The 69,479-nt window shown below is 37.2% G+C and overlaps 3 protein-coding genes across 3 annotated transcripts; 2 read left to right on the plus strand and 1 right to left on the minus strand.

Moving 5' to 3' along the window:
* Positions 1 to 8,740: 8,740 nt before the first annotated feature.
* Smp_174380 (fbxl16, putative) lies at positions 8,741 to 22,283 on the plus strand (the record flags this gene model as incomplete). The annotated part of the gene is made up of 3 exons (XM_018792800.1): positions 8,741 to 11,274; positions 20,258 to 20,406; positions 22,135 to 22,283. 3 exons carry the CDS (start codon positions 8,741 to 8,743, stop codon positions 22,281 to 22,283), a joined length of 2,832 nt encoding a protein of 943 aa, XP_018644419.1.
* Positions 22,284 to 22,543: 260 nt separating this feature from the next.
* On the minus strand, positions 22,544 to 40,976 carry Smp_174370 (DNA-directed rna polymerase III 25 kD polypeptide, putative). The gene is made up of 6 exons (XM_018792801.1): positions 40,869 to 40,976; positions 37,915 to 38,011; positions 37,725 to 37,875; positions 37,600 to 37,686; positions 35,916 to 36,057; positions 22,544 to 22,848 (listed from the first exon to the last, which is right to left on the minus strand). The coding sequence occupies exons 1-6, from the start codon at positions 40,956 to 40,958 to the stop codon at positions 22,798 to 22,800; spliced, it is 618 nt and encodes a 205-aa protein (XP_018644418.1). The 5' UTR covers positions 40,959 to 40,976; the 3' UTR covers positions 22,544 to 22,797.
* Positions 40,977 to 56,225: 15,249 nt separating this feature from the next.
* Positions 56,226 to 56,910, plus strand: Smp_095250 (hypothetical protein; the record flags this gene model as incomplete). The annotated part of the gene is made up of 1 exon (XM_018792802.1): positions 56,226 to 56,910. One exon carries the CDS (start codon positions 56,226 to 56,228, stop codon positions 56,760 to 56,762), a length of 537 nt encoding a protein of 178 aa, XP_018644417.1. The 3' UTR covers positions 56,763 to 56,910.
* Positions 56,911 to 69,479: the final 12,569 nt, after the last annotated feature.

Consider the following 69,479-nt stretch of genomic DNA (forward strand, 5'->3'; position numbering starts at 1 on the left):
CGTTTCGTCCTATCTGGGACTCGAAACGCGCGTCCTGGATTCCACTGCCAGCCACTATCCATCTTTGCTTATAATGCTTGTGAATTAAGGCTATATCGAGGCAATACACACAGTATGCACATATGCCAATTAGAGACTTACCAGTTGCAGTCCTAAACATCAATGGGAAGATTCAAACCAGTAATACTAAGTGAATAAGATTGTGTAGTTTGAGGTGATAAGGTTCAAGATAAAAACAGAGAATTGTATCAAGTCATTTCTATTTCTCACTGATAAAACCTGGCTTTTATTGTTGAAGTAGAATTTTATAGCTTATTTCACTGTTTATTAGTCTATATTATGTGATGTGAATCAAGGAACGTATTTTTCACTTACTGAAAAACACCAGATATAAGTAAACTCGTAAATTTACTTTCCACATATAAGAATGTAATTTATAAATTATTAATAGGATCCAAAGCAGTAGATCATGAGAAATATGCAAGGAACTTAAACATTGCACAAGTGAAAATTATAGTCAGCCACTGCTTTGAACTAATTGATAAACATCCGTTCCAAAATTAATCATTTTGTATTATCATCACACATGCCCAATAACTATTTCTTTGAGAAGTTAAGCAGTGGTTACGTAATTGTATAGCTGGGAATTTTTTGAACATTTTTTATAGATGTTGAGAGAATGTGCTTAAATCGGGATTTATTTAGTACTAAATGTCTTAAATGTCCTCCCTTCTCCTATAGTGTTGAACTGGAAGATATCAGGTTGCTAATTTTTACATGTGAAATAATATGAATATGAATAGAAGGTAGTTTCTCGACCTAGTAGAAATGGATTTTAAAACTGTTCCAAATGTGCTTGTTTATTTCAGGAGCTTGTATTATTTACCATTATCGACTCGATCAAAGAAATGACTATTTACTATTAATGGTAACACAGGGTAAACAGAAGAATTAAATATCCTATTCTAGTATGATCAATAAGTAAAAAAAATGTCATTGGGTATTATTTTTCACTGTAGTATCATATAGGTCCTAATACCAAGTTTATAAACAATGTATTGTGCTTGATTATCTCTGCTGAAATCCAAGTATTCATAACGTTCTTCTCATAATAAGTCGTGCGTATTCGACTCTACTGTCAAACACTGTTAAATACTGTTGTACGTAAAGACGGCTTTATGAGAGATTCACTCGATAGATTATTAGCAGATTCGATTGCTTCGTACCTTAAAATGAATGATAATGGTTTTATTTGAAAATGAACAACTCTTGACCACAAACAAAACGTAATTCAGTTGTCTGTTAAAATTCTAATTTCTTTATCTTAAACAATAGGTTCAGGTAAATAAGGCGTATGAATTTTATCGTTATGTAAGAATGTTAATTCCAGTATTCCAGTGGATAATACACTAGTGTTTGAAACAAATAGTGCCTGGCCAAAGACATATTATCTACATCAACATTGGAATGGAGACCATAAGCTTGACCAGTGTTATGACTTCACCTAAACAGAAGTACGTAGAGGTAAAGTCATGTACCCGCTAAGCCACTCCTTTACCTGTTGTTCTATAAAAGGTGAAAATGAGATAATTCTACATAATTATTTCTCTGCATTAGTTATTAGGTAAAAGTACTAACGTTATTAAAAACACGATAGTAACCAAGTACTCACTTTAACTTTATTTATGGAATTATTCTTAGGAAATAAGTAACTTTAAATCCTTCAGTCATTTTTCTTTTAAAAATGTTTAGGTAAAAAAGGATAAAACAGTTAGTGAATTATTATTCAGGTGGATGAAATAGAGTTTTGAACTAATGGACTTGTATTTAAAAATTCTATTCTGATTATTTGATTTGAAGACACTCCAAATTATGGATTGACTTTAACTTTAAAGCTACTGAAAACGACAGATAACTGGACAATTGTTTAATCGTTCTGTGGGACTTCAAATTTACGTACAACCATAACCTCTTCAGAGATCACACTTTATCAGCATCTAATAATTCAGATTTAGTTTCGGTACTGTAAGACCGTTATCCGTATCCGCCGGTACTAACTGTCTCACTCCGTTATGGCTGTTTAGTGCTCTCGAGTTTACAATATTGGTCTAGCTAAAATTATTAATTGATAGAGGCTTTATTCAAACTGAATAGTCTCTACACATCATTGAAGCTGATAACGGTCACAAGGCAATCAAGTTGGTTTAGTTCATATGTCCCTTTTGTCAACTTAAGTTTCTCAAATGTGTTCGTTACAATGCGTAATGAAACTATCTTGAATATTCAAAACCGTCACCCAGAGCAGTTACTAAAAGCTTGCTACGACTTTGATTCCTAACGTCTTCATACTGCAAACAGTTTATTCGTTATTGACTAACAATCCATTTCTTTATTTCAATAATTATGCTTATAAACTTACCTTGTATGTAACTGAACAGAAAGCAACAAAATACAACGAATTCATCGCACTCTTTAACAAGATTTTTCTTGCTCAGTTTAAATTTATAAAGGAAACCAATTGTATAGAATGCTTTATTAATCCTATTAACTTTAGGTCCTCTATTCAATATTTATATTTCAAATTCGACATAAAATTAATGCATCCTATAATCTTCTCAATCAACACATGCTGGTATGATTTTCAACCAGTTCATTTAAACTTAATCAAAACATGTATTTTAAAAGTATCCATGAGTGTTTAACTACAGACTTTTTCTTACATTGTTTATCTTAAAAAAAAAGCATAAAATCTGATCGTTTTGGTGAAATCTAAGTGACTTTTACCTTTTGTCGCAAATCAACAGACACTTACACTTTGTTTACATCTCTCTCATCCTCTGTCCCAAATTTAACTTACGTCTCGGTTTTGTCACATCACACCAACATTCATGAAAAAAAAGAAGAATTACTCTAAAAAGTCAGTAAAAAAATTATTTGTGCATAATGTACAGACACCCTAATTTGTTAAAGGAAAGTATACATTTTTATATTATCAGGAAAAAAAAATTATTTCCTCAATCAACTGTTGAAAAAATATTAGGTGAAATCTTGGTCTTGTTTAAATCACATTGCCCCTTTCAAAATTGTAGTTGTGTATTTTTTTTTCTTCTTTATTTACACAAAAAAAGTTGTGATGTATTTATGATCAATGTCGGACGGTCGTTTAAAAGTGTACCTAAACTCTTTTTCACTAGTTTAAATTACGTATACATATAAGTGTATATGTTATATTGAAAATTGACCAAGTCATAAACAGATTGAATGATAAATGGGAAACATTAAAGTTGGTTTATCTATGTTTGTGTATATGTGTCTTCGTGTAAGAGACTCGTCGTTTTTAAGTGTGTCAGTTTCATAAAAATTAGGAAAAATCAGTGAAAATAAGTATAGTTATTCTTTAAAATTTTACTGTTTTATGTATATATTTAAATAGATAGCAAAGTATTTGAATCCATTTCATTGTACACTTCCTTAAAGTATTTTAAATTAGATCATGACTCATTGTAAAATACTGATACAGGAAACAGACAGTTACTAGTACTACCGCTTTTTTGGAATTAAAACACTAACTTAGATTTGACCAACAAACTAATTTATCATTATTAATAGTAATCATAGTAAGAGGTAACGTAGTCATCATAACATAATTAAATGGCTGGACGACACATACATTTTCATGTTAAAATCTCCGTAAAACATTTGAATTTAATCAAATAATAATTTTGGTAAAACTAATAGTAGGATTCAGAATGAAATATCAAGTTCAAGCTAAAGAAAATGTTTTTTCCTATGAAGCCTGGATATTGTGATTATTATTCTGCGTGAATAAGATGAAAGGGATCTTTTCTACAAAGTCCCATAATAGAAAGAAATATGCCCTCAGTGCTTCATGATTTTTAATGATCCTCCAGCTAATTTCAATCTTTGACATAATTTACCATCTTTACCACAATTAATTGTCCACAAATGAATTATGCATGAAATATATTTTTACAGGTCCACGGTAATGATAGTCCGATTTTCAAAAACGTTGAACATTACCAAGACTAGGACTTGTAGCATCTGAGTATTGTTATACTATTATTCGGATGAAAAGTGAGCATACAAATACATTTAATCACACTTGTTACTTATTCAGTTCTATTTATTGTAATTTAAGTTGAGAGTGATATTTTTTTATTTATCAAGTATCAGTTAATACAAAGGGAAGTTTAATAACAAACAATAGGTAGATAGGAAGTTTGTTTAGTAGGTAAAAAAAGCAAGTAACAAATAATATAATCTCATATTACGCATCTGAAAAAAATATCCCTACATTTCATATATTCACATAACTGAAATATATATATCATCAAAAGAAAGCCGCTTTTCTTTAGTTCTTTGATAACTGAACATGAAATGCTATTATTCTCCAACTTCTGTTTACACACTTCTAGTTAAATATGTGTTTTATTTATTTATTTACATACATATCGTCTATAAATATTTACAAGCAGAAGATACTGACATGTTTAACTGTTCACAGTCACAAACTAGATAAAAGACGAAAACCATCCCACTATCAGTTTACCATTTTAATCAATAATCATGAAGCATTTGTTAGTATTTACTCTAAACTAAAACTTTGTCGAACAAATTGATATAACACTAATCTAAATGTATTTTCTAAATATATATAATTATCTTATATGGTTGATATCATGAGTCAATTGAAGCTAGACCACCATGGAAAACCTTGAAGCACTGGACGGCCGTTTCATCCTATTGTGGGACTCCTCAGCAGCGCGTATCCACGAGAAGCAGTAACCAGTGGAGTTCAACCAGGTCTGTTGGAAGAGATCAACTCACTGAGGACATTGGTGAATGGTTGCTCAATTTCGTGGATTGGTTGAAGTTAGACATTACCACCGTTGGATGCCGGCCAGCTCAGTGGTCTATCGGTTAAGTGCTCTGGCGCGAGACTGGTAGGTCCTGAGTTCGAACCTCGCGAGGCGGGATCATGGATGCGCACTGCTGAGGAGTCCCACAATAGAACGAAACGGCTTTTCAGTGCTTCCAGGTTTTGCATGGTTGTTTAGCTTCAATTGACTCATGATCTCAACTATATAAGATTACTAAAATCTCCACAAAACCCCCTTCTGATATATAATTATCATTATGTCGATCACTGTATTTTCTTTTTTAATCAAAAAACGCTAATTTGCTCCTTAATGGAATACAACAATATTTCATTCACATTCTTTCCTTATAAATCATTATCTTTTTTATATTACAAATAAGAAATAAATGCTTCATTTGAAATGAATGCAAACATTTCCAATCAGCTTTAACTGGTACCTATGTATTGTAATTAAATAAGTTAAATAACTATCTAATTAGTAGGAAAAAACTTACTGACTGACAACTTCATTAAATAGTTTCTATCATCTAATTAGTCAAATTTATCTCATGTATCAAAACTAATTTGTTCTTTATTTACCATTCACCCATTTTATCAAACTTATAACAGATAAGTTAAATGGTACCACACAGAAAACACTGTTGTTTACTGTAGAAATAAAATGTTTCGAAATAGAATAACATTGATTATAGATAATATTTTTGTACCAAAGAAATCAATGCGTAGCAAAAAATTAAGCATAGCAACAATGAATTTAAATATTGGAGTGATTCTGAACGAATATTGATTGGTAAATATTTATCAACCGAAATAAACTTTTGAATGTGTTGTCTTCTGTGTACTAGATAGTTTGACCTCCATTTTTTTTGAAGTATGTACTGATGATGTTGCCTGGAAACAAAAAGAGATTTTATGACTAAATTATACGGATGAGTGAGACACATTCAGGATTTTACTTCCGAGCAACGAAAATTGTAGTTATCAATCGGAATAAATTTAACTTTTAAATCCATTAAATTCTTTCATTGGTTCTCTTATAGGAATAGCGATTTGCTTTTTTTAAATTAGTTATATTTGTTAAAGCTGTTAAAATATGAAAAAAAGTAATTTTTACAAATCAAGCCTAGATTAAAAAGTAAACATATTTTTGCATCGCATGACTTATAATAACAATTTTCGGTCTACCAAAGCAAAACTGGTTAATATAAGTTATCACTCGTAACTCAAAAACCACAAAAAAAACCTTCAGCTTACGTTGAATATTAATGATACTGAATTTCCTAGAACCGCTGGCTTGAAGATAGCCAGTCGATTAGCATGGTTAGAACAAGAGTTACACATGACAATTTAGAGCTAGCCTTGATGCTCGAGCCTGACTGGAATAAAAACATTTTGGAAACGCTCTGCTAGAAGTACCAAACCAAGACATGGTATTTTTTAGCATGCTTTTAATTGTCAGTTTGAAGCAAACGAGGCAAGTGAACTTTTTTAATGAAACAGTCTACACTCGTAATAAATGTTTAGAGACATTTTATAACGTATCAAAAAAATGGATAACAGTGATGTCGTTGCATTTCATTTTCAACTTTAAATCTTTACTTCAGCGTAATTCCTTTGTATACGCCTTGATTCATCTGTTTCCTTGAAATGTATTTTCCATTTTTATATTTTCACGACAGTTCAGATCATTTATTTACGGTTAACTCTCTTGTTAATTTTCTCCGTCGTTCTACTGATGTGCATGAGATAAATTGGACCAATACTTCCCCTTTGACTGATTTAGTGAGATAAAAGGAAGTAAAGTAAACGAACTTACACGGACGTGCAAATGATTAACAAAGACCAAAGAAATAAAACCTAGTTTTATCTCTTTGGCAATTAATAAGTAATACCTCAAAGACTATTGAAATTATCTTTTCGTAACTACTGCATTCATTTACTTTCCGAACTGTTTTAAAGTAAAAAGTTAATGTGTGGAAACATTCCATTTTTTAAATGAACTACATAAAAAAATTTAATTCAATAAAATTAGGAACAATTTAAAGACATTAACCACGTGACAAGACAACATTTCTGTCACAGTTTTTCTCCAATTCAAAACTATATATATATATATATATATATATATATATATATATATATCTGATACTAATATACGATGTGCTACGCGCCAACCCTCCAACTGAATACTTAAGCGAGAACACAAGAGTGAGCAGGAAAGTGTATTGGGCTACCGGATAAAATACACAAATAATCATATATATACCACTTTAATCCTTAGGAAATTGATCCATACCTTACCCAATGAAATGTACTTGTCCTTTAGGTCACTTGTGATTGCAATCGATTGACCTTCTCATTAGGCTACTTCTGATTGGCTCTCTATATCATATATATTATTCGAAACAAGTTAAAATCTATTATAAACTCAATGAATTATCTTCTCAAAATTGTCGTTCTAAGATTCTAATAAACTAACTGTTAAAATAAGAGGAAACGTAAATGACGGTTTCGAATACGCACAAAAATTAATTAGCTAGGCTTGTAATCAGTTCCATACTTTTATGCGCCTACTAGTATTTATTTTGTGAGAAAATTCATTTCATAACACAAGGTCATCTGAAAACAGATATCAGTTGGAACAAATAGAAAAGGTAGCCATACTTTTTTAATCCTCTGTCTGAACATAGTAACATGGATCCTTGATATCTTAGTAAAAGTATCATAACCATTAATACAAAGTTATTTTAGTAGTGATAGACTAATTTATTTTTATAATGGTTTAATTACCATATTAGATAGTTTCATCTAATGGACATAAGATTAATCAAAGACTGTCAACGCCTATTTGAGTTTCAAACGGATAACTGACCGACATATTTCTCTGATATATCTTTGTTGAACCGATTTAAATCCAAATTCATGTATACAGTAGGAAGATGTATAGTATTCGACTCACACTTGACAATAACTCTATTGATTGAAGGACACAATTCGATTTGCAAACTTTATTACATGTGATTTTAAAATTTTAAATTGAGCAATATATTTTTTCTAAACGAAAATAGACATTACACTGACATTCTCACTATTAGTTTTAACAGAAGTGAACATAGACATATTCTTGAATTAGAGAGATGCTGATAGGGCCTATAGACAAAATTTCCTTTTCAAGACCTCAAAATAAGAGTTTATTAGTAGAATCTCACAATACCTGGGATATTCTTTATCAATTCACCTTTCAATCAATTTAAAATGTTCAACATCATAGAAACAATGATGGTCAACTTGAAGAATGAATTAATCAGAGAACTTAATCAAAAGTAACCACAACAGTTTTGTTGCCTTTTCAACTTTGTCTAGCTGAGAGTTCATTACTATCTACAAACTATGTAGTCACGGTCGACCATGAGTTCGTAATACGATATTACTATCATTCATTTGAATTCGCTATTCCCAAAGAATAATATTTAGTTTCCCCATAAAAGATAATTCTAAACTTCTTTATCTTATACAACTATTGCTTGCTTAAATACACCCATTTCATTTAGATATTATGAATTACGAATAAACTTCTACAATAATATTCATCTTTCTAGAAAAATGCATCAAATAGTACGTTTCGACCTATATCTGTTCTCGCTTCTGAAATATGGTAACTATGACTACTGCAACTGAGTGAAGGATATGCGCTATGTTTGGGAAAACAGTAGGAGTCGTTTTAAATGCGTAAACTGTAAATTAACGAAAAAATACGACGTTGTGTCTTCAGAACTTACTAATGGTGTTTTTTAATACTTTTATTTTTCATTCTAGCTACCTCAAGATGTTTGTAACAATATGACATCATTTGCCAAAGCATGTATAGATTTTTCTAATAATTTGAAAAATTTACGTTTTACTAAATCAAATGCTACAACCACTTCTTCTACTGTTACGGTGAACAATTCAACAGCTACAATGACTAAGTCATCAGTTGTTTTAAATTTTCAGTCGGATACAATAAAAAACTCCGTGACAAATGAATATATTATTTCAGTCACCAATAGAATTGTAGCCAATAATTCTAAAACTAACAATCATCATTCTAATGTTAATTCAACTGAAGAAAAACATCGAAATGAGAAGAATCATAAGAACAGTGAACACTTTACAGATGATAAATGTACCATTTGTAATAAACTGTTCCCTATTCCTAATAACATCAGTGCTAGCGATGCAAGCAACACCAATAACAATACTACAAGCATTAATAGCACAAATCTTGGTGGTAGAATTTCAGATGAAAAAGAAGACTCATCAGTATTAGGAAAGTCAATGGTTGTAAAGCACTCTGAAATTAATTCCCTTGAAAACCCTACAATTTCTCCTAATACAACAGCAATGACTCAAAATAGAAAAAACATTATACCTAATGGATCTGTAAATAGTGATTCGTTAAAAAATATGATTTCAAATTATTCTGACTATCGATTATCGAATTCGAAAATCTCAAACTCGTTACCTAGTAGTCCAGTACCAAGACATAGTTTTACAATGAAAAATAAGCCTTCATCAGAAATTAGGCAGGATAGCAATACTGCTGATAACAGACGTGCTCATAGTAATATAAATAGTTTAACAGATTCCCCATTCACATTCAAAGCCACACTTTCTCCAACAATGACACATCGTTTAGCTATTCTTGCACGTAACTGTAAAAATAGTATTGTTAGTAACGGTAATAGTATCAGTGGTAGCGATTCTACCGGCTTTACATACAACCGTTATTCAAATAATTCAATTTCATCATCTTCACCCTTATCATCTCATCGTGGAACAACAGTAGCTGCCATAAAACAAAGATTGGTAAATCAAGGATTGCGAATTAATTTAAACATTCCAGTTAAGAAACTATCATGTACACGTTATCGAGATTATGTAAGACGTCAAAAAAGAGGTTGTCCGCATACAATTGAATCGTTATGGTTGAATAAGAATTTTATGAATAATATATTTGCTTATTTAACTGGAACTGAACTGATTCACTATTCAATCGTATGCCGTACATGGTATGAATTTATGTGTTTAAATGGTTTCCAGAATAAATTATGCTTTGTTTTAAACATCAAAAAATTAATTAAGGAAATAGAAAACAGTCACGAAGATTCAAAATCGAATCAACATACAGATTATAAAGACCCAATTATTATTTCAAACCATAGTGATCACATTCCATTACCAAATGATTTATTGTATAGTTATTTAGAAGACTCTATTCGAATTCGCATTGTATCCGCTATAAACAGACACCTGGAAACCATTAAAATTGTACAGTTAGTTGAGAGATTTAGTTCAATATTGTATAATATACTAGAAATGTTATTAAGCCCAAATCACAACGTAATTATGACATCACTATCACAATCCTCCACTGTTGAATCGTATTTCCCTCAGATAAACACAACAGTTGCAAACACTTTGACTAAAACTAAAACATTCAACAACCGAATATTATTGACATCAAATGAAAGTTGTTCAACATGGATAAATGATACAGACAAGGATAATAAGTCAGTGTTCAAGACAAATGATTTTATTAATTCATTCCAAAAACAAGTGAAAAAACAACAACAACAAAATGGTTTTATACAAGACAATAGTGTCATAACAGTAAACCATTCTATACAAAATAAATTACCATCAAATACTGATTCACCTTCAACACCGAGTGATACATGGACATTTAAAAGAACCAGTGGTTCTAAAAACTCTATCTCTTCAAATCTCTCAAGTCTGGAGAACGTTAATAGTAATTCTTCATACACACATAAATTTACTCATATAATATTTAAATCATGTAGTATACCAGACCAATCATTGTCACGTTTAATAAATTTATTCCCTTCTATAAAACAATTGGAATTTGAGTGTTGTAACGATTTTACCGAATTAGCTTTTTGGTCTTGTCTTTTACCAAGCATTGAATATTTAACAGTGTTTGATTGTATCAATGTTTCAGATGAAAGTATGAATGCGATTGGACATCTATTACCAGAATTAAAATGTTTTAAATTTCAAGCTTATCATATAACAGATGCAGCATTAAGTTATTTTAGTACAAAACAACGAATTAATATGCATACAATGGAATTGACTCAGTGTATGGATGTAACAAATCAAGGTATCATGACATTGGCCTATACATTGAACAATCTACAAGTTTTGAGTTTAAGTGGATGCAGCAAACTAACTGATGATGGTTTAGATGTGATATGTGAAAATCTAAAACGTTTAATATCGTTGAATTTATCATGGTGCTCCAAGATCACTGACAGCGGATTAGAATGCGTAGCATGTGATTTAGTTCTGTTGAAAAAATTACTACTAGACAGGTGAGTTTCAGCAAATTGATGATTATGAAATATCTTTGTTTATTCTTTTTCTTACCACTTACAATGATACTTTTATTTTACTGTAAATTATATAAACAGATACCACATTTATGGAATATTTGGCACTGCACTTTTAATACTATCAGTAGGTAGTAGAATTTTCCAAAACTTTAGCTGTATAGACAATCGTCAGAAATAATTAAACCAGTGAAAAACAATTTCGAGGCACCATATTATTTCTTCAAATGTCTTGGATCAAGTAAGTGACTTTCACACTTTATTTAAACACATAGGTCATTCTAAACTAAAATTGTACTATTTAGTAAACTTTTTAAATTCTTAAATATATGTAAAACGATGGCAATTCACATCTGTCATCAGGAGCACCAACTAAATAATCATGGTGCCTGTTACAGAAGTTAAATGTTATCAGACTGAGACAGATCAAGACACTGAGACGGGTTTCGTGGGACTGTAGTGGGTTCTGCAAATGGACATCTTTTAAATTATTTTGTACCGCATCAAAAAACAAGAATTTCAAAGAAGGAATCTCTGTTCAACAAATATATATATATATATATAATAAGGTATCGTTGGTCATAATCTGAATACAATGATTTAGGTATAAAATGCAAGACAATTTTTAATAATGTAACCACCACTTTTGATCAAATGGTTAAAATAAAATACCAATAAATGAAATGATGATGGCGAATAAATGTGGCTCAATTGAACAACTCTGAAAGTGTTTCGTTCTCTAAGCTGGATGGTTTCATCATGATAGAACTAGCATGTTAATCATTTGTGGAGAAATTCTAATAGCTCGCTTCTTTTTCGAAGTATATACAGATGACGTTTATAAAGACAATGAAAGCTTCACGATTCAACCAACCAGTCCAGAGAACTCAACACCTCCACAATAACCAGGGTGAATCGCGTCAAATTTATATGATAGATGTGAGTTGAATATTATGAATTTCAAATAGATTTATTGAATAAATGCTTGTTGAAGTAAACTTGGGGGTCAATGAAATATAATTTAAATAATGTAACCAAGTGCTGTTTGCTGTATTTAACATGACAGTCCATCCAGAAGATATTTTTTCATATAATGAGAAACGATTAGGTCCATACGCTGGTACTCGTTATTGTTTCATGACCAATTCATTTGTCCAGTTCAGTCTTTCAAACAAATTTTTGAATATGTCAGCATTTATTTAGTTTACTTTGTGTATTTAATATATTAGTCGGATTCTAAAACGTTTTCAAAAAAATTGGTGTTTCATATATTTGGATTGTGACCAGAAGTAGAAGCCAGGACATGTGTTTCATCCAGTTCAGCATTCGTCAGCTGAATGTACCGTATTCCAGTGTTGATGTGCACACTCAGACACCGAAATGGAACCTACTCTTTTAAATACAAATGAGTTATCCACCAAGCTACTGGATACAGATATCCACCAACTTGTTAAAATATAAACCTTTACAAATGAATTCAATTTAGTTAACATAATTAAAAAGTAATTATTATAATCATTATTAGACAAGTAAGAATCATGAAAGATATCGTGTGTGGGTGTTTTTTAGCGTAAAACTAATCAATGATAATTAAATAATACATTTCTAATATCATAATGAGTAGAGAATTGAATTTCTGGTGCGTCACGGTTTAATGTTAGTCACTTCTTCAAAGAATAAATAAGCGAATTGAATTAAGACAAGCTTAAACAGTACGGAGAAACAAAGAATATCTAGTACAATCAAAATCGGTCTGATCATTTCATTTCCGCCTAAATGATTCTATATGAATTATTATTGTTTACTTTATTTAATATCAGTGACTGAAAAAAACTTTCCAAAAAACTTCATCTTTCCTTATGTTTTTGCCTATTTCAGTAGTATGTTACGAGGCATTCTAATTGAATAAGGATCTATGGAGATAACAACATTATTTTAAAAAATAGGATCACTTTGAATTGAAATAGCTGACTTGATTATAATTCTACAGTTTAAGTATCCTCATTAATTGGAATTCAATTTTTTTTTAGATGTTTCTCATCACTATCCCCATCAGTGGTATAGAGATACAAAACAAAACTTTGACTTTACAAAGACTAAATGAATACCAGATAAAAGGGTTGACACGTATTCAGCCAAATAACGACATGAATTCCGTACAAAAATATTCTTTTTTATTGAGAACAAATGAAATTTTATTTGTAATGTAACATTTAAACAAGACTAAAGGCAGTAGAGAATCTGAAATAAACCAGAATGTAAACAACATCAAAGCTTAGAAAATTCTGATTGAGATATTGAAATTACACACTGTATTCCAAATATACATAAATACCTTACTTTTTCGGTAAAGATTATTTCATGTTATTTGATTACATGTAGAAAAAAACATCATGATGGGAATTTTTATGTCTCTAAGGTCTATCAAGTTTAGTTCTTTTTGATATACAAAAACAACTTGAAGATTAACTGTGAAGAAATATCAATCACTTTACTAAATAACTCAGGACGTCTTGGAGTTCTGCTTTACAAGATATATATAAAGATTTCATTCATTTGTCCTTTAAAGTCCGGTTGTGTCCCCCTCATTCAGTCTATCTAGTTATTAGAGAATCGTTTGTATATGATAAGCACCATCATAAACCCATTATTCCTAAAATAAACATAACACTAACTCCAACTATACATGAAATAAGATCTATGATCTCCTAGTCTCCCGACGTTTGAAGTACTGTTAAACTAGTGAGTTGAAATTTAACTATACACAGTTTATTAGAGTTTTGTCATTATTTATCCCTTAGTTTAGTATTTTATTCATGATAATGTTATTGTTCTTATTTTCAAATCAAATTTCTTTTCAGAAAGATAATGTAATTTAGTGTTTTTTTGGTAAGAAGAAATCAATGATTTATTGGTTGATATGACATAGTAGAATGTCCAAAGGCATCCACTAAATGTTAGGTAGTGACTATTACATAAAATCAGTCATAAAAAGAGTAGAGCATGACTCAACTATGAAGCACTTCAAGTTATCAAACTTCACATCCACACAATAAGAGAACAGAAATGTTTAGTAAAATGTCGCTAAAGATTCACTGAATATATAAACACTTTAAGAACTTAACATATGGAAGTTTTATGAATTTAATAATATGATCTATTCAGCCAAGTGAGTTTATCAGTCAACGTTGTATTTTACCAAAATCCATTATACTAATTTAAAAGTTACCTCTAAGTGTGTCTTTGCATTTACCGAAAACTGTATCTGAGAGACTAATACTCCATAACTGGTTTCCTAGATTACAGAGAAGAAAGCTCGTAGATCAGAAACAACCATACTGAGTTATTCATATCTAAAGAGCAGTTGTTTTGAAGAACACACTTCAGAAGAAGCACCCCATGTCCATTGTAAATCTCTTCAAAAGTAGAATGAATGAGATGCTAAAATTTTAGCTTCTTGATAGACTATGGCTATTATACTACTCTTTGATATTGCTAATCAAATATGCAGTAATTAATTTCAATTATTTTTAATATACAATAGCCTCATTTTTAAAAACCTTTGAAACTATCCACGATCTTTTAGTTGTTTTCTTTCACTTTCAAACAAGCTGTCAAACAAGAACGCAAATGGTAGATGACCACATCTTTCCTCACAAATATGAATGCATTTGGTAAAACACCTAAGTATATTATACTGAGTTAATGTATGGTGTTCTAAGAAATGAAGATTAAACGAATAATAATTTCATTAATATACACATTATTCAAATACTTTAATCATATAGCTGATTATCATCGCCCTAATGGATTATAACTGTTTCAGGAATAGTATGTCAAACAAGCAACAAACAGGTTATACCTTAAAACTCCACTGCTTTGTCTTTTCTATTTTTGTCTCCATACTTTTATGAGTCACTCACTCATATGGACTGATGCACAATCCATTATAATTACTGTTAATTTAGAAGTTGATCTTTATCTTTTCAAAAACATATTTAACAGCCATAGAAGCAATAGTAATGGTAATAATAATAAACTCTGAAAAAAACTGTAATAATTAACATGACCAATTTCTCGGCTTTATTACTAAAATTTTATAACTCTTCAATTAAAATGAAGACAAAATAAAATGAATAAAAAGAACCTAGTTATCCACTGTCTAATTACCACCACCTCAGAATGTGTCCATCAAAACTTTGTTTCTATGCACTTGAAATATAAAAAAATATATATAAGTTGCATTTTACTTCACTGTGTAATGATTAGTAAATAAGTCATATTGGTTAATTCATACTGATATGTAAGTACATTTCTTTGTATGATTTAATATAAATGTACAATTTCCAAAACAGTTTTCTTCACGAAACGACATTAGCTGTAGAACCATTTGAAAACTAAGGATAAATCGTCTGATAGTATTGTACTCATCATAAGATCTGAAGGTCCTTGGTTCGATTACGTGTAAGTAGGGGATGTAAACTCCTAAGAAGTTTCAAATTAGGACTAGATCACTATGAAACCATTTTCTATGAATGTTGAAGTCTTTGCATTCGAAGCTTTACCCTCTTCAAAACATAACAATTTCTTTACTATTTATTCAGTAAGATTTGTGACATTGATTATATCAGATATATTGACTTTTATCGCACAGATTACGTTGAGAACATTTCCACGTTTAATATCACGAAGTAACCATTGCGGTTCCTAAAATTAAGTCTGTTCTGAGAATAACTATATTCTGTAATTGTATGTGACACTGGCTTTTTCTTAAGAAGTTCATTATCATCCTGGAAGACCTACCGTATGTATATTTAAACTTTACAACTCCAGTCTCCACTGTTCAGAACCGGTAGTGAAGTTAAATATGAATTTCTTTAATTTTCTATCATTAACTTTCAGACTCAAAATATGCTTGCATAGACAAACATACAAGCTGACTAGAATTCTCCCAATTTATTCACTTCTGTCATCCAGACCTACTGTCCGTTTGTTAGAATTTCAACAAATTCGTCTAGAACGTGTTTAACCTCCTTACAGGTGGCATGCCTGTTAAAAGAGTCAAATGCTTGTACCTCTTAGCTCTTTGTTAGTGATAACAGGAGTGTATTTGACGGTAGTATATGACAATATGAGTCACCTGTAAATCCTTATGTTTATCCGGGCACAGAAGGCTTCAGGCATGCAGTTCTGTGCAGCATGTTATCATTGATAACGCTGACCCCATGCATTTTCTTGACACTGAGTTACTTTAATGGCCATATATCTGACTCCATTTAGATCGTATGGTAATTGTTATCAAAATATACATGTCGCCAACCCTCGTATATTTTTATCGACTTAATTTGTTTTGGAGAATAACGGAATAAAATAAACCAAATATGAGAATGAACTTTGAATACGTATATTTTACACACTCATTGATCTGGACAGACAATCAGAGAAACGAAATGAAGGAAGCAAAGTGAAACAAAATGAAGTGACACGCAACAGAGAAGGCGAGTGAGCCAACCCCTTTTAATCAAATGTGACTCAGTACTTATATTCATATAACAAACGGTCAGGCTTAATAAAAGAATAATTTGCTTGAGAATAATGAGCAAATTGGTCTATCCATTAGCTAAAATAACCTATGTGGGTTTGACATAATACCAGCCTCTACCATACACATACATTCTTGATCTTTCCTCCTTTTGGAGAAGTTAAGGTTCTACAACAAGCTTTTATTTTCTCATAATCTAACAGTGAAACTAATACACCTGACCCCTTTTGTCCGTACAAGCCATTCCATCTACTTGTGTGGAGCTATGTGTATTGGCATTTCAGTAACCATTATATCCAACAGGGTCCAAAAGACTATTTTGCATGAATACAAAGAGGTAATAATAAATGACTAAAAAGTGAAACAGTCATTCGTTTATGACAGACTTATCGTCCAAGGTCATCTCTACTATGAAAAGAAACGTTACAAAAATAGTTAGTCTTTGTTCTCTCTACAACCTCAAGCATATGTCCTTCATCTAGGAGACCATGATCTAATGAAACCTGTGTGACTCCCTACTATATTCTTCATCTTCTCTTATGTATTGACCCACTCTTTTGTCCCGTTAACATCTTACTTTAAATTCATTTTATAAACCATGTATTTATTTTATTTTCCATTCTCTTTTAATATGTTACACAACCGACTTATATAGTCGTTTATCTCTATCCAATCACAACACCAATTTGAATAACGATAATAATGAATGTCTTTTGTCTTACATTAAATTATCGATTTCTTCGCTATTATACATACAGTTTTATAATTGTTTTCATTAAATTTGCTGAATCACGAATCAAACAAATTTATTTAGAATATGATCAATGAATTCGTTTTTTCTATTTGTTTCACATTTGAAGGTAACTACATGTTAAGACAAGTGAAGAAGTAATGATAGCAACTGGTACGATATACGGACTGAAATTGCAAATAATACTTGTTGGCCAGAATCAACTGATATGAAGCCTAAGTCAAGGATTTTCCAACTATTGTTTTCAACTATGTCATACTAGATACATAATATACCGCCATGTTGAATGGCTTAGTCTAGTGGTTGCATTTTCATTTAATCAGTATATTTCGATTAGTAATAGAGATTAAAAGTCAGAACATCGGTTACTATTAAACGATCGATCAGTGTATTCAATTAAACAAACCAGTATTACTTACCAATTCGCAAAATTCTACTAAGATCGTCCATCATAGATTATCGTAATGTTATTACTAAAAGAAATTTACAAATTTTTGTTAACTAGGTAGACGTAAATGTACATAAAGTATATCCGTATCTTTTGGTTGTTCAAAACTAGTGTAGGTATGGTAAATTGAAAAAAAAAATTACAATCCACTGACTTGGGCGACGTGAAAAACAAAAAAAAGCTAAATCATAGCTTCACATAGGTAGATATTCTTTGATCATTGGAACTAATACTGCAGCATGAATTAGTTATACAATAAGATTCAAATGTTGAGTAGTTCTTAACCAGATACACGAAGAATACATTTCTTTATTTTATTGGATAATAACCATCTTACTAAATACTACATCATTTAACATAGCAAGGAATTCTTAACACATGATATAAAATTTCGATATAAGTTCATTTTAGTCAACATTTTAATCGTAAAACTCAATGACAAAATTATTAAAAAGATGGTTTCAATCAGCCGATTCTCTTTTTTACAATTTTCTCTTTGAGTCAGTTAACGCGATATGTAGATTTTACATTTGGCTTTATATGTATGAATCCTAACTTACACGCTTCTCGTTTCACCAAAGGATAGCTATGAGTAAGGACGATAGGTTTTATTTGCTCATATAACACTGACCAGTTGCTTACACGAGTTCAAACATCTATTCACAATTAATTAACTAGTAAACACAAAAGGTTCATCACCGACTTCACTGATAGACTTCTAGGTCCTGAGTCAAACATTTTGGCTTTTTCTCCAGTGTCCACGAGATAATAAGGAATACAGCAAGAAATTTAACAAAAAAAGAGTAACCATTCACTAACACTTAACGGTTATAAATAAAGGATTGTTATTCATGACCTTGCATAGTATAGACAAACATTAAATATATATTTCCCAAAATTCAGATCGACTCAAATCGATACGAAAAACAATGACATCCTTGCCTACAAATACTGTTTGATAATTATCGTCTAATTCATTTTGAAACAGAAATATTAGATGTTCTTGTCTATTGTTTCTAATTACTATAACAATCAAAGTTGTCCATGTTTACATTATGTTCGATATGTTTTTTGTCCATGAGTAATTACAGTTCATTAACGATAAATCCATTGTATTCACAAACACATGTGTCGATTGCTTATTATCTTTATGAATAGAATAATCAAACAACCAATAATAATAATAATAATGTGTATTCCACTGAGTTTTTATAGCAATAACTCCCAACTCAATAATTTCAACCATTGTTATATGATAATATTATTCCAATGATTTCTTACTGTATGTTCGTAGCATACGTATACGTTAGGAATTACATCACCAGGTAATTATGTCAGGTAGCTGTCATACACAACTATTATAACGTGTTTCATCATCACAAGTAAAATTGAAAGAATTCCAAGGATAAGCATAAAACCCATCCACCAAGCTCAATTGGAATTACACCCTGATTTGAATAATTGAGCGACATTAGTCATTCTCTAAAAATTTTAGATCAAAGAACTAGCATGTTAAAAACTCAAAGATCTGTATCCACAAAAAGTAGGCTCAATCTTTCCTAATTTGGTTAGTCACATGTTCAATAAGTCAAAGGTTAACTCAATTTTAAGATAACCTACATTTATTTTCCCTCTGTATTTTTACCGTTTGAACTTATTTGGTTGAACTATCTTGGTTTTTAGACAGCTGAGCAATGTATTGAATATTAAGTCCACTTTTAACATCTTCCACTTAATTCATATCACTTCATGAATTACGTAATGACTGAACATTCCAAGTGGCTTTTATTCTTCAACCTACTTACCTTTATTAACTGTGACCATTGACCTCATGAATTTGTCCTAAAACTTGATTCAAGCCTAAACTACAACATATTCGAGAAATTATTAACAAATGTTGACGTATTTCACGTCCAACCTCATAATTTCTGTACCGTATCTCTAAAACTATGTCTCTAAATTACCCATCACTTTTGATTATTAGTTTGGATTGATAACCATTGTATCTAATTTGAACTTACTTCTCTTTAACTATTCATCCACATATCTGTGTTGTGATCAGTTATTAGTAGTATATGAAGATAAAGGTTTACTCCTCGAGGCAGTTTCAGAAACTGACATTTTCTTATGATCATAACATAATTATTATCCTCTTTTCTAATCAAATTTATTTTACAATTTTGATATCTCCAAACTCTCATTCATCCGCTTTCAATAATTATAGGTGTACAGAATTGACTGATCTGGGAATAAGCCATCTAGCAACAATGTCTAATCTTCAACATCTCAGTGTAAGATGGTGCATCAATTTATCAGATGGTAGTATACCTCATTTACTTAGTACGACAGGATTAAGTTATCTATGCTTAAGTGGTAAGTTAAACATACATATTTGCTTAGCAATGATATGGTTTTTATCAAACATGCACTTTCAAAACCATGAGAGTAAGTGAACGAATTCATAGGAATTATAATTTACTGTACTTTATTCAACTGAAGTTGAAGAAATGAAAGCTCATCAAAGTAATCCGAATGCTGCATATTGAAATCGGAAACGAATAATCAGAAATGAATTTGTAGCCTTTTACGTTCAGATTAGCCAATACAATTTATGGGTCTACAAGTTCAGTTCATATTTACACCATCTCGAATTGGAATTAATTCAATATTTTAAAATCGCCCGTTCATAATTTTGGAATAGAATGTCCTTCATTAGTAAGATATATTTTCATTTCTGGATGAACCAGTAATAACAATTCTAAACTAAGTTATTTTGAACATTTTTAACTTTAGTCTAACAATTCCAGAATATTCTCCAATTTAGGCTAACACTACACAGTTACATGTACAATTTACCAGTTTATTTCGTTTTGCAATTCAAGCCAACCAATTATATCTATTACTGAGAGCTTTGAAAATGAATTAATGTTTCGTTCAAACGCAAGAAATGATTTAAAGACAACTACGATCAGTTTCGAGTATTCAAATATTATTTGACTTCAAATAAGACATGTTAGTCATACGGTAGAACAAGAGTAACTTTTTTCACAATTACCTTGCCCACAGATAAGTGGAGTAATTAAGGCAATCAATCACTCCATTTTATCAGTGGAAAACGGTCCCGAAGAGTCGAACTGTACTTTAAAGAAAAAACTGGGATTCGGTCTTCATAAAGATCCTACAGCCTATCTAGCAGACTGTTGTTATCTTACTGTAAATCGATTAAATGAAAAGCAGAAAACAGAAATACTCATAACACCTATCTATAAAGGACAGAAAGAAAACAACTTTAACAGATGATACTGGCTACTTTCAGCTCGAATAACGAATAATCATGAGCTTGATGAAAAAGCCTTTCGTCCAAGAAGAAATATATCACAACAAAATATCATCAACGAAATTACATGGCTTTTCTGCAAACACTGAAGGTTGTTTGTAAGATCCCAGTATCCAAAATCTGCCACTTTAATTTTAGGTCATTTACAACTAATATAAAAGATAAATAAATAAGTCTGCGAATCAGTGCAACTTTCTGATCACATTTTTTGTTCTGTCTGTGCAATAACACTTGTTTCTGAACCAAGTTGTGTACACTATAGTGATTACTATGATTATTCAGGCAGAGATCAAGAAATACACTGCTTCTAAGAATCTAAGATCACTATGTTGATGGTTTTGAACGAAGGTTTATAGGACGCTGGTTCAATCACCAAATATACGATTTTCATAAAGCTTTTATATGACTCATGAAGATCAGTGCCCAGAAGCATGATATTTTGAAGATTGGTTTTGACGACTTTTTATTGATCGATTTTCTAATCTGAAGTTCAAAAAGCTAAATTATTTCGCTGTTATGTGATAACCATTAGTAAACTGCTTCCATGGAATCTTGTAGAACCTGCTCTGAGAGTTGACTGATAGTTGTTATGAAACTCGAGTGCATTGAATTAAGAAACAAAATCTTATCACTACTGTATTTTGAACAAGATCAATAACACTGAATAATGAACTAGAAAATCCATTTGTCACTCAGTTACTCACAATCATATAATATATTTCATACAATTTTACTTTCATACGTTTTTAATTATATTTAAAAAGGTTGTAAAAGGATAAGTGAAGATGGTCTATGTACATTAGCTCGTCATCCACGTTTGAATTATCTGGAATTGGCTCATTTACCAGCAGCTACACAACCAGTGAAGTTATATTTGAACAAAAATTTACCATGTTGTAAATTATTATGCTAGTAATATAAAATATGTACATATCCATATACATACATACTTATATACATAAACTTGTCATTTTACATTCTACGTCATATGGTACATATATCATAAGACAATTATGCGTAATGAATACATTATTATACAAGTGTTTTTTTTCTATCCCCTTCCATTTTGTTCACACAAAGCACTTTTTATAACAATTGAAATCAAACAAAATCACCTCTTGTCAACTTCTTCTGTGATACAATATATAAATGAATAAACAACGCTTTTATTTTCACAAATTTATATATTTTTTGTGTTATATTTTCTGTTTACTCAATATTCATATACATATATAATCTTGTTTATCATGACGTTTTCACTTTTTTAAAAAAAAGAAAAGAATAAGGGTACATACGTCTTTTTCTCTCTTCGAATTCACCGTCACCCCCATCATTAAAAACAAAAAATAACCCAAGTAGTAATCGAGTTTAAGATTTTGAAATACATTATAAACAATAATATCATATCAAAGGAGTTTTCTTTTAGGTTAACTGACCCACCAACAAGTTACACCCAGTCCATCAGCTACAACTGAACCCTAAGATCAGGAATAAAAAATGGATGGAAAAAGAAAGTAGTAACAGTCTTCTCTTTACATAAAAGATTAAAGTAGACTACTTAGTGGTTAAAAAGAAATTCGGACAAATTGTAATCATAGTAAGAAGAATAAAAGTAATAATCAAGTAACTCAGTAGCCGATTACAAATTTGTATAATGAGTTTTAACTCCTATTTATAGTGTGGAATTCGTTAAAATAACATGCCTAGCCGAACACCAAAGTAGATGAAGTAGTGTTTGAACCTGCGAAATTCAAGTGCTATAACCATTAAACTATCGCTTATAATTCCCAAAATAACGGTTAATTATTGTAATAACGTATATTTACTTTGAATGGATTTATCAACAGCTCCGACATTAACTAACTTTTTGATTGAACCAAGATCAGTAATATTTATCACCAAACCTCATCGTTTTCTTACTCCATATTATAATTGTGTTTTACAAATTAAATTACGTTTGAATTTGAAACCGAATAAATCGAAATGGTATAAACAAGTTTAATCAAGTCTTCATCGAGCTATTTATGAAGCCTAGGATGAATTTTATAATCATTAGTGTCGAAAACAGAAAAACAGAACGACCGAATTACAATTATTGTTTTAATGGTTTCTGCTTAGAGCATACGGCTATAAAACATCTATTGATAAACAAACAAACCGATTTATCTAAGACGACTAAACAGGATTAAACGAACCCCTAACAAAAAACAATATTCACTATTTAAAGTACACTTATGAAAATATCTTCATATGGAATTCCAGTTTTATTTTCAAGTGTCTAAACCTTAAATACCAAAAAAATCTGAGGCTTGTCATGACTAATATGATGCTAATTCCACGAATCAAAATATTACCACACACCATACGAAAAAGATGCTTAAAGTAATAAAAATCAGAGTTTTTATATGATCGTAGGTGAATCAACATCAATAAATTTATGAAAATAAAAGTGATATTCATTCAAAAGATAAAAACAACTACCATGCAGTATAACTTGGCCCTACAATTCCATGATAAAATAGTTTTTCATGAACCACCAAATACCACTGTATGTCTATTTTGACAATTAAATACATCTTGAAGCCAGTCACTAGTGAGCATATGCTGATTAATATCAGAAGAGGTTTTTGTAGATATTAAAGTAATTTTATTAGTTGAGATCAGTAGAGTGCAACCAGGTGTGTTGTGAGATAGTAACTCACTGAAGACATTGGTGAATGTGTCTCTCGATTTCGTGGATCGGTTGAAGTTAGACATTAACACTGTTGGATGCCGGCCAGCTCAGTGGTCTAGAGATTGAGCGCTCGCGCGCGAAACTGATAGGTCTTGGGTTCGAATCTCGTGAGGCGGGATCGTGGATGTGCACTTCTGAGGAGTCCCGATAGGAGGAAACGGCTGTCCAGTGCTTCCAGGTTTTGCATGGTGGTCCAGCTTAAATCGACTCATGATCTCAACTATTAAAATTGCTATAATATCCGCAAAAACCCCTTCTGATATTAATTAAATACATGTGAAATCCAAGTTTCTGGGAGAAAACTATAGTTTTTGAAATTTTAAATAAAGGAACCTTATCATAATTACTTCGATTAAATCCCTAAACAGTTATTTTTTACCATGAAACTATCAACTTGCCACTTCAATAGTAAAATGATATTCTCCTATTCTAATAATATAGCGTTTTTTGTTTTTTATGGTTGGTAAATAAACTATAAACATTTATTAAAATTTAAAAATAAGAGAGGGAGAGTAGTTCCGTGAAGAGATCCGCTATCAGAGGTATTATTTCATGTTTACATGAATTTTCGCTAATATTTAGCTTTCTGATTTACTGTATCAAGTTAAGCAAGGCATTTCCACAATTCCGTTTAATTTTTCAGTTCCTATAACAATTCTGTTTTCTTAAATTTCTAATTTTATAAGAGAACATCTTTCTATGTATTTCTTCCTGCAATTCTTTCCCTACGTATATTATAGATTGGCGATATAAAAAAGTGGTTGTATAGCATAGATAATGCAACGGCTAAAAGGGGATCCCTCCGTTGAACTGCTATTTACAGCATCGATTTTTCTGATCCGCAAATCCTCCAAATCCATATTATATTCGAGTAATTGCCCTTTTTTCTATATATCATTGTCATATAAATGAATTACTTCTTAACAAGCTGATAAACTTTGTCCTTTCACTGTATTATTGGCTTTATACAACACTTTCCAAGTAGTTCCTTATCTATCAAAATATATATTACTGATATATAAATAAGTAGCAAAACAGAAAATAGCTAATATTATCAAGTATACACCAGGAAGAAGAAAAAATCCACAAAATCACGAAGAAAAACTATATCAAGGTTCTAACTATTTTGAAAAGATAATATGAACAGAAGAAGCAAACTAAAATACTCTGCACACCGTGATGAACTGAAATTTAATTAAACTTTAATATTAAATCAACTCAAAATGTAACGTAGTTTATAAAATCACAATGTTGGTTTCTTTCCAATGAAATGTTAGTTATGAAACATTCTCAGGATACTTATATAGATTAGCAGAAATTATAGTATAAAGCCTTATATGATTTGTTCGTATCAATTCACATGCACAATAAAGGCTTTTGTGGCATAATTCACGATAAAGATATACCAGAGGGGATGAAACAAAGAAATCATATAATCGATTTTCTTCAAACCATGAAAGCAATAAAGTCAGAGACTTGAGTGTTTCTTCCCAGCCGATGGATTCAATATGGGTTTAAATAAGAACAGCTAAGATTATGTTTACAGCGGCAAGCATAATGACTGATAACCCCAAAAATTAAGAAACTAAGTACAATTTCACAACCAGAAAACAAATATTGGAGATTAGGGGATTTGTTGAACTAAGAAAACACTTATGACATCTATTTAGGACTTTGTGAGATTTCCTTGTAAGCTAACTCGGCACATGAAAACAAGTAAGTGAGTGGTTTTCAGTAAAAATAATAATCGTACTGTTAGATCCCGAAGAGAATTATGAATGGTAACTTTTGAGAATTATTTATGGACCAATACTATGTGTATATTTTTATTGTATAGTTGTTAACTAACTAAACTATTCATATTCGTATCCCACTTATTGTAAGCTTTATTTTCACCCATAGACTATAACTATATGATTTGTCATTCTCGAGTTATCCTCAGTCTATTAATTACTGTTCGCCTTATTCACAGCCACATTTGGCTAAATCTTGTACAAATGTTACTTTTTATTTTATTGGTACGATGTGATCAGTCTGTTTGGTATACAAACTCAGTATGTTTGAAATATAAGGATTCATACCGCAGAGTCTGTTATTGGTGTTTTGGACTTAACTGGCTGGATTAGGCAGACGGCAGGACTGATACGTGCTCTAGACTGCTCGTACGGGTTTTATGTGTCACTGGTCCAATCGATAATTCACTGCTCTGTAATAGGCAAGTACTGCGGTAATTTCATGAGCATTTAGCAAGACATCGTCTTTCTGTAAACTAAACAATTCACTGTTTGCACGTTCTTTTTCGGGGATAATAGGATTTGAACCAACTATAACTTGCAGAAGCATATATCAGATGACTAACTCACATCCTAACGCTTCATCAAAATTTTATTAATTCGAAAGAATTATAAGAATATCTCCTGAAGAATTCTCAGTCATCGTGAGAAAATATGTTTGTTTTTACTCTCAGGATGACTAAAACAAAAAAAAAATCCGATTTCTAGTGGTGTATTTCTTTAAACCACTTAAGAGAATTGATTCCATTCCATACAATGAAAATGAAAGACCACTGATATGTAGTCAAAAGTCGTTATATTATGCATTGACAAATGGAATAATCCATAATTGTTATTTTTAAACTACTGAGGTTGAAATCAAGATGTATCGATGGTGAAAAGTCTTTAAACAATGCCAGTAATATTTTGTTACACCAAATTAATCAGTAACTAATTTTTTGACGATTTCAGTTCAATTTTAGGTGGAGTTTTGATCTCTGAGCTAGATGGATTGATCGTGGAGCTTCCATTGTCTATGCCCCCGAATGCCATGATATGGCCGAGGGTGGGAAGGGTCAGCTCTCTCTCGAAATGCTCTCACATGGCCACGCGTGTACAGCCACTGCCAGGAAAGTTCTACTCACTGCCTTCTCGTGGCTGAGGTGTTGTTTACAAAATTGAGAAGACGAAAAGTGAACGTTCGGCGCTTTAACTGGGTTAGTGGACACGTAGGGTCCACCTAGGGGAGTTAGAAGACCCTGATACTAAACCAATGGTGCACATGGGCTCCAGGATCCTCAAGGAACAAATGGCGTATGAATCGATTATCGGTCACCAGCTACCATGGGACTGTATCTCCTAACGTTTCTCCACTGCCTTGTGGATCAGACTTTTAGGTCAAAGGCTTCGGGTGTATCCCCTAAGAAAACCACCTGCTTCTTCGGTCTGAGCAGCCGGGCAGTATCACAGCCCACACACAAATCAAGTGACTTGTGTGACATATATGTATTTGGTGCCTCTTTGTACCAATATTTATGTGTTCAAATAAATAGACAAATAAAAATAGTTTGTGCTGATGATGTTAATCAGAAGAACAATGAAAGTCCCACGACCAAACCATCCAGCTCAGAGAACAACACCCCACCTAAACCATACTCCTGGGCTACAAATCTTCTCAACCATCTCGTTATTTCAGTCTAATCTCATTCAAGAAAGTTAAACAAGGAAATAATAACCTTAAAGATCTAAATAAACGTGATACTAAAATAATGTAACGGAGAAAGTAAGCAGAATATGTTAACTGGAAGAAGTATTTTCAATTTCCAAGACAGAAATAAATCTGTTAAACTATAAATTACTATGCATTACCCTCTCGTCGCGGGAGTGTTGTTTACGAAATTGGAAGGGCGAAAAGCAAAAGTCCAGTGCTTAAACAGGGCTACTGCCTAAGGAAGTTCTATCTAAGGGAAGTAGAAAACCCTGATTGCGAACAAACTGTTCACATGAGCTCCAGGATCCTCAGGGAACAAATGACATATGAATCCATTTCTGGTCACTGGCTACAGTGAAATTGCAGTTCCTAAAGTTGCCCCACTGTCCCATGGACTAGACCTCTAGGTCAAAGGTTCCAACAAGCTGCAACTCAGAGGCAATCAAGGATGAGTTCTACCATCAGTAAAGTGTTTTTCTACAAAAAGTAAGTTCGACAGATATTGTAGTTATAGCCGTAAAATTGACAGCTCAGGTCGGGTGTCTAGGAATAGAAGAGAATCGTTGGAATGGCTGATGGGAACTTGTTGGTCACAGGTCAGATAACGGTGACCGTCTACTGCAACTGTGAGCAGATCACAACCTGTTTCTGGCTAGCACTAATTGCAGGCACAGTCATCGCCGACGTGCCACCTGGCGTCCCCTGGCTATGTCTCAAAGCTGGGTTCAGATTGATCACATCGCGATCAGCTACCGCTGGCATGGTTGTGTACAAGACCGTCGCGCCTTTTGGAGTACCTATTTGGACTCTGATCATGCCACTGTTTGCGCTAATCTTATCTTACGTTTCAGTGGACAACAAATTCATCGTCCTAAACGGATCGATGTCAGAAAATTGGTTGCCGTTTCTGTTGCAACCAAATATTAAACCAAGATAGGTTCAAGGTTAGCTACCATCTCACCTAAAAGTATAGATGAGCATTGGCTGCAACTGCATGACGCCATGAAAATGGAGAGTAAAGTTGCTTACCTCTGGCCCTGTGTACAGATGGGGTCGACCTTCAGGTTAAGGAACTGACTTAGTTGTATGGCAATTAAAGAGTTTTACAATATTGTGGAATGAGTCTATAGTTGTCCTGATCTTTAAAAAGCGTTCACGTCACCTACGTAACAACTATCGAGTAATAAGTCTACTTCAACTTGCATCCAAACCACTAAACTCCGTGATACTTTGTAGATTATTCAAAACCCGTGAAACATTGACTTGCGAGGAGCAAGCTGATTTTTGTCCTAGTCGAGAATGTACCGATTCTATTACCCTCGCCCAAATGTGAGAACGCCGTCATACTTGTCACAGACAAACAAACGTAGTATTTCTTGATATCAGGGTCGCCTTCAATTCGTTGGACAGGACTGTTCTGTGGGATTGTCTATGGAAGAAAGGTGTGTCTGAGAAGTTCAGTAACATCTTCAAAGCACTATATACAAACATCTCAGGCAGAGTGAGAGCATAGACCATTTCTCCCTATTGTTGCGTTCAAGTAGTTAGGTCAATCAAAGTTGTCCGATCTCAAAATTCCTCTTCAAACTTTACTATCGATGACGTTCTGAAAAAAGTTCTGATGGATTTAGATAGTAATGGTGTGGATTTGTTGTCAGGAGAAAGACTTCTCTACCTTGAGTATGCTGATGATATTGTCTTACTGTGCAACGATACACAAGCCATGCGATCCGCAATCAATCAGTTGACAATTAGTGTCCGTAGGTATGGTATGTGTTTTGCACCTTCCAAGTGCAAAGTATTTTTAAAAGACTGGTAAACCCCAGAGCCTGCACTCACTCTTGGTAGCTAGCAGATAAAAGTTTTCGGGAAGTCCGTGTAACTGGGTAGCTGTGTAAGTGATAGTGGTAGCGTGAGTGATAAGATTAACTCACATATAGTGAGGACCAGGACGACTTATGTCAGTCGGAACCATCTTTGGCACCGTCGTCATGTTATTCTGACTGTAAAAGGTCGGATTTAAAACGCGTCGGTGAGAACAGTTCTTCTCTGTGCTTGTGAAACCTGATCTCTCGGAGTTGAGGATGTCAAGTAACCCTGTGTTTGATCATCTTTGTCTCCCACGGACTTCTGACATTCAGTGGCAACACTATGTTAATAATGTGGAGGTCTGAGAACAGTGACGTTAATTCAATTAATGTCAATATTTTGAAACGTGGACTTCAGTGACTTGGGGATGTCCTACGAATGTTGTCCCAGAGAATTCCACACCGTGTATTATTTGCCGATGCTGGGACTGATTGGAAAAAGTAGAGAAGTGGTCAGTGTACGAAACGACGACCTTGTGTGAAAGATAGCTGTGTAGGTCTCACATGTCCGCCCATCACTCCCAGCTTGGGGTCCTAGAGATAGTGCAACAGAATGGTCTGAGACATTGTTAGATATGGCTCAGGATAGACGCCGGTGGATATCCTACTATAACCTTTTTTACTTGCTTTATATAAGTGAGAGAAACTTCTTTAGCTGGAAGAATCCTTCCTGGTTGTATTTTTCTTAACTACTTTATCAGTTATTATTATCTTTTCACTCTCATATACTAATTTCTATCCATTTTTGTTCTTTTTTTGTTATACTCACTTTCCTTCCTCTATCTACAATATCACTTTTGTTGTTTGGTGCATATACACTTTGGTGCTCCTTTGTACCGATGTTTATGTGTTTAAATAAATAAAAGTGAATTACTACCCCAACTGAACTAAAAAAAATGCAGGTCTATAAAGATATGGAGATACAGGTCTTCAGTTTTGAAAATAAAATTACTTTGAGCCCTACGAAAATCTTACGCTACTACAGTGGAAAAAAAATTAAAAAAGGAGCATCATGGCAAGTACTCTCAACAGTAAAATCCAGATGATTTTGTTAAATTTACCAAAACGAATCTGTTATTTTAGAACATGGATTGTACGGAAAGAATGGACCAAAGGCTATTAAAAAAATAAATTGAAATATTTGTTGGATTGGAATCCTTTCATGTAACCATGATAATGTTAGAGAACAAAAATTCGAATGTAAACTGTAAAGTGTCAAGTCGAAAGAATGAAAATTAACTTCTTAAGTAACCAAACAAACCTCATTGTTCCAACGTTTCAGAACAAAACGTTTAGCTACTTACAACAATAATAACATAATTCTAAAAGTATCCACATTTACAGACAGTCAGCTACAACGTTGCTGCTACCTAGACATGGTGGTCAGGCTTGCCTATCGTGATGAACCAATCGGGCTATACTGACTGGGACAAGCGTTCCTCGAAGTCCTTCCTCATTTATTATTTACTTATTTGAACACATAAATATTGGTGCAAAGAGGCACTAAATACATATGTGCCACACAAGTCACTTGATTTGTGTGTGGGCTGTGATACTGCCCGGCTGCTCAGACCGAAGAAGCAGGTGGTTTTCTTAGGGGATACACCCGAAGCCTTTGACCTAAAAGTCTGATCCACAAGGCAGTGGAGAAACGTTAGGAGATACAGTCCCATGGTAGCTGGTGACCGATAATCGATTCATACGCCATTTGTTCCTTGAGGATCCTGGAGCCCATGTGCACTATTGGTTTAGTATCAGGGTCTTCCAACTCCCCTAGGTGGACCCTATTATTTATTATTATTATTTATTTAAACACATATATTGGTACAAAAGGGCACCAGATACATATGCGCCACACAAAATAATGAAAGTAGGAAGAGAAGGGATGAAAAGATAAGGCGGACTGAAATGTACAACCAGAAAACTCTTTCAGTTAAGAAAGTTAGAACCACTCTTTATGTAGAAAGTAAAAGAAGGTTGCAGCAGGATCGCTACTCGCTTCTATTCTGAGCCATATCTGATAACGTCTCTAGCCACTGTGTTGCACCATCTCTCGGACCCCAGCCAGGGAGTCGTGAAGGACCAACAGAAGCTAGCCCTTTGCAGCTTTCTTTCGTGCCACGACACTATGTCATACACTGACCTCCTCTCCGCTTTTTCCAACCAGTCCCAGAGTCGGCAAATAATGCACGACGTGGAAGTCTCTGGGACGACATTCGTAAAACATGTCCAAGCCACCGAAGTCGGTGTTTCAAGATGGTGACACCAATTGAATTATCGTCTCTGCGCCCGAACACACGATGCCGAACCTCTGCATTACTGACATGGTGTTGCCACTGTATGTCAGCAATCCTTCGGAGACAACGATGATCGAACACAGAGAGACGTCTAACATCCTCAACTCGGAGAGGCCAGGTTTCACAAGCATAGAGCAAAACTGCTCTCACCGACGCGTTGTAGATCCGACCTTTTACAGCCAGACTAACATCACGAAGGCGCCAAAGATGGCCCAGATTGGCATAAGCCGCTCTGGCTTTCATTATACGTGCATCAATCTCATCACTCACGCCACCACCAGCACTTATATAGCTACCTAGATACACGAACTTCTCAACTACTTCAATCTGCTCACCATCCAGGGTGAGTACAGGATGAGAATCCTGCCAGTCTTGTAGGAGTACTTTGCACTTGGAGGGTGCAAAGCACATGCCGTACCTGCGGACACTGATTGCCAACTGATTAAGTGCGGATTGCATACCTTGGGCATTATCGCACAGTAAGACAATATAATCCGCATACTCAAGGTCGAGAAGTATTTCTCCAGGCAGCAGATCCACACCGCCATTACTTACATCCATTAGAGCTGTTTCCAGGATGTCATCGATGGCAAAGTTGAAGAGGAATGGTGAGATCGGGCAACCCTGCCTAACCCCACTGCTCGAATGGAACAAGGGAGAAAGGTGGTTGTATGCCCTCACTCTGCCTGAGGTGTTCGTATATAGGGCCTTTAAGATGTTAATGAACTTCTCAAGCACACCCTTCTTCAATAGACAATCCCAGAGAACAGTCCTGTCCAACGAATCGAAGGTAGCCCTGATATCAAGAAACACTACGATTGTTGGCCTGCGATAAGTATGACGGTGTTCTAACATTTGGCGGAGGGTGAAGATGTGATCAATGCATCCTCGACCAGAACGAAAACCAGCCTGCTCTTCGCGAGTCAATCGTTCTCGGGTTTTAAACAACCTACGAAGAATGACAGAAGCCAATAGTTTGGACGCAATCGGAGGTAGACTTATCCACCGATAGTTGTTACAGGAACAACGTGAACCTTTTTTAAAGATAGGGACGACTATTGACTCATTCCATGATGTTGGAACACTTTCTTGCTCCCAAACCTTTGCAAACAACACCGTCAGTTCCTTAGCCAGAAAGTCACCACCATCTTTAAAAAGAGCCGGAGGTAAGTCATCTGGGCCAGGTGATTTGTAGCGCTTCAAGAGTTGGAGTTCCTTGCGGACTTCCGCCTCGTTTGGTGGATCAGTCGTCACCGGCCATGGGGGGCAGGACAAACTGGTTGATGTTGCCGGAGCAGCAGGCCAGTTGAACTGCCCTTCGAAAAATTCCGCCCATCGTCCAAGACGTCGAGAGATGTTAGTGATTGGCATCCCGTCATCCTCGTAGATTGTTTCACTCACACCAGACCTCTTGCTGCCAGTGGCTCGGATGAGTTGGAAGAGCTTCCGGCAGTTACCAGATGCAGCTGCTGCTTCCATCTCATTAGCACGTTCCGACCACCAGGCCTCTCGGTCCTTACGCAAGCTTTGCCCGATTTCATTACGTAACAGCCTTCGTTTGTGGTCAAACTCACGGTCACCCGGAGTAGACCGACGGGCTTCCATCAGTTGTAAGGAGCCAGAAGAAACCCAGTGCTTGTAAGCGGGACGTTTCGCGAAGCCGCAAGCGGCTTTACTTGCCATTTTCATGGCGTCGTGAAGATGCAACCAATGCTCATCTATACTTTTCGATGGGATGGTAGCTAGCCTAGAGGCTAGCTCCGCTCGATACTTACTTGCAACAGAAGTTGCAGCCAGTTTACTAACATCGATCCGTTGGTGGTGGTCAATCCTTCGGCCACTGAAAAGTAAGGTGAGATTGGCGCAGACCAGGGCATGATCAGACTCCAGATAGGTACTCCAAAAGGAGCGGCAGTCTTGTACACAACCATGCCAGCGGTAGCTGATCGCGATGTGATCAATCTGAGTCCAAGTTTGAGATGCAGAGGGAGGACGCCAGGTGGCACACCGGCGATGACTGTGCCGGAAGTTAGTGCTAGCCAGAAACAGGTTGTGGTCTGTGCACAGTTGCAGCAAACGGTCCCCGTTATCTGTCCTGCAACCAACAAGTCCCCATCGGCCACCTAAACGACTCTCTTCTGTGCCTAGACGCCCGACCTGAGCATTCAAGTCTCCGGCTAATACTACAATATCTGTCGAACGCGCTTTCTGGAGAAGAACAGTTAACTGGTGGTAAAACTCATCCTTGATTGCATCCGGGCTGCAATCTGTCGGAGCATAGGCGGAGATGACGAAAAGACACCGTTTCTCACGCCGGTTTCTTCTCACTTTGATGGAACTTTCTAATCTAACAGCACATAACCGACTGTTAATGGGGATCCAATCGATTAGTGCTGTCTCAGCTCTAGCGCTTAGTGCAACACCAACGCCTGCAAGACCGGACGAAGATGCCACAGAGTCCCCGGATAAGCGCATGTGAAACAAGCTTTTCGAAGCGACAGATGGAGAGCGAATTTGTAGTACTTCACTAGAGTCTTGAATACGGGTCTCGGATAGACAGCAAACATCAACACTAAGACTTTCTAAAGACATAGCCAGCCCCATCTGTTGTCCGATCTGCATTAATGTGCGAACGTTGAAGGAAGCCAGCTTGAACGGCGTACGTGGTTTCAGAAAGACTGGTTCAGTATTCGTAATCGGTGGAAGCATTCACTTTCAACCAGACAGTGACTGGAGATCGTTTAGATAGGACAGAGTTTCCACCATGGGCGAGCTACTGCATAAGTTGGAAAGGAAGGATACATAATTTGGGAATAAAGGGAGTGAAAAAGCGACGTAGTAAATAATAATAATAACAATAATAATAATGTAAATTGTCTTTCTTCTATTAGGAACGAGAGCAGTGTAGTTAGTGTAGTGCGTCATTTCATGTCATTTGTGTGTGGGCTGTGATACTGCCCGGGTGCCCAAACCGAAGCAGGTGGTTTTCTTAGGGGATACACCCGAAGCCTTTGACCTAAAAGTCTGATCTACAAGGCAGTGGAGCATCGTGAGGAGATGCAGTCCCATGGTAGCCGGTGACCAACAACAGGTTCATTCGCCATTCGTTCCATCAGGATACTGGAGCCCATGTGCACCATTGGTTTGGAATCAGGGTTTTCCAACTCCCCTAGGTGGACCCTACGTGTCCACTAACCCAGTTAAAGCGCCGAACGTTCACTTTTCGTCTTCTCAATTTTGTAAACAACACCTCAGCCACGAGAAGGCAGTGAGTAGAACTTTCCTGGCAGTGGCTGTACACGCGTGGCCATGTGAGAGCATTTCGAGAGAGAGCTGACCCTTCCCACCCTCGGCCATACGATGGCATTTAGGGTCCTACCACGTCAGGCAGATCGGTTGAAGGATGGTAAAATAAATATCATCAAATCCGAGGTCCGAGGGCGATGTCGTACTGCTGTCTGTACGGTGTGACGACAGTAAGGTGTTTCCCCCAGACAACCAGCATAGCAGAGATGCTACCTTCCCACAAATAATGGTGCGTTAGAAAAGATCGACCTCAAAAATTCACACCTTCCATCCCACAGATATCCATCTCCGGCGTTAAGATCTCAACAAGTATGGAGCTAACACAAAACTACCCACAAACAGGTCGTATGTGACCGGCCTCAAGCAGTTGTCCCTTGGGCACTTCGGTCATGCTCTCAGGTCAAGCTGTGAGCCATACGGGGAGAAATTCGAAAACTTCACTTCTACCTGAAGTTTTTGTTGATGATATTGTTCAGAACGATGAAAGCTCCACAACTAAACCATTCAGCTCAGAGAACAAAACTCTATCAAAGCCATCCACCTGAGCTACAAATCTCCACCATATCGAGTCCTCAAGTAGATGGTTATCTATTATAATCGAGTCATTAGTCTCAGGGTTAGTATGTTATACATGTGAACTGATGGTATTAGGTCTAGTACATAGGAATACCATAGCTTCGTGCTAGTGTATTTCAAAATAGAACACAACGGCTGAAAAATACTCCAAAGTTATCAAATTTTAACCATGTAACTTGGATGCACGATTGGAGCTACGCTAATACATACTCACTTTCACAGACACACAAATCGCGATAACAGAAATGACAACTGAGAAAATACCGGAGAAATAAACTCACGATTATTGTATAGGGAGCTTTAAGTTCAATTAAAGAGTCTAGATTACTATCACCGTACTCTAATGGGTCGTTAGAAGTTGAAATATTAGTTTTGTCACTATCTGGGTTCGGATCAGACCAAACTTCTTCAACTACACGAAATCTAAAACGGAAATCGGAAGTGAAGACAGTCTTTACACCTCGTTAATCTAAATTAAAATGAACTGAAATAGATGTTTTTAAATATACACACGGAAAAAGTAGGGTGAGTCCTGTACAATGGATCCAACGACATGTAGAATTTACTCGAAATCCTCGGAACTCAAATGGAATTACTATATATTTTGGTTGAAGTTCAGTTGGGATTAGATATGGTATCTCCCATTTTGCTTCAGAAACCAACTCCACCTATACACTTACAGGATCGCTAGGAATCACTGTTCAGTTCCCAAACAGCGTAAAAGTAAACAGCGCTAACTATCCACATTGGCTGTGTAAGGTCACGTTCATGAATGGACTTCTTTTGTCCAGGTTTCGGAAACGCTACAAATATTTGTCACCTCTTAGTTGGGCGCGATACAGAAGGATATTTCCGCCTAGGGAACGAGATAAAACGGGATTAGTATAGATACTTTTGTCTGCCAAAGCCGCAGAAACAAATAACTGAGGCCAGTCACACAATAAATTTAAGTGGATAGTTTTCACCGTACTAATTCTATACTCTCCGAACCTTATCACTAGCACTCGAAAGCCGTGAAGCGACAAGGAAGATCCTTACTAGCTCTTTTGTCTGTGCAAGGGTACGATAGTAGGAAATCCAGATTATTTGTAGAATACAGTTTACTGCAGTCAAAACGCAGCATAACCAGCAGTACAACTCTATTTCTGGGCCTACTCCAACGAAAACGATCCACCTGGTATGTGAGGACCTCAATCAACAAGTGTACCAGTCATATACCTAAGCTGAGTTGTGACAAAATGCAAATGCAACCATCATGTTTAGCTGAAAGCTACAATCAGATGAGAACTGTTCAAGAATTCATATTTGTTCTTATCATAACATCCTGGAAAACAACTTCATGTTTAAATTTATTCAGTATTGTTTGTTTGAATCTTCCCATCGATTTGTTAGGACTGCAACTGGTCAGTCTCTAATTGGCATATGTGCATACTGTGCGTATTGCCTCGATATAGCCTTAATTCACAAGCATGGTTTATATTCTCCACTTCAAATCACATCATATAGGGGGCTGATGACACTGCATAGATCCATCAGCCCAAGTGGATCAAAGTTTGAATCTGTTACGTATGACCTAATTTCCTATATTTCCATACACAGGCGAACCAAGAACTAGAGCCGAAGGGCTGTTCACTACCCTATGGTCAAAAATGGATTCATAATTGGCATTAGCTTGTAGTGAAAGTGACCCTCAAATTACAAGTACTTTGTATAAGTGAAACATTCTTCGTGGTTTACTTGTGGCATTCTCAGAAATAAATATATGCTACCAAAATCGAAGATCACGAAACAACAGTCCAATAAGTTTGTGATATACCTAAAAATCAGATGATTTGATCTGAGATTGATGGCTTTTACAGGTTATTTTTATATTTGCATCTTATTAAACTAACATTCACATAATCAGTGAACTATAATTATTTCACTTCAACAAAATAACAAACTGTGACAAACTTGAACGCTCACCGAATAGTATCATGTTTGTCAATGCGCAATTCAGCTGTTTCACCTTCGTACGCATACTCCCATATCCATGCATTTTGTTCATAATCGCTAAAAAGAAGAGTGAATAACAAATTGACAGAATTTACTATCTTGAAGGTGAGCGTAGTTTTTCTGCAGGTATAAACACATCATCAAAAAAATTCAGTGACACACGTAAGCCAGCTTTGGAGAGAGATTTTACAATTCCAATAAGAATTTCATCAATAAATGGACGAAAGCAAACAATTCGAAAGCTCACTAATTAGCCAGCACTAATAAAGAAGGAAATTTTACTACCTGTAGTATAATAGGCACCATCGACATCTGATATAAAGCTTTCTTCAACTTTTAAAATGTCCCATAAAGAAATGCACAGACCAACTTTGTAAATAACCTGCAAGTAGAGATATTTGAAGATTAACTTTTAACCTTGAGGAAGATTAGCTATAAAATGACAAACGATTGGTAAGAAACAACTAAAATAACAAACATAAAGCAGTTGTACATTTTTCGAATACCTAAATAAATGACACTAACTAGACTGTCAATCTCAAAGCATGATGATATTCATCCTAGGATTATAAAAGCTCTATCAGATGTAACTGCTGAAACTTCAGCGAGACTGTTGGATATGTCCCTGCGGCAGTCCAGATTGCCCAGAGACTGGAAAAACGCGATAATTAGTCCAGTGTATAAGGCTGGGAGTAGAAATTCAGTTAGTAACTATCGTCCCATTAGCTTAACTAGTACAGTTGTAGAACTGATGGAAAAAAATTTTTCGGATGGCTGTTATAAACTATGTGGAAGGACACAATCTTTTATCCAAGAAAAAACATGGTTTTCGGAAAGGCCTCTGATGTTTGATAAATCTTCTCATTGCAAGAAAAGATTAGGCTAAGGCAAAAGATGGGAATATTCCTGTAAATGTGATTTTCATAGATCTAAGTAAACCCTTTGATAATGTCTCCCATTCTGGTTTTAAATTAAAACTGCAAACTTTTGGAATTCCTTATACGGTCATAGACTGGATAAGTGACTTTCTACATGACAGGAGACAAAGGGTAAGAGTAAATGGAACCTGTAAAAAGTAGGGTTTCCCAAGGCACAACCCTCAGTCCTCTTCTCCTTTCACTTCATGTAAATGAATTACCTACTGTAGCTAAGCCATCTGTTCTACCCTTCGCCGATGACATAAAGGTTTGGAGACCCATATACAGCATGTCAGAATAGTATTACAGGATGATCTCAACTCACTGGTGGCATGGATGAACGGGTGGTCACTAGAAATGAATCCTAACAAGAGTGTGGTGATGCGATTTAATAACTATGGTGATTCGTATTACTACACAATATGTGTATTATTGTTACCCAAAGTAAGAAACTATAAAGATTTAGGAGTCATACTAAGCAATAATCTCAAAACTACCAGTCACTGTAAGGCTGTTGCTGCAAAAGCCTATAGGGTATTATGGTCCATTCGTAGATCTTTCTAGTATTTGGATGAGGAAATGTTTAGGTTGCTATACCCGACTTTCGTGCGACCACATTTGGAATATGGGATTCAAGCAGAGTCCTTGTTCCAAATATGAGGCGGATATGCTGGAACGAGTCCAACGCTGAGAGGCTAAAATAGTAAAAGATCTATTTGGCCTATCTTATGGAGGCAGACTGAGATACCTCAACTTCTTTCCGTTATCTTACCGTAGAATACGGGGTGATCTAATATGGGCTTATCGCATCCTGAACGATGACCTTGGTATTAATGTCTTATCTTTTCCTTCCGTTGAAGACTGGCCATTTGAGAGGACATCCGAAGAAAGTTTAAAAACCGCGATCAAATCGTCTACGTCTGGAATTTCGTTTCTCGCACCGAGTAGTGGATTACTAGAATTCACTACCAGAACTTTTTTTATTTATTTGAACACATAAATATTGGTACAAAGAGGCACCAGATACATCTGCGCCACACAAATCTTATTCGATTGGTGTGAGGGCTGTGATACTACCCGGCTGCTCAGACCGAAGAAGCAGGTGGTTTTCTTAGGGGATACACCCGAAGCCTTTGACCTAAAAGTCTGATCCACAAGGCAGTGGAGAAACGTTAGGAGATACAGTCCCATGGTAGCTGGTGACCGATAATCGATTCATACGCCACTTGTTCCTTGAGGATCCTGGAGCCCATGTGCACCATTGGTTTAGTATCAGGGTCTTCTAACTCCCCTAGGTGGACCCTACGTGTCCACTAACCCAGTTAAAGCGCCGAACGTTCACTTTTCGTCTTCTCAATTTTGTAAACAACACCTCAGCCACGAGAAGGCAGTGAGTAGAACTTTCCTGGCAGTGGCTGTACACGCGTGGCCATGTGAGAGCATTTCGAGAGGGAGAGCGGACTCTCCCAACTCTCGGCCGTACCAGGGCATTCGGGGGCTACCAGAACACGGAATATCAACACCTTCTGTTGATATATTCAGAGAGAGGTTGGACCTCCACAGTGTAATAAACCTCAAGGATTAACATAAGTCAATAGACCTCTTATCCTTATTACTGAAGACTGAATCCTAGAAATTAACTATCGTCAATTTCAATCAAACCATTAACTTGCGTGTTCACGTGAATCACAATTCGGTGATATAAAGTACATAAACCCACTAAGATCATGGTACATTCATTAAAGTTACTCGTGACGTGAGAGGTGTTGTTGTAACGTGATCATAATATACCTTGTAGCAATTAATCTTTAACTTATAAAACAAGCACATCGCCATGAGGTCAAGAAGTACCGATACTACGTACTCTAGAGTTTAAACTAGCATATCTAGGCAGCGAACAGGAGATCGAAAGATGAATACGCACACCAATGGGTGGTTGCTGTATTGGAATTTACTAAATTCAAACTAAAAAACCAATAGAGGTTAGTCAGTTGTGTTACGAGAATGGATAAAGGGAGCATAAGATCCGAGCGACTGTGATGTAAGCATTGGTGCGAAAGAGAAAGGATTTCGAACAGGACACCATAACGAAGAGAAATGAGCTCAGAAATATACTCAAACACAAAGCAATAACACTATTGCAGAACATTTACTTGGTACCGCCCTGTCTAGGTAAACATAGATTAGTGAAGTCAAACGGGTATATAATAGCTAAAATCCACGGCTCGGATTTAGGCATCTAAACTACCACTTTCATTTAGCTATAAATGTTAACACCAAAGTACTTATTTCTACAAAATAAGCAAAATATGTAGTCCTTACTTTGCTGCAGAAACGAGAATTAAGCTCCTGCTCCATTATTTCCTTCATATCTGAACAGATATAGTTAGGCTTAATAACAACAGTATCCATCAAAGAAACAAGGACAAACATCACACTGGCAAGTAACGTCAATTTTAAATTAGCCACCAACGAGTACGATAGAAATTCAACTGCTAGTACATGAAGTCTTCAAAAGACTCAGTTTCACTTGATAAGAACAAGCCCTGTGCTATTCTAGGTAGTTTTTAACTTTTATTTGAACCGAATGTTTTTTCGGACACTCATACGAATGAAGCTAAAACTTAAAATTGATCCAACAAATCCTAACAAATGACTCAAAGTACAGGTCAACAATCAGTTATTTTGTCTGTTCTGGACTTGAAAACAGTGTGCATCGTCTCAGGTCTAAAAATGTAAGAAAAATCAGCCACTCGTTTAGTTTTTGTTGATGTCCAAGTGTACTGCACGAGGCGAACTGATATCTCAACCATTTACTTTATGGGAGAGAATCACTAATGGAACAAAACCCCATCATTTTCATTGCCAAATGAAGAGGTTGTTAGATTTTGCAATAGTAAACCTTTCGTGACTGAACGTAGGATATATCTTTGCTTTATGATTCCTTAATACCATACAAATCTTTTCCAGTCCAACTTCAATTTCAACTTAGCTCGGAAGAATTGGGGAACTGTGCATCATTTGAGATTTGTTCCTGAGTAGTCGGAGGAGGCTCTTGTCTGCTAAGAAGCATGATTCTTGTCACAATCATTTGAGGAACTAGAGAACTAGACAAATTAGGTATTAGTAAAAAGGATCGATGTGTAATATCCAGAGTAATCCCCCTGAGTACTCACAGAACTACGGTGAACTTTGAGCTGTCTTTCGAAAGGTTCAATAAATCACGCCGACACTTTGGATTCTCGTAGAAATTTCTACAACTTACTAATTCACACAGCACAGATTCTTCAGGAATTTTTGAGCGAAATCTTGTGAATTCTATTTTGAGTGGTTGTCCTCCTGAGTGTAATTTATTACTGAAACATCTCGACGGTCTTTGTGGGTGGAGAGGACTGTGGGATGCCACTGGAGGAAGACATTTTAAGTATCTGAAAGATTGATGTTCAAGCCCTTTTATTTGGTGTACAGTCTGTTGCTGGAACCTTTCAGGAAGTACATGGTGTATAACGTATCGCTGTTATTCGCCATTAGCCTCCGGCATTCCCCGAAATGGACGTGAAGAAGATTTTGGTCAACCAACTCGTATATTTTGTGTAGGTTATTATGGGGAGCCACAACATCGCCTAAACCAAAATTCTAACTTCAGTTTGAGGATACGACTGGTATTCTAGTTTGATAACTAGCAACCAGTAGCACCTTCTATATTCGAAACTTCTTCCACCCAATAGAAATCAGAAGTCAGACGAGAAGAGGTAGGAAAGATATATTTGATACGTTATCAATATATCGAGAAGCGTTTGTTCTTAGCTAGCTAGTGAACGTAGGAGCTGTGTCCCACGCTGAGTCGAAACGTGATCTAGTGCGGATGCATGACCGAAAGCCTTCAGTTAAACAAGTCCACTTAAACAACGTGGTCAGCATCCAATGTCGAACACTTAAAGAGCTATTGATTTTGTGGAATTATTTACAGCTACAAGTTCTTAGGACTATCTGCGTAATCGACGGTTTGAATCTATGGAACTAGGTGGAATTGGTTTAAGCCCTGAAACACTCCACTTTTCATTAAAAACTGGTCTGATGGAGTTGGGCAAACGTAGATTATTTATAACCCATAAACTACGTCGTTATCCACGTAATCGCGCCCAAAGAATTCAGTTTCTGAGACAGAATGTGATTGTCAACCTAATCAAACGTCTTGGAAATGTCTAAGATCCCAGTCTGGCTGTTGTTCGACAATATGATTCAACTATTATCACCTATCCTTGTAGATATTGCCTCGGTGTACGACCGACAAAGCAGGTGCTGATTTTGATTAAGTCGTGTTCTCTTGGCCACTATACAATTTCGTAAACTTCTCTAGCAGCAACCTAGTCCTCTTTGAACACGACTAAATAATAATAAGAACGCTGTTCTTATGCAGGAATTGCAGGATATTCGCTAACTTCGAAAAAAATTAGCAAATGTGGTCCCCAACAAATAGAACACATTTCGAGGCAGTAACTTCTGAACAGACTAGGACTGGATGTTAGACAAATTTTTCACCAGTTTTCACAATTGCTGATAGGATTTAGCCAGGTTCATTGCTCACCTTCAGTAGACACTCTATGGCTTGGTGCCACCTGTCATCCTATCGCTTGTTGATAGGGCTGAACATTTATAACGTCAGTTTGTAACATATTTCTCTGGTCACTGATTACGAATACCAGTATCGAGTGGTCCTGAGAGCTTCTGCCGCCAAAAAAGCAAACATACATTCATGAGTCTTGCTCCACATTATTTAGAGATCAATAACGTCATAAACGTTTGATAAATGTTACATTCCAAGCATTGGGCAACATAACCACATAAAACTGACTTCTACAATGTATCGGTTGAAGCAGGGAAGGATAATTGAGCAATTACGTTCTTAAACAAGCAAACAGCCATAATTTATGTATAGGTTCCTTCAAACACTCAACTGTATGTTACTGGTTTGTATGATTTATTATCTCTGTGTTCTGGTTGTTAGCAATACACTTTCGTCATAGTTACAGATAAACGACTGACTACACGTTGGATTCCGGGGGGCAAGTGAGACAGTCAAAGTAATATTATGAATAATTTATCTTTTTGTGTCTCAGTGACCACCAAATTACGAGTAACTTCTAAGAACTACCGATGGACTAATATTATGTGTATTCCTATTGTATAACTACTAACTAACGAGATTATATATATCTATATTTCTCTCATTATAGGCTTCATTTTGAACAATAAGCTATTATTATGCGATTTACTGTTCTTAAGTTATATTCAGTTTATTAATTACAGCAATTGCGTTCCCAGCCACATTTTGGCTTGATATTGTATAAATGTTATTTCCTATTTTATGGTGCGATGTGGTCTGTTTGGCTTAAATATAAACCAAGTATGTTTGAAATAAATGGTTCGCCTGGTGGAAACTGTAATTAACGTTCTGGACTCGACTGGACGGATTAGGAGAACAAAAGACTAATAAGGACGCTAAGTTGCTCATACCAGTCGAACGTCATTGGTTTAACACAGTACTCAGATTGCATAAGTCGTATTTCGATTGGCGAATAAATCACATGATAACTAGCCGAGCTTAAAGTCACAACAATATTCAGGTAACAATAAACTAAGAGTGTTATGAAGAGAATATGAAATAATAAACTGGCTACAAACAACCATTTTGAGCACCATTCTTTTTACTCATTTATGAGTATACATTTGTTTCAATCAAACTCTTAACTTCGTTTGTTCATAATTTTTACTTTAGTCTCTGAGGTCTTATCATCCTCGGGTTATTTTTCATTTCACTCTTGAGACCCAAAAATTGAAGATTTGTTGTGAAAATTGTTATTATATTTATTATTTCAACTATAGATTGGAGTTGACAAGTCCAAATTCACTAATTATTTGTGGACTCGAGACTTTAATTTTACTACTTCGTTATTTGGATTGAAAAATAGCATGTCTGTCGTTCAGCACTACCTCAAAAATGACAAAGAATGAAAATTTGGGATTTAATGATAATAGAGAAAAGTTTGACTGAATATCCTTTTAGATTTAACAAATTATGAAAATATAATTACATTGCACTTGATGCCTTAAATAACAAACCAGTTTCGTATTCTCGCTTGATCTTCCGTTTGATAGTTATGTACCCATTTCTCTTATGAAACTAAAATGATCTGCAGGACCTTCATTGAAACGTATTTGGAGAGCCTGGTGAATGATCTTTCAAAAATCACTCGGAAATTCAACGTACTCTGGCTACCACCTCTGTCAAACAAACATAAAGCATACCGACGGTAACGTTGGCTATGCGGTTGTGGATAAATAAATTACCTAATAAGTCTGGACGCTTTTTACAAGTACGGACACTTTGAACTTCCCAAAAACCAAGTAACTGCGTTCGAGTTTAGTACAGTAAATTGCTGTATGAGTTGAGTATATAATCTTGGTCTCCAATTACTGAGAATCATAACCAAAAGGCAAGTAAGCAATTTAAACACTCTGAACGTCGAAAAACTCAATTTCACAAAGTTATTTAATGTAGAAGCATGACAATGCATGCACTGCTAAAAACACAAAGCTCTCAGGCGTTTTGAAACGGAATATGGTTTATTATAAAAAGGCTAGATTGCGATTGGACACACCATCAATATTTTCAAAACACTAAATAGATACCACGTTCCCCAGAGATAGACTGGCAATAAAGGTTTACGTCACCTCTTCAGATGTTACTCTGTGTAAAATCCATTTTGAAGTGAAAATCCCTCCATGTATATATCTGCAATTTCTTCTTTATGGTTTTTTTATTTGTATATATTGTTAACTTTTTTGGTGCCAATTGAGACTGTAACGTTTGATTTTTATAATAATTTTCTATCGTTCTCATAGAGTTTCTATGTTTCTTCTTGAACTGTATTGAATTTGTTTTAATTGATATTATTCTGGCGGCTGCCATATTGACTGTTCGCTCTTTGATTGTGTTGTTTGATTTTGACTGGGATCGTGCATTTTGGTTGTAAATTGGAGCGCTTTCCCAGAATCTGAAACACCTTGTGTTATAGAACAGCCGCTCAAACGGAATCTTACTTGATCTATCCAGAAAGGATAGAATAACACTTACTTTTTGGCGCGTTCGGTAAATTACTTAAATCTCTTATCAACTTCCTATTTATTGTAATTTAGATTGATTATTCTGGGAACAATTGTTTGGTTAAATAACTGTGTGGTAATATTTGTTTAGGTAAATTTGTACATTTGTATATATGATGAATTTAGAACCGTTGTTACCCAAAACACCTTGTTCTGATTTCGATTGGGAAACGCGTTGCTACACTTTTACTCTAGTTATTCAACCAAAGCCAGACCTATTGGAATTTAGGTTTGGATCTTACAATCTGCTCCTTGAAACTTTTCGGTCACTTAAAGCCACTAATAAAATTATCGTCAAAAACGATAATTTGATGGTTATAGTAACTTAATAGTCAATACATCGAGTCCCACCCTCATCATGGGAGGCAATAATCCAAATTCTAGTGTAACTTTTATTTATTTGCCAAGTCCATTTTGTAAGGCTCAAACCAAACGAGGGTACATACAAACGTTAAATGTCTTCGACCCGTCATGGTACGGTATCGGAAAAAGCGGAGCTTGATAACATGAATCTGCTAAGATTGGCTATTCACACCGTCGTTGGATATTGAGGTCTGAACAAAGAATTAAGAACATTGTCTCATCGTTTGTTACACAAGACAAGAAACAATAAGGGCTCATGATTGTCCCATTTGAACACAAAGTTTCACCATTCAATGAGGTAAAATAGGGAATGTTATACCAGTAAACAGCAATGAAGTCAAGAATATCGGACTTTTACTCCAGCAGCAAGTTATTGGTTGACTTTTCTTTGTTCGTCATTAAATAATGGACAAGCTAAATATACAAAAGTAAACGAATTTGCGAAGAAGAAAATTTAAGTTGACGATCGGAAAAATGTGAAGGGTCCGATAACGACAGTGGAGAAAAATGTAGGAGAAGGGAATATGGGAAACGTATGTGATATTACTTGCATTCCAAGTGAGAACCAGAGTCAAACAAGGCTGCTTGCTCTGCCTCTTCCTCTTTCTTCTGGTGGTTGACTGAATTACGAAGACCTCGACATCTGAGGGGAAACACGGAATAAAATGGACAGCTTGGATACAGCTAGACACTTTGAACTTAGCAAATGACCTAGCTCTTCTATTACATATACCTTAAACAATGCAGATCAAGAGAAACAGTGTAACAGCAGCCTCCGCATCAATAGTCCTCATCATGCACAAGGAAAAGGCAAGATCCTCAAATACAAAACAGAAAACACCAACCCTATCACACTTGAAGGAGAAACTGTGGAAGAGGTGGAACGTTTTATGTACCTGATCAGCAGCACGATCGATGAACAAGGAGGATCGGATGCAGACGTGAATGGGAAGATCGGCAAAGCAAGGGCCGCATTCCTACAATTGAAGAACATATGCAACCTAGAACAACTGTCTGCAAGCCAACATCAAAGTCATAATCTTCAATACGAACATAAAGACAGTTTTACTGAACGGAGCTGAAACTTGGAGAACTACCACAGACATCATGAATAAAGTGCAAGTACTCCTAAACAATTGTCTACACAAGATACTGAACGTCCGTTGGTCGGGAACCATCAGCAACAGCCTTCTGTGGGAGGGGACAAACCAGCTTCCAACTGAAGAGGAAATTAGGAAAAGATGTTGGAATTGGATAGGACATACATTACGGAAATCGCCAGACTGCATCATGAGGCAAGCGCCAACTAGCAATGCTGAAGGGGAATGTAAAAAAGGGAAGTCAAAGAACACACATGCCGAGAATTGAAAGCATATATGAAAAATATGAGTCGCAAATGGAAAGAACTGGAAAGGATTGCCTATGACATGCTTGGATGGAACAAGCTGGTATGTGGCTTATGCTCCTTCTCGAGAAGTGACGGGCGTAAATAGGTTAGTATGTGGTGCGAAGTAGAAGCTTGAGGGGAAAGTTGTAGCAGCGGAACGACCAGTCGTAAACAAGTAAGGCGGACCACTCACTGGGACTCAAGTTCATTGGAACAGGTGAGAACACTGCGAAGAGCTCTTGAGCGGACCGCAGCTACAGAACTTACTGTATGTCGACTCACAATATAAAAACCTTCTTAAAGATGCTATCTCACAAAGAGTGAAACAGATCAGCTGGGCCATCAGAAAAATCAGGTGGTGTGAAATATCAGGAGCAGACAATTCATCAGACAAAGCACTAGAGGCAGAAAAAGGGGTAGTGGCGAAGGTGATGTGCATTTTCTGTTGAAAGATTTAAGAGGAAGAACGAACACCAAGAGATTGAAAAGAAGGACACCACATCAAAATATCAACGAATGATCTTCGTATGTGTAAGAACTGCAAAGACATCACATTGCCATCGGTATTAAGCAAAGTTTTCGACTGCGTTGTTGAACCTGAATAGAAAATTCAGAATGCAATCATATTCCTGACCGACAACCTAGATCTAGTATGGGTCGATCACGTACCCAGTGAACCGCGACACTTCGGATCGCTGTTGGACAGTAAGTTGAAAAGGACCTCTAGGTATACAACTTCCTTGATTTTAAGAAAGGATTCGATAGCGTGGATAGGAGAACCTTGTGGAATCTTCTTGAACACTAAGAAGTACCTACGGAGACCATTGCCATCATGCAGAGTTCTCAAGATGGACTATAATGCAAAGCCATGCTTAGCAACTCACAGATACATTCCATGTCAATATTTAGGGTGATTATGGAAGCTGTTATATATTATTCACATCATGAACCGACATAATCACAATAGCTAATGTACATTGTTGGCTACCGAATTGAGCTATTAAAACAGCACAAAACTCTTCTAAACTGCAGAGTGGTTATACAAGAGTGACCCTTCCTGAAACCATGCTGTTGGTATGAGAAGAACTTTAAGGATAATAAGTAGTTGTGTATACCATCGTATATCAGGGACTCCATAATTTTAGGTGGTATAGAGAGAACGACCACTGGTAGGTAACTTAACGGTTCACTGCGTCGACCTCCTTTGAAAATTGGTGTGATGTGAGTCAGCTTCCAAGTTTCCGGTAGTTTGCCTTGACTTAGCGAGTTTGAGAACATCACGCTGAGCAGTGTCACCAGGGTTGAAGCTGCGTCTTACGTGAATAGACAGGTAGACTACGTATACAAGTCTTTCCGAGTTGGTAGCCCCTGTCATTTGCACGTTTTCTTAGTGATCAAGACAGTCCACAAGTGGAATTGTCAGCTCCAGCTTGCCTTCGTGCTTGGTCCTGGTGTCGTGTGGTCTGTCCGGATGCATATGGATACCAGTTGGCAACCGACGTCTATTGGCACGAAATGCTTCCAGAGTTCCTCTCAGAATACGGTGTGTCAGGCAGTATTCTTACGTTCCCATTGGATTTCAGCAAGCGACTCGCTGGCATGATGTCCTCTACGTCGGAAGCTTTCTTGAGTGTTACAAGAAGTGACCTCGGGTGATTTTGGTGGTTAGAGCCATTCCCCCGAGTGAGCCGTGTGACCATCAAAGGCTCTATTCAAAGGAGTTCAAGCTTCTCCAATTCTCCCCAGAGAATCCTGTCATTTTTGTCCTGCAGACTAAAGGGAAGGTCAGGATTGTCTTTAAGGCTCATGATTATGAGAGAGTCATCACGAACAGTTATTGATTTCCTAGGCTTTCTAGTGCATTCAGGTTCGACACCTTGTTGTTTGGAGATCGAAGCGCGTTTCTGGTTCCTAGGCTCTATGATGACCTGACGGACAGTCTTGGGGGTAGACTGTGCGGCCAAGTCACCAGTTGATTTCGGTACAATACTTGGGATGTTCAGCTTACACGGTGACGCATGGTCCTTCTTAACTCTGTTAACGTGGGTTCAATCATCTACAGAGTTTTCGGGAACCATCGTTGCACTCAAGGACTCTATGCTGGGAGACCCGAGTTTGTTGAGAGAGTCTATTACTGTCAACGTTATGATGGCGATAAGTCTCAGCATGTCATCACTAGTGCAATTACCTGCTCCATATATAGTAGACCTGTCGGCATCCCTCTCCTTGTTTACACTGAGAGTCCTCATTTGTTTACCTATTGTATGACTGTCATCTACCAAGTTTCCAGACAACTCGTTTCGCAGACCTGTCAATAGGGCGATGATGACACTCAGGAAAACTACAGCGTCCATGCTGCACGTACAACATACCCACCTAAGGTCCGACTTGTTGAGTCTGTTGTAGGCAGTTGCTGTGAGATCTGTGCACGTTTCATTGAACCAACCTTTGAGGTTGTTGCACTGCATGCCAGATGTAACAGCGAAACGGCATCCAGGTCATTTGCATGACTTTTTCATGACTATTTTGATATAAACTGTCTTATAAATACAAACAGAGTGCATAGGCCAGGTAAAAGAAACACAGTACACTAAAACGGGTTACCATAAGCTGAAATTAGCCTTTACTTGAAAAAATGAGAAGAAACTGAATAGTAAGCTGAGGCAAAATCACAGTTAACTATTAAGTTGGGTGAAACTCAAAAAATAAGTAATCTACCGAACGTATAGCTCGAAATAGATTCTTTAGATCAGAAATGGTACTTTTGTTCCGTAAAGACACAGCAGAAGTTTAAGAAATGCAAATCACAATCGAACTGGACTTCCCGTTCAAAAAGCGCGCTCACGAGTTGGATGGAGAAAACTGAACAACTGATGTTTACTGATTTCACTTGTACTGCAACCAAAATACATAACCTACAGGAACATCGTCCGAAATTCGAAAGAATATTTTAACATAAATCAGTAAAAACTTCCCTCATAACAAATATTCACGCAAATTGGTCGTGCTTCAAATTAAGACAAAAAAGATATAAAAACTAAAACTCAACCCCAGGTAAAAGGATGATTTCACGAAACTCTCGCAGTTCACATTACACATTGTTCTTCGCTGTCAAATCAACTTTGTCTAAAGTACTATCGCAATTATTCTACCAAAATACATGAAGATACCAAAAGTATTAGGAGTTTTACAGAATTTTAAGTGTGTAGCTGTAAATAACTCCCCAAAATCAATAGCTCTTTAAGTGTTCGACATTGGTTGCTGACCACATTGTTTTAAGTGGACTTGTTTAAATGAAGGCGTTCCGTCATGTATCCGCACCAGATCACGTTACGACTCAGCGTGGGAAGCAGCTCCTACGTTTCACTAGCCAGATTAGAGTAACCGCTTCTCGATATATTGATAACGTACCAAATATATCATTCCTACCTCTTCGCATCTGACTTCTGGTTTTAACTAATTGGGGGACGATTCGAATATAGATGTTACTGGTTAATAGTTGTAAAACTAGTATACTGGTCGTATCTTCAGTGGTGAAGTCGACGTGATCTGGTACACCAAGCCAATAAACTGTGAGTTTGTTCCTTTTTGGAACTTCATCATTCATTATTTTTCTTTATTTGATTTTCATATATTGTGGTATACCTTTTTTTCAAGTTTTTCGGATGTATTTTAATTATATATTTTTCGTTCTAACAATACTATGACGGAACAGACACTCAAGGCATTTAGGTCAAAAACTATTCTCCCATCCTCGATTCAGTTAACTCCCTTTTGGCCTGATAATATCGAAGCCTGGTTCTGCTACGCAGAAGCCGACTTTAACGGCCACGGCATCATAGACTCGCACTCACAATTCCTCGCGGTGGTCAAGGCACTACCGCGCGAATTCAACAGGTACTTAACACCTAATATGTTTACTAGTGATGTTCCGGAACCTTACGAAACACTTAAACGGTCGATTCTAAAACGCGGAGATCTAACCGATCGACAACAGTTGGATCAAATCCTTAACAATATCGACCCGCAACATGGTTCGGCGACAGACATGTTGTTAAAGATGAGAGAAGTTATAGGTCGAAGAACGTTCGACGATGGCCTATTTAAACAGCTCTTCTTATCCAAACTCCCAAAACAGGTGCAAGCAGTTCTCGTCTCGTTTCAAAACAACGCCGCAGACGAACTAGCTGCATCTGCTGATCGCATTTTAGAAATTACGAAATCGACTAGCGCCGAAGATTTTTCCGTCAAAGAAAAACCTCACTCGACCCCAACTGACATAGCCGGACACACTAACACGATATCTTAGATTTCGTAATGACCGTAGTCGGTCAAAATTCCCGCGTAGAAGTGTCTCACGTAGGCGATCTGTCTCTCGAACACGAGAGACAGATAATCCCGACTGGTGCTGGTATCATAACCAGTATGGTAAGTCTTCCAGAAATTGCAGGAGACCCTGCAACGGCAACCGCAGCCGGCGAACACAGCCGTCAGTTATATATCACGGACGCAGAAGTTAACGTTCTTCCAGCGAATTCCAACGACGGACTTCACGAGTCTGTTTTAAGTTTACAGGCGGCAAACGGAAAGCCGATTGCTACATACGGTAAAAGGTACGTCTACCTTAACGTGGGTTTACGCAAACCCATCCACTGGATTTTCGTGGTTGCAGATGTCTCTATGCCAATCATTGGTATAGACCTGTTATAATACCACAATCTACTAATCGACACAAGCTTACGAAAGCTAATAGACGGAAACACTAAGCTATCCGTTTGCTCAACTCCTTTTCCTGGTTGCAGATTATCTCCAGTCACAATCAAGCACGCCATAGACCCATTATATCAACCATTACTCGATAAATACTCGGGATACGTCAACCGCAACCGAAATTGCCATGTGTAACCAGCAATGTTACACATCACATCTCGTCTACAGGACCACCTGTATTCTCGAAAGCCCGCCGACTCGCTCCCGAAAAGCTTAGGTTGGCTAAAAACGAATTCGACCACATGATAGACCTAGGGATAATCCGACCATCAAATAGCCCTTGGTCATCTCCCTTGAACATGGTCCCTAAAAAGGACAGCAATGATTGGCGTCCAATTGGTGATTATCGGCGTCTGAATGCTAAAACCATTCCCGATCGTTACCCGTTGCCCCAAATTCACGATTTGACAGCTACCTTGAAAGGTACAACTGTCTTTTCGAAAATCGACTTAGTTAAAGCTTACAACCAAGTACATATGGCAACTGACGACATTCTGAAAACCACCATCATCACTCCTTTCGGCCTCTACGAATTCTTACGGATGACTTTCGGCCTAAGAAATGCGGCTCGAACCTTCCAAAGGTTCATAGACGACGTCTTCCGAGGTCTCAACTTCGTACATGCGTATGTTGATGACTGTCTAATAGCAAGTCCGGACAGAGAATCACATCTCAAGCATCTGGACATTGTTTTCGATCGACTCCAAAGGCATGGCATTACTGTAAACATTCAGAAATGCCAAATCGGAACCAACTCCTTAGACTTCCTAGGACCCGCTATTGATGCCCAAGGCATCCGACCCCTTAGGAGCAAAGTGGCGGCCATTCTGGATTACCCAGAACCGACCACGGTTAAGCAGTTGCGCACTTTTAACGGCCTTGTGAGTTTCTATAGACGGTTCATACCTAAATGCGCGTCCCTTATGAAACCGTTAACCGACCAACTTCGTGAAAATGAGAAATCGATTAATCTAGACGACACCGCTCGTAAAACATTCTCCGCAGTTGAGGAACACATCGCTTAGGCAACCCTGCTTGCTCATCAGGACACTCAAGCGCCCATTAGTGTCGCCGTAGACGCATCCGACTCAGCAATCGGAGGAGTCTTACAACAATGGGTTAACAACTCATGGCAACCTTTAGGATTATTCTCGAGACGGTTGCTAGACGCGGAATCTAGGTACAGCACGTTCGGTAGGGAACTCCTAGCTATGTATTGTGCTGTACGGCATTTCCAACATTCCATCGAAGGAGGAGAATTCACACTTTTCACCGATCACAAACCTCTTATCATCTCTTTAAGTTCATCTTCAGATAAGTACTCACCGCGAGAGTCTCGACAACTCGACTACATTTCGCAGTTTACTTCAGATATAAGACACATTTCTGGAGCAAACAATGTAGTCGCAGACGCCTTGTCTCGAATAAGTTCCTTGAACAGTTTTCAGGGAATCGACCTTCTTAAGCTCTCTCAGCTTCAAAAAGAAGACATTGATCTTCAGCACGAGTTATCTTCAACACCCCTTGAACTGCGCATTGAGCAGATGGGAACAGGTAGGGAAACCTTACTATGTGACACATCTACAGGTAGGGATCGCCCAATCGTACCAAAACATTACCGTCGCAACGTCTTCAATACGTTGCACAATCTTTCTCATCCAGGTGTTCGTGCATCCATCAAGCTTATAGACGAAAGGTTTTGCTGGCCTGGTATGAATAAAAACGTGAGTGAGTGGGCACGCTCCTGTGTAAGCTGTCAGAAATCTAAGGTTATTCGACACAACAAATGTCCCTTAGGCTCTTTAAAAGCCTGATGCTCTATTCGACCATGTTCATCTGGATTTGGTAGGACCCTTACCCGATTCAAACGGATACTCATATCTCTTAACATGCGTAGACCGTTTTACTCGATGGCCAGAAGCAGTACCTATTAAGGACATTGCCGCTGAAACAGTGGCTCGCGCTTTCGTCGAACGATGGGTAGCGAATTTCGGCTGCCCTTCAACCATCACTACAGACCGCGGACTTTTCCGTTGTCTGACCTCACTATTAGGAATCACGCGCTTCCGAACGACCACCTACCATCCACAAGCAAACGGGTTGGTAGAACGTTTTCATCGACAACTTAAAGCTTCACTATCAGCTACAAACGTTTCACAGTGGACAGACGCTCTTCCACTCGTCTTGCTAGGTATCCGCAATGCAGTGAATGCTGACATTGGATACAACGCATCTCAACTCGTTTACGGGACGACACTCCGACTCCCAGGAGAATTCGTGGATCCTTCGTCTTCTTCATTGAACGCGGATCTAAACTCTTACACGAGCAGGCTTACAAACGCAATGCGTTCAGTTAAACCTGCTCACACTCGACCTCAATCAGCTTATGTTTTCGTTCATCCTGACTTACGACATAGTACACACGTCTTCGCTCGTCGAGACTTACATCGACGACCTCTCGAATCAGCATACGAAGGACCCTTCAAAGTTCTTTAACGTGAACCTAAGTACTATGTAGTCGATAAGAATGGCACGAACGATAGCATCAGTATCGATCGTTTAAAAGCAGCGTACTTAGAAGAAAACCCTAGCTACGTCGATTTTCCTTCGGTACCGTCGAACGAAACGGTTCATACACCTGTAGTACCCCACCCGACAGCCGACACACACCTTGATACTTCGTCAACGTCGGAAAATAAACTTAAGACAACGCGTTCTGGAAGAACAGTAAGATTTCCAGAACATTTAAACGACTAACGCAGGTAGAACACAAACTTTACTTAGAATTCCCTTTGCATTATTTATTATAAAAAAAGAATTTTTTTAATATGCTCAGTTTTATATATTTATTCCAAAAATAACAAAAACATTTTTTTACTTATGAGCGTATATATTTTTTTACGTACAAAAAAAACAAAAAAACCCGTTTTTTTTACAATCGCTTTTACGCTGCCGCAGGCGTATCAGTTTATTTGTTTTTTTCCGCTCACATTGTGCCCTTACGCAAGTACGTGTATTTCGACATGCACTCACACGTTCTATTTTTTTCTTTTTAGGACGGCTGGAAAAGAACGACGAAGTTTCACAAGGAGCCGAAATTTTCATTGTACTTTGTCTCCTTCTTACCATATTGTACTTCATGGTCCCTTAGTGTAGGGAAAGACGACCAGACGCTGCTAAACATAGCAAGCTATCAGAAGAGTGTTTACCGATCTGGCTGGCCACGTCTTAGGGTCATCAATACCTTACTAAGGGGGGTGGTCTGTAGCTGTAAATAATTCCCCAAAATCAATAGCTCTTTAAGTGTTCGACATTGGTTGCTGACCACATTGTTTTAAGTGGACTTGTTTAAATGAAGGCGTTCCGTCATGTATCCGCACCAGATCACGTTACGACTCAGCGTGGGAAGCAGCTCCTACGTTCACTAGCCAGATTAGAGTAACCGCTTCTCGATATATGATAGCGTATCAAATATATCATTCCTACCTCTTCGCATCTGAGTTCTGGTATTAACTAATTGGAGGACGATTCGAATATAGATGTTACTGGTTAATAGTTGTAAAACTAGTATACTGGTCGTATCTTCAAGTGGTAACACTTATAGTTGAAACGTACTCATTCAGTGAAATATAAGTTCAGGAGCGAAAATGTTCAAAGATATATTTGGTAGGTTATCAATATATCGGGAATTGACTAATCCAAACTGTCTAGAGGTTTTAGGAGAAGTTGAGCACAGCGTTACCACTCGTGTTCTGGTGCGAATGAGTGACCGAGCGCCTTCAGCCAGGTGAGTCCACTGAAACCAATGTCGAAGAGTTACAGAGCTATTGATTTCGGGGACTTATTTACAGCTACGGACATAACCCAACACACCAATCCTACTTGTAAAGTCGCTTTAACGGCAGACATGATATTCTAGACATAATGTATCATCTGATGATTTATCAATACACAATTTTCATATCCATCATTGACCCATTGAAAAATGTGGTATGGCTCGCCATCTTGACTTTGACCTTCGAAGACAAATAGTAGCGGTAGATAAAAATAGGCAGTTTAGCAATTGGCGAACGGCGTTTGCAGTTTTTCCTAAGCACATAACTACTCATTGCACTGGTTCTCACTTAAGCAGAGAAAGTTTGGTCATGAGTTTATCCAGGTTATCTCTGTTGGCATGCTGCAGACGTGGACTTTTTGTTTCTCCCCACCGACTGAGTTCTACAGCACATCAAGGTGGAACGTTTAATTGGCTTGTTGAAAATTATCCGGTTACATATCTTTCAACACTAGTCGGGATGGGCGTGGTTCTCATGATTGGCTACAGCATTGTTTGTGTGGCAAAGAATCCTGATCTTTACATCCCAGTATACGATAGAGTGCCTCGTGATGAACTCTTTTTTAATAAAGACTATTTTGGAGCCAAAGTACCAGAAACCTCGTGTATAACCCCTGCTGTCCGAATGCACTATAACGGAGTCTTGGACCTACCATACGAAAATAAGCATGTTAATCCTCCAAATGAATTATAAATCGAAGCACCACTTTTCTGATGAGAATTCTGATTATTCTTCTGAACGGTGAGGTTAGTCATCAACATTACTTAGTCTGCCAATGCCTGTTAACAGATGTTTAGGTGTAGCTTATATTTTATCGTAAAGTATATTGATTTTGAGGATATCTTGTTTTTTGACGTTGATCCTTCGGGAATGAGACATTCGGCCTGACAAAATAAGTATTACAAAGTTCTCCGGATTACCGAATAGCTAGTGAATTGATACAGGTGATATTAAATAGTTTATTAATTAGTAAACTATGTAATCATTTATAATATTTTCTCCATAAAACTACTGGTATGCTGAATAGTGTGGTCGAATGTGTTATTTCGGTAACTAGATTTTCCAACTAATCTCAGCGTCGGGAAATGAAATAAAAAAAATCCATGAGAGATGCGCTCAGTTCAGTTTCCCCAGTCTGTAGTAACCGTCTAATCTTCACCGTCAAACTCAAACACGTTACCAAAGCTTGACATTGTGTGTAGTGTTGTAACATTATCAGATCATCCCTTTGAAGATAAAAACACCAGGTACAATGTCCTAAAGAAGTTGCGTAACAGTACATGGAAGCGCTTTCTATGCGTTGCACATCCGATCTTCGATGTTCAGACGAGCACCACGATGACTCCAAAGGCCTTTCGAACTGGCTTCATGTATGTGTCGCAGCATAGCTTTTTATTTATTTAAATACATACTTGTTTGTACAAAGGGGCACCAGATACATATTGCGGATAAATCTTTCGCCTTTGACAGCATAGCTACTTACAAACTTCATGTAAGTTCGATCTGGTGACAGCGTCTTGATGTTTCTGCGCTTCGATTGTGTAAAATAGACAGCATATGTTAAATGATGATCACCTATTATTTAAGTGTAGTCGAAGTAATTTGTTTTTCATCATACAAGATAATATCAGAGTACAGGAGGTTCATAAGTCCTGATTTTTAGTAGATCCAGATTTTCATGAACTTCCTCCAAAGCTTCCAAAAAGACATCTGTAGTAAAATTAAAAGTGAGTGGCAGGATTAAGCAGTACTGAATAATCCACTTACTATTTATTTATATGAACACAAAGATTGGTACAAGGGCGGACCAGATATATATGCGCCACTGTTTTCTGACAGTTAAGAAAAACACTTGTATTCCTCAATATGTTGCTGAGGAGTTCTCAAGATGATAAGGAACATATCAGACAAATCATTTGCTTATAATCTCAGAATATTGTCTTGCTCTACGAAAGTGGGCAGCTCATATACTAAGAAATAATAATTGTAGGTCTACGGTACATTTGACAGAGGTCAGTCATCCGATAGTGTAGTCTTAACTAATAATTAAATTGATGCAAGTCATCATCCGCTCTCCATGGGTAGGATCTGCACGTGTTTTTGATGCAGAAGTAGACTGAGTTGCTATTTAAAATACGTAGCGAAGGGTAGTGAGACACTTTGTTTTCCCTATAATATGCACCGGCCACGGTGCATTTAACGGTTTGATCAATGTTGTGACCAAACTTTTTACCAATTATCCGTCCGGTAATACTATTTGATTTGATCTCAAGGTATATGTTTGCCATGCATGAAAGCTTAAGGGAACTCTAGGCGATTTAAAAATGCTAGTGAATATAAACAAGACCAAACTTTTGGATAGCATATAAGGTTTGGAGAATAGTTGCATTGTACATCAAATTAAGTGGTCGTATTTTTATAAACACCCTATGGAAACCCAGGCATGTACAAACAGAACTGGACGTCCATCGGAGATGAGTGACTAAGGTAGGCATTAAAATATAAAAAACTAGGCCACATAAAAGTTAAGGAGCATGCTGATGTAAAGCGCTGTGAAGATTGGCTCGTTTGTAATCACTTAATCGAATATTGTAGGCACGACTTATATTTATTTGTTTAGCATTTTTTGTGATCTGTTTTGAGATTATAATACCATCGGGGCACCCGAAGTAAAGTGAGTCGTATTTACGTGTATGAGCACTGGTCTGAAGGACATAGATCTTTATGGCAGATAGTGACCGAAATTGGTTATTATAGAATCACGAGATTTAAATGGATTACTGTTTTGTAATCGGTAATAACTTCTCATAAACCTACTTAATTACGAATAGTCCGTTTCGCTGTTTCCTATAAGGACACTAACACTGATAAGACTTGCTAAGAGACTGTGACCATATGCGTGACTGAATGTGGGGTAACATTTCTAGAGCGATGTGTTACGCAGGATTCATAGTTGCTGATGTGTTTATACGTCGACACCTTTATAATAAACTTTAATCTATATTATGTGGTCTCTGTTGTTTAAACTTTTACTCAGGAGTCCTACATCGTCCAACCAGGAATTACGCCAATTGGTACCAACTTAATCTAACCATCCCGAGGTTTCTCCGACCAATTTTCCCTGTTTCGCGTTGGCAACCTTGTTACACTTGCTTCGATTGCGTTAGTCAATGTAACTATTTGACTATATCGATCGGCTTATATTTCATATAACATTTTTATCTTAGGATCATCATTGCTCACCTAGTGGCTTTGTCATGTTCGCTGATATATTCAGTGGCGATGTATCGTGGATCAACTACTCATTTGTAGGGCCATTTTGTATCGATCAATCAATGGTAGGCCTGTTTTCGCTGGTCAGATTGCGTGACTGACATGTAGGAAGTATATAGTGTAACTGTATTGGATTATACTCTTTTCTGAGTTATGTTGTGTTAAGTATACGGGGTCATTTTCGAGGTGTGTTCTTATTTTTACTTAATCAATTAGTTCAACGCTAAATTATTTGTGTTGTTCCTAACAGACAAATAACAATTGCAATTAATTACGGGACTTCACAGTTCATAATGTATGCTGTACAAGTTGAAATTCAAACGGCCTTCATACATTCTCTTTTGTATTTACAAATTGTGTTGTTTCAAGAACTTTTCGAAGCTGCTAGACAAGATATTGTTGGTTTAAAGTTGTAGTGCGCTTTTAAGTGAATCCTGCGGATATTATTAGTTTTGAATGTGAAGTAGTAGAAGTTTTTCATGAAAACTCCTCTTTTCACCATATTAACAATTTTGAGGGTTGTAATCGACCAGTCTAGTAAGAGTAATGATATTGTGAGTGGAGTGTCACTCCATTGTTAAGTAGTATTTCGCCAACGAGTCAATCCACTAAACCATTAGGTGATATCTGGGTAAGCTACGATGTACCGTGATTAGCTTGTAAATAACTTAAATTTATTACCAAAAGTCATTGGGAGTGGTAAGAGAATACATCTTGACATGGTTAGTTGGAATAGCTAAAGAAGTTATTGAAAATTGATCGGTCACACCATTATGTAAAGTAAAACGAATGCTTAAATAGAGGTTTAATTAGTGTTACTAAGTATATTAATATTGGTTAGCAAGTACAGTATTGATCTATGCGAATACGAATCAGGCTGTGTCAAATCAGTAAGAATTCAGCAGACATACATAAAGTTAGGTTATTGGTATGTATTCGCACTTAATCGTAAATTCCTTACTGCCAGATCGATTATCTCATTCTCTTATTGATTAAAAGGGACCTTGTCGAGCAAACTATACGTGAAATAGTGGTTGGAGGAGTCCACTTTAAATCATTGTCGGTATCTAGCTGATATCAGTAGCCTTCACACAATAAGTGTGACCCTAAATAACCTAATGAGACTATGCTCTGTGTCTGCGTTACGCCTTTATTATCGATTTCCGGTTTTTGACCACGTCATCCACTGATTATTGATGTTAGCCACAAATAAGCTCGGCGATATCATAAATCGACTGGTAGGGTGGTGAACCTTCGTTGAATGATTTGGTCGAGGGACATGTTTTACATTCTGAAAATAAGCGTAACTAGGTCTATCCTCTCACTTCCCCATCATAAGATCGCATTTTATGAACCTGTGAAAGACGAGTATTTGTTAAACAGTATAATCTGTTTCATAGTAGTTGAGGAAATCTTAGGTATGTAAAACTAACCAGATGGTGAAATCTATTTTTTACTTACTTACACCTGTTACCCCTCGTGGGATGCATAGGCCGCACACCAGTATTCTCCACCCAACTTTGTCCTGGGTAAACCTTTCCAGTTCATTCCAGTTGTCTTCATAATCCAGTCAATCACTAGAAGGAAGAGTAGACAGCCTCGTCTGATTCCGGTCCTTACTGGAAATGCATCTGTCCTCCGTGCACGACTTTCCACTGCAGTCCGTCGTATGAATTCCGGACAATGTTGACAATCTTCTCAGGAACTCCATAGTGTCTAAGAAGTCTCCATAATGTTTCCCAGTTCACACTGTCAAATGCCTCATAATCGATGAAGTTGATGTATAGCGACGAATTACACTCAACTGACCGTTCCACCATGATCCGTAGTGTCGCAATTTGATCTGTGCACAACCGATCCTTACGGAATTCAACCTGTTGATCTCAAAGTCGAGCGTCAACTGCGTCTTCCATTCGGTTCAGCAACACTGCTGAAAACTTTTCCTGGTACTGACAACAAACTAATGCTTCTGTAATTCTCACATTTGCTCAGATCTCCTTTCTTTGGTATTTTGATGAGGTATCCTTCTTTCCAGTTCGTTGGCACTTCTTCCTCTTCCCAAATCTTCCTGAATAGAAGGTGAAGCATGTTTGCTGTTACTTCAATGCTTCAGCTGGTATATTGTCAGGTCGTCCCGCTTTCCCGCTCTTGATTTGTCTGATGGCCATCTTGACTTTTTCGATCGATGGTGTAGTGACAACTACAGGATGGTCTGTGTGTGCTGCTTCGATGTCCGGTGGATTCAATGGAGCTGGTCTATTCAGCAGCTCCTCGAAGTATTTTGCCCATCTTTTCCTCTCTTGAATCTCCGTGACTGTCTTTTCTTCTTTGCCCTTGAATGGTCTCTCCGGTTTACTATATCTCCCTGCTAGTTTCTTCGTTGTATCAATTCCCTTCTCTTTCAGCTTTTTCCGTCGTCGTTGCTAGTTCTCCCACGTACTTCTGTTTGTCGGCTTTAATGCTCTTCTTTATTTGCCTGTTTGATTCTGCGTATCCTGCTTGTGCCTTGACTCTCTCTGTTCTCATTTGGCTGTTGTCTCCTTGTTCCTCCTTTCTTGAATCCAAAACGTGGTTTCTGTAGAGACCCATTCCCTATGACAATGATTCTTGAGGCTCAGAACCTTCTGACACGTTGAAGTTAGTGCTTTTCTGATCCCTTTTTAATTATCCTCCATAGTAGTCTCTGCTCCTTCCAGTAGATCTTGTAAAGCTTGGAACCTGTTGTTGAGAGCTATCTTAAGTTCGTTGAGTTTATCAGTATCTCGAAGGAAGGCTGTATTGGACATTTGTAATGCTGTTTCTCCAGTAGTCCATTGCTTCTTTAGATTCAGATTCATACTGGCCACAACTAAGTGGTATATGAAGCTATGTCAACTCCTCTCCTGGTTCTCCCGTCTTCCATCGACTTTCTGAATTCCCTAGTGATGCTGATATGATCGATCTGGTTCACTGTAGTGTGGTGTAGTCCAGTGAGACCCACGTAGTCTTGTGTGTTTGTAGGGCAATATTGTGCCGCCTATAACCAATTTGTTGAATGCACATAAATTTACAAATCCCTCCCCATTTTTCATTTCTCTCTCCAAGTCTATGTCGTTCAATTATATCTTCGTATCCTGTGTTGACTACTCTGACTTTAGCATTTAGATCTCCCATCAGGATGATCAGGTCCTTTCCTGAGCAATTCGCTATGATCTATTGCAGCCTTTCGTAAAACCAATCTTCATCGCTGTCGTTGCTATCATTGGTGAGTGCATAAAATTGGATAACATTCATTGTGATACACTTATTCATTTTGAAGGATGCTTTGATGATCCTGGGTCCGTGAGATTCCCATCCTATAAGTGCTTCTTTGGACAGCATCAGAGCAACTCCATGGGTGTGCGTAGCATGTTCTTCTTCGTGACCAGAGTACATCAGCATGTCTCCGAATCTATCCTTTCCTCTCCAGCTTGGGTCCAGTGGATTTCACTGATTCCAAGCACCTCCATTTTGTATCTCCTCATTTTCACAGTTATTTGATTGGTCCTCCCGATTTCTCACATTGTTCTAACGTTCCATGAACCTATAAGAATTGTTGCTGTGGTTTTTAGAAGGGGCCTCGGGATTTCCGAATATCGACTTTCACCATGGGGGTCACAATTCTTCCTTCAACTCGGGGGCAGAGTTTAAATGGTCTAGCATGTGTATTCTGATTAAAGGTTTTTTAACAAAATTGTTTCCTACGGCATGGGATTGCTGACCCCATACCCAACTCTCCTCCGTTACCAGGGCTTGGAACCGATGTTAACCATAGAGGAGCTACAAACGGAGTTGTTTACCACAGTGACCCAGCAAAATTACTCAGTATATTGATGGGTCTCAGTGGTATGGTTTTAGATGTCTGGTTAGTACAGATTTCTCGGCCAACAGATTAGATGTCTATTTACAGAGCAAGTATACTCATACGGGTCTATTTTTCACTAGGTTTGCATGCATTTGAGGATTTAAAACTCTGGGGATAATCATCAAACTCGTTTGTCCTCAACTAATTATATAGAAAGCGAATTTAGCCCCTATGAACACTAGTGAAAGGGTCATTCAGTGTAGTTAACAACACTACACCGTTTTCGAATACTCTGATGAGATCGTCAGGACATACTTCCTCCCTTTAAATCGATTTAGTTGAGACTTTCACAATGGTAGCAGTTAAAAGCATCTCGTGTGACACAGGGTAAGTGGTTTTCTGAATCATGCATTTGCTTCCATTCAAATGTTTTCCAATGCCTGGAAATCACCGACTAAGAGACTGACTTGCTGTTAATTGCGAGCTTTAAGTAATCACTGACTTATGAAATTGCATTTTACCACCAACTACCCCCACACCTTTTGTTTTCACTGTACACTAATATCGCTCACACATCGAGACCATTAAAAGCTGGTTGTTATTTACATATATATTTATATGGAAAATGTCATAGAGTACATGCGCAATTCGTAAGGATAGTCTTTCAAACGAAACGGTAGTTCACGGTTTCTCAGCCTAGAAAAAAGAAAGAAGCTTTTTGTTCATTCAGATTAAAATAATAACAGTAGCTTCCAATCAGAGATTGAAGCTTCATATGGCACCTACGAAGTCATCACAACACGAGAAATACTTACCAAAATCTGCTCTAATTGTTCCGTGTCCCACATTTGTTAGTGCAGCGGAAGGTATATGAAACATTTGCCTTTTCAAAAGTGAAGAGCTTCACAAGCAGGAATTCCAATAGAAGATGAGAGAACACCAATGAAGATGGTGTATAATGATATTTCTAAACAAAACGTGGGGAATTCGGAAGATAATAACAGTTGACCTAAATAAGATGAATGACACACTGACTTGTTAAAAGACAAATAACTGAATGAGTGGTGACTCATTGATCACTTGTCATAAAAATACCAAATTGGTTTGATAAATTAACTATTCGCTGATGAATCTCATAGCAATAACTTTGACTGTCTGACTGGAAAATTTTCACTTGACTGAACGATAGAATTGTGTTCATCATGATCCAAGATCAGAATTTCACATATGGCAGGAAAGAGAAATGTTGATTCTCCAATAAACATAAATCTGGCATGAAGGACGTATTAGTGGTAGGTTATGATGTACAAGTCAGTGTGTCCTCCAACTTTTGTAAGTTTGCTTTTACCCAGGAAGTGCGTCGTGCGCTGGAGAAGTGTGTACAGCATCGAGAAATATAGAACAGAAAAAAATAACATAAAAAGTGAGTCGACAACTCGCTGATGACTCGTCTAAACGATACTCGGATTTTAAAAAATTAAATGATCTGTCGCAAAATGCACGGGTATTTTATCACATTTACTGTAAGTTTACAAATGCTTTAAGGTAATTCAGTCATGTAAACGCTGGTAGAAACAAGTGTTTTCGAGTAGGAAGATATTTTTAAAACACTGGATTGTCATTTGCACTGTGCACCCTAGTCGGCATTTTAGAGTACACCTTTTAGTAGATTTACATCTGACTTAAAGACGTTTCGTGCTTAAGTGATAAAATCAGTGTGAGAATAGGGAGGAGATGGAAGCAATGAGAAATGGGCCGAATACTCAGTAATAATGCAACATACGAAGGTAACTGTCATTCGAAACAAGTATCCTGATATCTTCTGAAAAGCCAACTTATCCACAAGGTGGAAAACTGTCCAACGAGTTAGGAATATTTTTTTGTTGCATTATTCTGGTAGCAGAAAAAACACTGGAAGACTATCAAATCCTGCATTACAACGCGGGCCAAAGATCAGCGGTTTAACGTTGATATTTTGAGATGGTCCATGACCATCCATGTACCAATACCTTAATCACATGCGATCTATCGAGTGGACCAAGACTTCTACATCCCTTCAACGTGAGTGAGATCGTTGAAATATTTTTCAGGAAACATTTAATAAGTATTACCATTACTGATATTGAAAACGTGAAGTCTATATGTGTTCAAGTTTTCAGTGAGTTATTCCTAAGCTTGCATTGTTCGGTTTCATCTGTTTCAAATGGTTGAGGACGGAATAGAAGAAGCTTTCCCTTAACGGGCTTCCGTGTCTGGTAGCAGTGGATCACCAATACCTCCAGGCAAAAACCTAGGTATATGAACGATAATAGAGGAAAAAAAGAGTTTGGTAAATCATAATAATATGTTATCCTTAGTCCTTAAGAATAAGTCAAGTTTCCTCCTAAAAGACTCCTGGGGGGTCGCTTGGACTAGCTCAGTCGGCAGCGAATTCCAGCACTTGACAACTCTAACGGAGTAGAAGTTGTGTCTGCAGTCTGTTCTGCTATGTAGGGTCTCCAATTTCTGGGTGTTACCTCTTAGGTTAGTGTTATGACTAAGCTTAAGAAGATGTTTAAGGGGATGACCAGAAGTATTAAGGATACTGTAAGTCATAAGAAGGTCACCTCTAAGACGCCTGTACTCTAACGGGTAAAGGTTAAGTGATTGGAGGCGCTCTTCGTAAGGTTTGAATTTGAGTCCCCGAACTGATTTCGTGGCTCGACGTTGTATACGTTCCAGAGTGTCCTTATCCTTTTGGAGGGAAGGAGGAAATACTATGTTTCCGTACTCTAAATGGGGACGAATAAAACTGTTGAAGATTATGTGGAAGGTTCTACCGTCAAACTGGCCAAAAATGCGCTTCAATGTTACCAGTGCAAGGTTTGCTTGAGAGGCGTTTTTGTCACAGTTCGCATACGATTTCAGGTCATAGGGTACCAACACTCCTAAATCTTTTTCGACTTGGGAAATTTCTAGAGGGGAGTTACCTAAGTTATAACTATAGTCTGCAAAATGTCTCAGATGGACTACTTTGCACTTTGAAGTGTTGAAGGTAAGTCCGTTGTCGTCTGCCCAACTTTGAAGTCGGGTCAGATCCTCCTAAAGAACTAGTATATCATTATGATTACGTATCTCTCTCCAAAGTTTCACATCATCAGCAAAAAGCAATAAGTCAGATGAAACTTGTTGGGGAAGATCGTTAATGTAAATCAAGAAGAGAAGAGGTCCTAGTATTGAGTCCTGGGGGACCCCACTAGGACATTCCATAGCCTGAGAGAGAGTGAAGTTAACCCTGACCTTAAAGTGTCGGTTTTCTAAATATGAAGAGAGCCAATCAATCAAAGGGGGTTTTATACCCAATCGTCTAAGCTTCTTGATAAGACATACGTGATTGACCCTATCAAAAGCTTTTGAGAAGTCCAGGTAGATGACGTCAACCTTCCCCTTGCGATCAAGGTTGGTTGTCCATCTATCCACCGCAGTCAGCAGGTTGGTCATACAAGAATGACTTTTTCTAAAACCATGCTGTTGAGGTGAGAAGAACTTTGAGGATGATAAGTATTCTAGTTTACCGTCGTATATTAGAGATTCCATAATTTTGGAAGGTATGGAGAGAAGGGCCACTGGTCGGTAGCTTGAGGGTTCACTGCGTCGATCTCCTTTGAAAATTGGTGTGACGTGGGCCAGCTTCCAAATTTCCGGTAGTTTGCCTCTGCTTAGCGAGTGTGCAAACATCACGCTAAGTGGTGTCGCCAGGATTGAAGCTGCTTCCCTCAAAACAGCGGAATGAACCATATCCGGACCGGGAGAAGTGTCTTTTCTTAGGTGCTGCAGTTTACGGAGCACCAGGTCAGCACTCAGGTCCACTTCGGAAAGTCCTGTACAGGTGCAGGTGAAGCTTTCGTCAGTATAGTTGATGTGGATCAGCTGGAATGTCTGGGAGTATTGTTCAGCCAAAAGGTTGGCGGCATCACCGTCGTTACTGGTCGGGCCATTAGGACGAAGCAGTTGGGAAACTCCAGTTTTGCCTTGTCGAAGAGAAGCTGCGTAACTGAATAAGCTTTTCGGATTGGAGACGAATTTATCGATAAGCTTGGTCTGGAACTGAAGCCTGTCTTCTCTTATTGCCTTTGAACATATGTTCCTTATGCGTTTATATTGCCTGTATGCGTCGTTATTGTCGGTTCGTTTATATTCGGCCCAACAGTGCCTTTTGCGGCTTAGCAAACGACGAGTGCGGTTCTTGATGATTGGAGGTTGTTTGTAGCTTTTTGGGACCACCATTTGAGGAACTGAATGCTCAGTAGCACATAAGATCGTGTGCAGTAAAAAATCCCAATGAGCATCCACTTCAAGTTGAGGGTGAACATCCCAATCCACCTGTTGTAGATAGTCCTGTAAAGCTAACACATTCAACCGTTTGAAGTTCCAGCGCTTGTTGCTAGTAGGATATCGTAGCTCCGTTTTGCTGACAAAGCTGAATGATAAGACGGCGTGATCACTTTTCCCCAGGGGAGCCAGGATTGAGGGGTCGTCGACTAGGAATTCTTCATTTGTGAATACCCAGTCTAAGCGCGACGGCGTCTGACTGTTTCTCCAACGAGTTGCCGACTTCACATTTTCGAATAATCCCAGGTCACCGATGAGGTTGAAGAACAGAGCTTCAGTAGAGTTGTCACCTCCAATGTATGTATGTTCCACGAAGTTGATTCTGGGAAGATTGAAGTCCCCTAGAATCAAGATTTGAGAGAATCCGAGACGCGTAGAGCGAGTTAATCCTTCCAGCAGACGTTTGTCATATTTGATGTCGGCAGTGGGCTTCCTGTAGATGACCCCAACTAGACACCTCGAGGTGGTAGACAATCTTACTGAGCACCATACTGACTCATCAAGATTGAGAAACTCTTGGTTGTGAAGTTGGTGCGCATCCAGGCATGACCGTATGTATAGTGCTACCCCACCCCCTATTCCTGTTTTTCCGTCGTTGCGAAATAAAGACATTCCACATGAAAATTTAACGTTGAGTAAGCGGTTTTCGGGTGGCTTGAGTTTGACATGTATGAGGATAGACAGTAGGAGGATCTTGAAAATATTTGGGAATGAGTTTGCAACGAAATATTCGTCCCTAGCATACGATCTTTTTGTGTACTTGTTGCCTACACAACATACAGTGCAAGAAAGATGAAGATATTTCAAGAGTTGGTTTGGTCATTTAACGTTTGGAGAGAAAAAAAAGTGGGTTTATTATAGTACCGCCACACTGGCATGTGGTGCAAAGGCAGTCATTCCTAAATTAGCACGACTAAAATATATGAAACACGAGATTCAGTAGTTGATCTTATAAACAGATAAGATCATTTAGGTTTATGAACTTAAACGATATAATGGACTTCCAACAAAATGCGTACTACGAAGAAAAACACAAAACAGCAAACCTTTTAGCTTTTTTACTAAAGACTAACTTAGCGAAGAAATATGGTGGCGATGAAGTTATTACTAGTTACCAGCATATCGTGTAGCGATATTAAAAATCATTACATGCGACGTTAAAATGTTTGTTTTTCATATTGCAGGGCAATAAAAAGTTATTGCACTGGAAGAAGAGGAACAAGTCCTACGCGATCTGAAACTGCCCATCCGATAGGAATATCCGAAACTTGGATAACGTTTCAGTTTACGGACCAGGAGTTAGCAATAACTGGGATGTCTTTATTTCGCAACGACAGAAAAACAGGAATAGGGGGTGGGGTAGCACTATACATACGGTCATGCCTGGATGCGCACCAACTTCACAACCAAGAGTTTCCCAATCTTGATGAGTCAGTATGGTGCTCAGTAAGATTGTCTACCACCTCGAGGTGTCTAGTTGGGGTCATCTACAGGAAGCCCACTGCCGACATCGAATATGACAAACGTCTGCTGGAAGGATTAACTCGCTCTACGCGTCTCGGATTCTCTCAAATCTTGATTCTAGGGGACTTCAATCTTCCCAGAATCAACTTCGTGGAACATACATACATTGGAGGTGACAACTCTACTGAAGCTCTGTTCTTCAACCTCATCGGTGACCTGGGATTATTCGAAAATGTGAAGTCGGCAACTCGTTGGAGAAACAGTCAGACGCCGTCGCGCTTAGACTGGGTATTCACAAATGAAGAATTCCTAGTCGACGACCCCTCAATCCTGGCTCCCCTGGGGAAAAGTGATCACGCCGTCTTATCATTCAGCTTTGTCAGCAAAACGGAGCTACGATATCCTACTAGCAACAAGCGCTGGAACTTCAAACGGTTGAATGTGTTAGCTTTACAGGACTATCTACAACAGGTGGATGG

The sequence above is a fragment of the Schistosoma mansoni genome (assembly GCF_000237925.1).
Source record: "Schistosoma mansoni, WGS project CABG00000000 data, supercontig 0111, strain Puerto Rico, whole genome shotgun sequence".
NCBI classification, from domain to species: Eukaryota; Metazoa; Platyhelminthes; class Trematoda; order Strigeidida; family Schistosomatidae; genus Schistosoma; species Schistosoma mansoni.

Excerpts from the sequence above, each read along its gene's own strand:
- Smp_174370 (XM_018792801.1), bottom strand. The coding sequence starts at position 40,958 with ATGGATACTGTTGTTATTAAGCCTAACTATATCTGTTCAGATATGAAG. Across the intron at positions 38,012-40,868 it reads ATTCTCGTTTCTGCAGCAAA|GTTATTTACAAAGTTGGTCT; the intron begins GTAAGGACTACA and ends CTCTACTTGCAG. Across the intron at positions 36,058-37,599 it reads GACAAACATGATACTATTCG|ATTTCGTGTAGTTGAAGAAG; the intron begins GTGAGCGTTCAA and ends TTTCCGTTTTAG.